At 38.1% G+C, this 72,089-nt stretch overlaps 3 protein-coding genes across 3 annotated transcripts; all 3 read left to right on the top strand.

The window, feature by feature from the left end:
- Nucleotides 1–6,757: 6,757 nt before the first annotated feature.
- Nucleotides 6,758–8,495, top strand: LOC100661511 (olfactory receptor 8K3-like). The gene has a single exon (XM_003423080.3). The coding sequence runs from the start codon at nucleotides 7,476–7,478 to the stop codon at nucleotides 8,493–8,495; it is 1,020 nt and encodes a 339-aa protein (XP_003423128.2). The 5' UTR covers nucleotides 6,758–7,475.
- A 28,170-nt stretch (nucleotides 8,496–36,665) lies between these two features.
- LOC100661795 (olfactory receptor 8K3-like) lies at nucleotides 36,666–37,793 on the top strand. The gene has a single exon (XM_003423081.3). The coding sequence runs from the start codon at nucleotides 36,846–36,848 to the stop codon at nucleotides 37,791–37,793; it is 948 nt and encodes a 315-aa protein (XP_003423129.2). The 5' UTR covers nucleotides 36,666–36,845.
- Nucleotides 37,794–53,095: 15,302 nt separating this feature from the next.
- Nucleotides 53,096–54,055, top strand: LOC100668318 (olfactory receptor 8K3-like). The gene is made up of 2 exons (XM_064289316.1): nucleotides 53,096–53,309; nucleotides 53,400–54,055. Exons 1-2 carry the CDS (start codon nucleotides 53,096–53,098, stop codon nucleotides 54,053–54,055), a joined length of 870 nt encoding a protein of 289 aa, XP_064145386.1.
- The last annotated feature ends 18,034 nt before the right edge of the window (nucleotides 54,056–72,089 follow it).

Raw genomic sequence — 72,089 nt, 5'->3', positions numbered from 1 at the left:
CATCTTCACTAACTGGGTTCAAGCTTTTCTTTACAGGACTGAAAAGGCAACAGAGTTTGTGAAACACTTTCTGAAACAAACCATCCCTTGATTCGGGTTTCCCATCTCCATTGGTGGTGACAATGGGCCCCATTTTGTGGTGTTGGTGTTACAATTGGTGACAACAGTCCTGAACATTAACTGGGACTTGCACACAGACTGGACACCCCAGCCTAGCTGTAAAGTAGAGTAGGCTAACCAGAGATGAGATGCCTAGCAAAGCTGTGCCAAAAGACCAAGTTGATATGAACAAAGAAAAATGCCTTTGGCCCTCTTAAGAGTTCAAACCATCCCTAGAAGCATATTAGAACTTAGTCCATTTGAGCTATTATACAGGCACCCTTTATTAGAGAACCTCAGTAAGACCAGCTCAGCTTACCTTATTTATGACCAACCTCATTCCCTCCATGAGGCTGGAGATGTTCAGGTTACTAAATATTTGGCATCCCTTTAGGCAGCTCTGTATTTTCTCCAGAGATATGCTCACCTGAAGAGACCACCTGAGTCCAGATGCCCCTCTATTCATTCCAGCTTGGTGACTGGTTGCTTCTTAAGGCGTGGAAAGCCAACCCCCATCGGCAGCATTGGATTGGTCCCTTTGAAATCCTCTTAGCTATCTCGAAGGCTGTCGAACTCAACAGGCTCAAACTTGAATCCACTACACTGAAGTAAAGAAAACCAGGTCCCTGCCAGACTCTGAGGGACGAACTCATCAGAACGGTGAGAACTGGACTTGTGAACCATTTGAGGGCCTTAAAGTACTTGTTTTCCTGAAACCCTCCTGCATGGGTGAGATTTCCCAAGTATGGAAGTTCAGAGAGGGTAAATAAATTAATCAAGTTCAACTCATGAACGATAAATAAATTGTTCAAATTTGCACTGATCTTAAGCATTAGAACCAAGTTGAAAACATGGTCTAGCCCCAGACTCCAGGCTTATAACAGTTACTCTAAATTACCTCTTAATGTCAATTTTCTGCTTTACTGATGTCGCCCCTGAGTTGACAGAAAGTAACAGATTAAAAGAAGAGAAGTAGCAGGGGTGTTCATAAAATATTGAATAATTATGGCAAGGTCTGAGAGAGAAAATTACTTCAATAAAAAAAAGCAATGAATTAATAAACTGATTCAGCAAGCTAATAGGTTCCTGTTGGATGCCTGACTTGCTCAAACGAAATAATGGAAAACTGTGACAAAGTGGATGCAGGACATAGTCTGGGCAGGTTTATAATAAATGGGCAGTGGGGGATATCAGCAATTATCATTAAGTAGTGAGGAACAGGAGCCCTGGTGACACAGTGTTTAAGAGCTCAGCTGTTAACCAAAAGGTCGGCAGCTCGAATCCACCAGCCACTCCTTCCATACCCTAGGAGGCAGTTCTATTCTGTCCTATAGGGTCACAATGAGTTAGAATTGACTCGATGGCTATGGTCTGGTTTTTGGTTTAGTAAGGAAGATGCTAAAAATAAATAAACAAGGAAGTTCCCATTTTAAGAAATGATTTGTGGGTTTCTGCCTAGAGTTCAGCCAGCTTTTTTAAAAAATTAAGATAGAATTAAAAAAAATTAAATATTATTGCTAATGACTTGTAGAAGTTGGCCAGGGGCTTGTCAAGATTGATGTTACTTTCTTAAAATGGGAGTTATCTGAGGAAATTTATTCCCCATTATCTTCTATTCTGGAAGTTGTTTCTATGTGAGCTTCAATTTATTTATTTTCTTGGAAATTAATTTAAGGACAAGGAATTGGCAAATATATTAACTGACTTTGGTGAGACAGTAAAGCAAGGAGAACCATCATTCCCCTCTACTGGACTTTTTTTTTTTTTTTTTAAATTAAACCCTCTTTCTTGAGCTAATGTCTGAGTGATCCACTTACTTACAGAAAGTTTCATTACATACTGCAGAAAAGCATGCCTAGATGACAAAATGGGAAGAGGCAGCATCACCACACGCAACTGCAAAGGTTGGGCACCATGGAATTGTAGGTTGTGCCATCTATAGAGACTAAGATGTGAAAGAACCAGCTGAAAATGTGAAATATATTGCATATTGCCATGATTACTGTATAACACCCAAGAGCTTCCTACCAAAGTAATCATGCAGATCAGAGGAACAATATACAACTCAAGGGTATCCATCAACCTAAAGAAAAAAAAAATCATCTAATCCACCTATATGGTGTTTCCTTTAAGGACCTCCTGAAAATAAGGGAGACAGAGAAAGAGAATGACAAGAAAATACTGAGGAGCTTGAATATACAACTTCAATATTACAATTAGAATAAAAACCAGTCTGTGATTCTTTGAAATACTGAATGATCTTCAATAATCTTAACACTTGTTATCAGGTGCCATTGAGTTGGTTCTGATCACAGACTCCCGTGAACAACAGAATGAAAGAGCACCTGGTCCTAAACCACCTCCCAATCAATGTTATGTTTGAGCCCATCCTTGCAGACACTGTGTCAGTTCATCTCAGTAAGAGTCTTCTTATTTTTCGCTGACCCTCTACTGTGCCAGTCATGATGTCCTTCTCCAAGGATTGGTCCCTCTCACCAAGTGTCAAATAGTACCTACATATAATTTCTCTATTAGAGAAAGTTACCACCAAGCAGAGGGGGCTGAGGTAATTGACACATTGGTACTACATACATTGCTGGGTTCCCTGGCGAAAGAGTAAACCAGTGGAGAGCTGAACAGAAATGCTTTGAGGTAAGGAAGTCTCAGAAGTCAAGGTACAGGAGGAGTGATATTCTAATTTCAAGCATATGGAAATGATACATTCATTGAACTGTGAGGGGCATACCTTTCACTACGACATGTGGTGTTTCTCCCAATTTCCACTGTGTCATATTCTAGCAGAAGTCCACCTTGTATCTATAGCCAGTCTTACCTATATACTACAGCAGCTAAGAACAATAACAAACCTTTATAGTCTTCTTGAAAACAAGAATAAAAATATTTAGTATAATATTATATTACTTAAATACCAGCAGGAAACCCTGGCGGCGTAGTGGTTAAGTGCTACAGCTGCTAACCAAGAGGTCGGCAGTTCAAATCCACCAGGCGCTCCTTAGAAACGCTATGGGGCAATTCTATGTGTCCTATAGGGTGGCTATGAGTCGGAATCGACTCGACGGCAGTGGGTTTTGGTAAATACCAAAAAAAAAAAATGCACAATATTTGAAATAAAAGCAAACTCTAAGATCAGATATCTCTTTCTATTTACGTAATTCTTAGCTCAAAATATAAGTTTATTACTTGGAGCAATAGAAATTAGTCACTCCCAGAGTAGGCAAAATAAAAATTCGGCATTTATTCTCTGACATAAAATTTGGCGTTTTAAAACTCACGTCTTCATGGAACTTTAACCATCACAAACAATTGAATCTATGGAAATTGTGAACTTATTTTAAAATAACTGATACAGAAATAAAATACAAGGAATTTTTTTTCAAGGCTTTATTTTTCACAAAGTCGTTAAATTTTCATGATTTTTTAACCGTAAAGACATTTAATACCTACTCGAGTAAGCATGGGTTCTGCATCTTCTAAAATGCTTTGTACATGGGTACACCTCTTATTTCACGTCTAGAAAATCAGATATAATGCTTTTTTCTTTGTTATTTTTATTTTTTTAAACCTTTTATTGAGATATAAATGGCGTACCATATAATTCATTCACATGGCTTGAATTTTTTCTTCAGTTCTTTCAGCTTGAGAAATATCAAGCATGTTTTCCCGTTTTGGTTTTCAAATCTGGATTTTTGCACATTTCATTATAATATACTTTGTCTCTTGAGTCACCCTTTGAAATCCTCTGTTCAGCTCTTTAACTTCATTATTCCATTCACTTTAGCTACTCTGTGTTCAGGAGTAAAGTTTCAAAGTCTCTTCTGACATCCATTTTGGTTTTCTCTTTCTTGCTTCCCTTTTTTAATGACCTTTTGTTTTCTTCATGGATCATGTCCTTGATGTCATTCTGACCTTGTGTAATCTTTTGTCATCAGTGTTCAGTGTGTCAAATCTATTAGTGAGATGATGTCTAATTCAGGTCACATATATGCAAGGTCGTATACTGGCTCTCTTGAACTTGCTCTAATTTTCTTAAGCTTCAACTTGTACTTGCATGAGCAATTGATGATCTGTTCCACTGTTGGCCCCTGGCTTTGTTCTGACTGATGATGTTGAGCCTCTCCATCTTCTCTTTCCACAGATGTAGTAGATTTGATTCCAGTGTGTTCCATTTGACAAGGTCCACTGATATACTCTCCATTGACGTTCTTGAAAAAATTTTTTTCAAATATTTGTGTTGAAGAATTTGTAGGTCTTGCAATGATCGAACATGCAAACTCTGACGTTTCTATCACCTTGGCCATATTTTCCAACAACCAATTCTTTTTATCCAACTTTCACATTCTAACCACCATTAATAATCAATGCATCTTGATTGCAATTTTGATGAATTTCAGACTTTATAAGTTGGTAAAATATGCAATTTCTTCACCTTAGGCATTAGTGCTTGGTGGGTAAATTTTAATAAGAGTAGTATTAACTGGTCTTCTTTGTAGGCATATAGATATAAGCCTATCACTGACAATTGTATTTCACGATAGATCTTGAATTGTTCTTCTTCAGGAAGTGTGTGACATCATTCCTCTTTAATTTTCAATCCAGCGTAGTATACCACATGATTGCCCGATTCAAAATGGAGAATACTAGTCCATTTCAGCTCGTGGATGCCTAGGATATCAATCTTATGGGTTCCATTTCATTTTTCACAACTTCAAATTTTCCAGGATTCTTACTTCATACACTTCCTGTTCTGATTATTCATGCATGTTTGCAGCTGTTTCTTCTCATTTTGAGTCATGCCAATAAAATATAATATCTTAATTTAGTAAAATAAAATAAGAGAGTAGTCTTAAATAGAAAATTTGCAATAATAGGAGGTGTTGGAAAGACTGGTATCTGTCCCCAAGGTTAAAAAAAAAAAGCAAAAATATAGAAAAAACACAAACAATATACTATATATGTGATATGTGCTAATTTTATTCCATTTGAGAACATTATGGAAATGGGAAAACATTGAATGGTCTGTCCTACAGGTAAAATATTTATATCCAGATCCCTGAATGGACACATTGAAAGTTAACTGAGAATAAAATAATAAATACACCTAAAAGAAACTTACTCCCCTGTGAATACAAATTGTTTAGAAAATGAACAGATACCCTAGACATTTTGTTAAGCTTTCAAGTGCTTCAGACATAATTAACAAATTTCTTGGCATCTCCTTAGGGAGAGGCTGAAAGGTTGAGAGAAAACTACAAGTTTTTCCCACCATGGTAAGAAGTGCATGGGGTGTCAAAACCGACTTGTTACAGGTAAAAGGTAGAATTTTTTATGCAGTGTCATATTTTACTAATATCTGGAATATTTTAGTGACATTTTCAAGGTCCATTTTGAATTGATGCTAAAGGCACAGAAAAATATTAATGATTTTGATTCAATTCTGTCTGCTTTCCCTCATTATCCTTGATATGTTTTATATGCGATAAATGTGGACTTCACATATTCACTTTTACAATTTAATGCTTGGGTATTTAATGTCTGCATTTGTTGACTAATGATTTACTCAGAGACTGCTCTGCTCATAGTGTTCACGAATAGATATATGCCAGATAGTTAGATTGATTGATAGGAAAATAGTTATATAGAGAGATAGACATATACATACCTAGGAAGCAGTGATCACAAAGTTTAAACCAACAAGTCCATTATTTTAACCTGTAGGGCTAATTCTTCTATTTTTAAAATGTTTCTGGTATATTCAGATACATGTTTTAAGATTATACTTTCATTTGTCTTTGATATCTCCTGGCACATAGGTGTTCCAATGTTAATGGAAGATGCTTCATGTTCTGACAGATTTAAAATAACTTCCAGCAATTTGCATATATGTCAACAACAGTATATTTTCTTTTTCTCCTATGCCATTGTGTCATATTGTGTTTTTTTATAATTTTTTTTAAATTAGAGGATTTTTTTTTTACAAGAGGGTGTTTATGCCATCATTGTTTCACTATTTTTTCAGATTTCCTCATACATCCTAGGTTTCTCCATGAAAAAAATACATACCTGATGTGTTACAAAAAACTTAGAATGTATGAGTTATAATAATTTTCAGTTGGAGAAGAAAGTATTTTAAGTGGAAGAGTGGCACTTCTGGACACTTTAGTCATAGAACCAGTGTTTTGGAATGACAGTCTCATGTCAGTTACCAGAATAATATCCTAATGAACCTATTCATCATGAAAATGGTGAAAAAGAAGTTATAGTCCACAAAAATTTACCTATAAATATCTTAAAGATAAAAACAATTACCTACAACAAAAAAATCTTTTCAAATAGTTACTGTCAACATCCAAATAAAGATAGATGATGATGACAGACAGATAGGTAGATGGTAGATAGATAGATATACAGACAGACAAATAGATGGATAGATGAATGGATGGATACATAGATAGACAGCTGGATAGATAGAAAGATAATACTAGGCAAACAGTATTTTAGAGTTACTTTCAGGTAGCATACTACACATTGAAGCATTGAATTTTCATTTATGCTGCCTAACAATCCTGCAAGAAAGTGTTGGAATATGATTTTTCAGGTGGGGATAAACAGACTCCTATATATATATATTTTATATATATATTATAACTTATGTTATTTGCTGTAAGTACCACTTTGTATGTATTACAAATGAAGGTATGCTGTTGCTATTGTTAGGTGCTGTCATGTCGGTCCTGACTCATTGTAACACTATAGGACAGAGTAGAGCTGCCTACTTAGAGTTTCTAAGGAGAAGCTGGTAGATTTGAACTGCTGATCTTCTGGTTAGCAACTGAACTCTTAACCACTACACCACAGGAGGTCCAAATGGAGGTATAGCAGAGGCTATATTTATATACATATATCTCTTGGTATGTTTTCGTGTGTAAAGACAAATAATTCCCATTGTTATCAATTATATACCTATTCAAAACATGTCTGGTATTTTGAGTGTTCCATCTTGGATTATCAATAATCATGAGTTTTCGTAAGATGATGTTTTGAAGTAGAGGTTCAAAATATTTTCATTTTTTTTAGGTATATGAAAAATAAAAAAAAATTAAGAAGGGTACAATAGATATCCACATTTCTAACACCTAAATGTTTAACAGTATATTCATTTTTATTTCATCTATCAATCTATTATGTGTGTGTAAAATTTATGAGAAGTGGGTGGTATTCAAATATCATAAAATGGAAAGTTTGAATTCATATTATTGATACTAGTTTGTATGCTAAAAATCTGCCAGATGATACTACATAAAAGCTACTGACGATGCTAATGTCTCTATCCAGACTAGGCTTCGTGGTAGACCAAGATGGACAAACACAATCTAACAGTGCTGAATGAGTTCATTCTGACGGGAATCAAAGACCGCCCAGAGCTGCAGGCACCATTGCTCGGGCTGTTCCTCATCATCTACATGATCTCAGTGGTGGGCAATGTGGGCATCATCATCCTCACCAAGATGGACTCCAGGCTACAAACTCCCATGTACTTTTTTCTCAGACACCTGGCTATCACTGATCTTGGTTATTCAACAACTGTGGGATCCAAAATGTTAGTCAATTTTGTTGCAGATGAAAATACAATCTCCTATTATTTTTGTGCTGCACAGCTAGCTTTCTTTATTATATTCATAACTAGTGAAGTTTTCATTCTTTCAGCAATGTCCTACGACCGCTACGTGGCCATCTGTAACCCTCTGCTCTACACAGTCATCATGTCACAAAGAATGTGTTGGGTGTTGGTAGGAATCCCCTATCTCTACAGTACTTTTGTTTCTCTTCTAGACACCATAAAGATGTTTAATTTATCCTTCTGTGGCTACAATGTCATCAGTCATTTCTACTGTGACACTAACCCCTTGTTATCCTTGCTCTGTTCAAACACCAGTGAAATGGAATTGATCATTCTCATCTTTGCAACTTTTGATTTTGTTTCATCCCTCCTAATAATTCTTGTTTCTTACCTGCTTGTTCTTTTAGCCATTCTCAGGATGAGCTCAGCTGAGGGTAGGCACAAGGCCTTCTCCACCTGTGGATCCCACCTGACTGTGGTGGTCGTGTTCTATGGGACTTTGATCTTTATGTATCTGCAGCAGAAGTCCAGTCACTCCTTTGATACTGATAAAATGCCTTCCATACTTTACACCCTGGTTATTCCCATGTTGAATCCTTTGATCTATAGTTTAAGGAATGAAGATGTGAAACATGCCTTACATAGGACTTTGGGACAATTATGCAATGTATTTTCTCAAAGTTCACTATACCATGTCATTCATATAATTTACATTATTCACTTTAAATTTTTGTCTGTGTGCCTCCAGAGGGGATAACAAGTACAACAGCACAGATAAATTCAACATATATTTCTATATTGCCTTTTACCAGTCAGTCTACTATGAGCTATAAATTAAAAACTGCAAAAAAAAAGTTGCCTTCCTTGACAGGAGAGGTGCATTATAAGCATACTAATTAAGAAATTGTATTGCATATTAGAATGTGTTAGGGGGTGACAAATCAAAATTAAAAAAAGAAGGAGAGTGAATATGCTGATTGAGATAGGGAACTAGTATATACATGAAGAGTTTGAAGTCTCTGGCTTTTTCCTTACATATTAGAAAAAACTTTGTAGAGTGTGCTAATGCGCGTGTGTGTGTTTGTGCGCACACCCACACACCTTCTGCTTTAGTACTCGTTCTCTGCCCCCAGGTGACTAATTGTAACTGCAAGCAGGCTCAGTGCTCTGGGATGATTTGAAGCACTCAGTCATCTGAATTTGCTCAGATGTCCACTTCCTAAGCCTTGAAACACCTCTCTTTCATCATCAGTGCATTTGCTTTCATATACAAGCCATTTAGAGTCTGTTTACTTTGTTACCAGTATTATTACATTATAATAGTAATATAAACAGTAACAAAATAAGTTTATTATATTAAGAAGGATCACTGTGTACCTGGTTTTCCTAAATCATCCCATTTTTTCTTTATTAGTGGATATATACCAAGGAAGATAAATTTATTTGGGGCAGCCATAGAAGTTTCCAGGTTTCTACTTTTTTTTTTTTTTGGTATTCTCGATTGAAATTGGTTCCTAATTGCGTGTTTCTGTCTCAGAGGTTGTTATCCTTATTGCTCCAGAAAATAATAATTACAATTCTTTAGAAGATATTTTCTAATTTTTTATGTATCCTTGCATAAGAAGTCTATTGTATAATGAGTTAGGTCATTGCCTTGTTTTTGTTTGGATGAATTTTCTCAAATTTGGCTAATATGAGTGTGTGCTATATTTTGATTGAGATCTATTGCTAGGAAGAAGCAAAAGGAGATATTAACATGGTTTGGACTATGTTGCGTTTCTAGTGAGTGAGGTGTAATTTGAAGCATTTCAGATATTTGCCAAGATTTCTGGACAGAGTTGCTCCATATTCCCTCCTAATTTTCCATGTATACCTTCTTATTTTTATTCTTCTGATATTAAAAAATTTGTAAAGAGAAAAAATAAATTTTACAATACTAAGGCTGTCCATTAAAAAAAAAATTCTAATGTCAGTTTTAAGGTGGGGCCCTACAGGGAGGGGTATGATATATTTCCATGTATATAGAGACTAGAAAACACGAGGGAAAAACATTACTGATAAAGAGGTTATAAAAATGGAAATATAAATTTAAGATACTCCCCATCCCCAATCAGGTCCAAGTGGCTTAATTGGAAAATTCTCTTAAATTTTAGGGAAAAAGAATTAGCCAATTCTCAACAAACTCTTCTAGGAAACTGAAGAGGAGAATGTATTTCCATTTTCTCTATGAGAGCAGATTTGCTATGATATCAAATTTAAAAAAAAGTATTAAAACAAGACAACAGAGCATATATGTGAAAAACATAAAGAGAAATTTAAGAATTAGAGTCTTGAAACATGTAAAGACAATAATACACCAAATTAGGTGTGCCCCAAAAATGCATGGTTGGCTTTTACAAATCAGTTAATGACATTCACCACTGAAATTAATTAGAAATGAAAACAAAGCCACATAAAGAGATGTAGAAAAACATTTAAAAAGTTCCAATACTATGATAAATTTTGGCCAAACTAATATAAAGTTGATCCATCAGAATGCAGAAATTATCCAACATTATCATTAATATCACACAAAAGTAAAATTTTGTTAAAGATCATTCAAAAGGTGTGAAAAAGTACATGAAGAAGGAACTGCCAGATAATCAAGCCTTTCAAAAGAGGACGCGTGTCTGTCAGTTTGTTGTACTGTGTGGGCTTGCACGTTGATGTGATACTGGAAGCTATGTCACCGGTAGGTATTCAGATACTAGCAGGGTCACCCATGGAGGAGAGGTTTCAGCTGAGCTTCCAGACTAAGACAGACTAGGAAGAAGGAGCCAGCAGTCTGTTTCTGAAAAGGATTAGCTAGTGAAAGCCTTATGAATAGCAGCAGAACATTGTCTGATATAGTGCTTAAAGATGAGCCCCCCAGGTTGGAAGGCACTCAAAAGATGTCAGGGGAAGAGCTGCCTCCTTAAAGTAGAGTCTACCTTAATGACGTGGGCGGAGTAAAGCTTTTGGGACCTTCATTTGCTGATATGGCACGGCTCAAAAAGGGAAGAAACAGCTGCAAACATCCATTAATAATCTGAACCTGGAATGTACAAAGTGTGAATCTAGGAAAATTGGAAATCGTCAAAAATGAAATGGAACACATAAACATCGATATCCTAGGCATTAGCGAGTTGAAATGGACTGGTACCAACCATTTTGAATCAGACAAACATATAGTCTACTATGCTGGGAATGATAACTCGAAGAGGAATGGTGTTGCATTCATCATCAAAAAGAAAGTTTCAAGATCTATCCTGAAGTACAACGCTGTCAGTGATAGGATGATATCCATACACCTACTAGGAAGACCAGTTAATACGACTATTATTCAAATTTACTCACCAACCACTAGGACCGAAATGAAGAAATAGAAGATTTTTATCAGCTGCTGCAGTCTGAAATTGATCAAACATGCAATCAAGATGCATTGATAATTACTGGTGATTGGAATGCGAAGGTTAGAAACAAAGAAGGATCAGTAGTTGGAAAATAAGGCCTTTTTGATAGAAACAATGCCGGAGATCGAATGATTGAATTTTGAAGACCGACGATTTCTTCATTACAAATACCTTCTTTCACCAACATAAATGGTGACTATGCACATGGACCTCACCAGACGGAACACACAGAAATCAAATTGACTACAGGTGGAAAGAGATGATGGAAACCTCAATATCATCAGTCAGAACAAGGCCAGGGGCCGACGGTGGAACACACCATCAATTGCTCATATGCAAGTTCAAGCTGAAACTGAAGAAAATCAGAGCAAGTCCATGATAGCCAAAATATGACCTTAAGTATATATATAAAAAAAAATGCAACATAAATATACAGAGCATCTGAAGTATAGATTTGAATCATTGAACACTAGTGACCAAAGACCAGATGAGTTGTGGAATGACATCAAGGGCATAATACATGAAGAAAGCAAGAGGTCATAGAGAAGAGAACAAAGAAAGAAAAGACCAAGATGGATGTCAGAGGAGACTCTGAAACTTGCTCTTGAGCACCGAGCAGCTAAAGCAAAGGAAGAATTGATCAAGTAAAAGAACTGAAGATTTCAAAGGTCGGTTTGAGAAGACAAAGTAAAGTATTATAATGACATGTGCAAAGAGCTGGAGATGGAAAACGAAAAGAGAAGAATACACTCGGCTTTTCTCAAGCTGAAAGAATTGAAGAAAAATTCAAGCCTCAAGTTGCAATACTGAAGCATTTTATAGGGGGAAAGTAATAAAGACACACGAAGCATCAAAAGAAGATGGAAGGAATACACAGAGTCATTATACCAAAAAGAATTAGTTGATATTCAACAATTTGAAGAGGTGACATATAATCAGGAACCAATCGTAGTGAAGGAAGAAATCCAAGCTGCTCTGAAGGCATTGGCAAAAAACAAGGCTCCAGGAATTGTTGGAATATCAATTGAGATGTTTCAACAAACAGATGCAGTGCTGGAGGTGTTCACTTGTCTATGCCAAGAAATATGGAAGCCAGCTTCCTAGCCAACTGACTGGAAGAGATCCATACTTATGCCTATTCCCAAGAAATGTGATCCAACCAAACATGGAAATTATCAAACAATATCATTAACATCACACACAAGCAAAAATTTGCTGAAGATCATTCAAAAATGGCTGCAGTAGTATATCAACAGGGAATTGCTAGATTCAGGCCAGTTTCAGAAGAGAAAGTGGAACCAGGGATATCATTGCTGACGTCAGATGGATCCTGGCCAAAAGCAGAGAATACCAGAAGTATGTTTACCTGTGTTTTATTGACTATGTAAAGGCATTCAATGGTGTGGATCATAACAAATTACAGATAACATTGGGAAGAATGGGAATTCCATAACACTTAATTGTGCTCATGAGGAACCTTTACATAGATCAAGAGGCAGTTGTTTGGACAGAACAAGGGGATACTGGTTGGTTTAGTGTCAGGAAAGGTGTACGTAAGGGTTGTGCCCTTTCACTATACTTATTCAAACTGTATGGTGAGCAAATAATACAAGAAGCTGGACTATATGAAGATGAACGGGGCATCGGGATTGGAGGAAGACTCATGAACAACCTGCATTATGCAGATGACACAACCTTGCTGAAAGTGAAAAGGACTTGAAGCACTTACTAATGAAGATCAAAGACCACAGCCTTCGGTATGGATTGCACCTCAACATAAAGGTAATAAAAATCCTCACAACAGGGCCAATGATCAACATCATGACAAACAGAGAAAAGACTGAAGTTGTCAAGGATTTCATTTTACTTGGATCCACAATCAACGGTCATGGAAGCAGCAGTCAAGAAATCAAAAGACACATTGCATTGGGCAAATCTGTTACAAAGGGCCTCTTTAAAGTGTTGAAAAGCAAAGATGTCACCTTGAAGGCTAAGGTGTGCCTGACCCAAGCCATGGTATTTTCAATCTCATCATGTGCATGTGAAAGTTGGACAATGAATAAGGAATACTGAAGAACTGATGCCTTTGAATTGTGGTGTTAGTGAAGAATATTGAATATACCATGGACTGCCAAAAGAACAAATAAATCTGTCTTGGAAGAAGTACAATCAGATTGATCCTTAGACGCAAGGATCTATAGTCTGCATCTTACATACTTTGGACATGCTTTCAGGAGGGATGAGTCCCTGGAGAAGGACATCATGCTTGGCAGAGTACAGGGTCAGTGGAAAAGAGGAAGACCCCCCAAAGAGGTGGATTGACACAGTGGCTGCAACAATGAGTCAAGCATAACAACGACTGTAAGGATGGCGTAGGACTGGGCAGTGTTTCATTCTGCTGTGCATAGGGTTGCTATGAGTTGGAACTGGCTCGATGGCGCCAAACAACGACAGCGAGCGGTATCGTTGCTGATGTCAGATGAATCATGAATGAAAGCAGAGAATATCAGAAAGATTTTTTAAAAAAAACAGTGCCATCGAGTTGATTCCGACTGATAGCGACCCTACAGGGCAGAGGAGAACTGCTCCATGGAGTTTCCAAGGAGCACCTGGTGGGTTCGAACTGCCGACCCTTTGGTTAGCAGCTGTAGCACTTAACCACTATGCCACCAGGGTTTACCTGTGTTTTACTAACTATGCAAAGGCATTTTACTGTGTGGATCATAACAAATTATGAATAAAATTGAGAAAACTTGGAATTCTGGAACACTCCTTTGTGCTCATGAAGAACATGTACTTAAACTAAAGGCAGTGGAATACAGCATGGTTAAAGTCAAAAATGGTGTGTGTCAGGGTTGTATTCTTGCACTACACTTACTCAATCTGTATGCTGATCAGATAATCAGAGAACTTGGACTATATGAAGAAGAATAGGACATCAGAATTGGAGGAAGACTCATTAACATACTGCAATATGCAGGTCATACAACCTTGCTTGCTGAATTTGAAGAGAAGTTGAAGCACTTACTGAAGAAGAACAAAGACCACAGCCTCAGTGTGGATTACACTTCAAAATAAAGAAAACAAAAATCCTCATAACTGGACCAATAAGCAACATCACGATGAATGGAGAAAAGATTGACGTTGTCAAGGATCTCATTTTACTTAGATCCATAATCAACACCCACGGAAGCAGCAGTCAAGAAATCAAAAGTTGTTTTGTACTGGGCAAATATGCTGCAAAAGACCTCTTTAAAGTATTAAAAAGTGCAGATGTCACTTTAAGGACTAAGGTGTGCCTGACCCAAGCCCTGGTGTTCCAATTGTCTCATATGCACATGAAAGGTGGAGAATGGATAAGTAAGACCTAAGAAGAATTTGAATTGTGGTGTTGAGGAAGAATATTTACTGTACCATGGACTGTCAAAAGAACCAACAAATCTGTCTTGGGAAAAGTACATCCAGAATGCTCCTTAGAAACAAGGATAGAGAGACTTCGTCTCACGTACTTTGAACACGTTAATAGGAAGGACCAGTCCCTGGAGAAGGATACGAGGCTTGGGAAAGTATAGGGTCAACACAAAAGAGGAAGGTCATCAAAAAGATGGACTGACACAGTGGCTGCAACAATGGACTCAAGCATAACAATGATTGTGAGGAATATGCAGGACCTGGTAGTATTTTGTTTTGTCGTACATAGGGGTCACTATGAGTCAGAACAAACTCAGCAGTACCTAACTCCAACTAACAAAAATATCAAAATGGTACTTGCTCAAACTGATGGAGGACACCCTTGAACAACCTACAGCTAAAATCGCACATGCAATGAATTACTGAAAAAATTCTCAGTAAGACGAGGAATAAAATATATAAATCTACCCTAATCAAATCTGCCATTTTAGTGGGTGTAGCCTACACAAAAAGACAATGGAAATAAATAAATAGAATACATCCAGATTGAAAAGGAATAAGTGAAACTCTTTTTATTGATAGATGACGTGAACGTTTATGTATAAAAATCTAACAGAGTCTGTGATAAAAAAAACAAAAAAGTGATAGGGTTATACAATTAAAAAGTTAACTTATCATTTCTTTCTGAATTTACTTTCTGCTTATTGGTTTATTAAAAAAATAAAATAAAAAGCCTACTTGGATTTTAAGTGGGGTTGCATTGACTCTATAAATACATTTGGGGGTTTCTTAGATATAACACTGGTAATGGATTCAATTGTGTCCCCTAAAATATGTTTCAATTTGGCTAGGCCACAATTCCCGATATCAGGTCTTTGTCCCACATTTTGTGACCTGATGTTATTATTCTATGTGTTGTAAATCCTGACCTCTAGTATGTTGATGAGGCAGGATTACAGTCAGTTATGTTAATGAAGAAGGACTCCACCTACAGGGTTAGGTTGTATTTTGAGTGAATTTCTTTTGAGATATAGAAGAGAAGTGGGCAGAGAGGAATGGGACCTCATGACACCAAGAAAGAAGCACTGTGAGTGGAGCATGTTCTTTGGACCCTGGGTCCAGGAGCTAAGAAGTTAATAGATCAGAGGAGGATTGATGGCAAGGACTTTTCCCCAGAGGCAACAGAAAAAGAAAGCCTACCCCTGAAGCTGGAGCCCTGAGTTCAGATTTCTAGCCTCCTAAACTTTGAGATGAGTCAGAATCTGCTCAACAGCAAAAGATAAATGGTGAGAGAGTAAACTTCTGTTTGTTAAAGACATCCACTTGTATTTCTGCTATAGTAGCACTAGATAATAAAGTCAAACGTTGAGAACAAAATCCACAAAAAAGTTTGGCCACATCAAATTTTAAAACTTCTGCTCTTCAAAAGAAACTTATATAAAAAAATAACAGGTGGGGATGGAAAACCCAAATTGACAATGGATAAGTGGTAACTTTGGTGAAGACTAAGACAGAATACAATATTGAGGAAGCCAGCACAACTTGTACAAAGCAAGATCATGGAAGCTACACAGACACAATCAAACTCCCAGAGGGACTGAGTTACTGGGCTGAGAGCTGTGGGGGCCATGGTCTTGGGGAACACGTAGCTCAATTGGCATAATATAGTTTATAAAGAAAATGTCCTACATTCTACTTTGGTGAGTAGTGTCTGGGGTCTTAAAAGCTTGTACATGGCCATCTAAGATTCTCCACTGGCGTCACCCTGTCAGGAACAAGGAAGGAAGAAGAAAACTAAAGACACAAGGGAAAGATTAGTCCAGAGGACTAATGGGCCACAACTACCACAGCCTCCACCAGACAGAGTCCAGGAAAACCAGATGGTGCCTGGTTACTACCACAGACTGCATTGACAGGAATCACAATAGAAGGTCTCAGACAGAGCTGGAGAAAAAGGTAGAACAAAATTTTAACTTACAAAAAAAGACCAGATTTACTGGCTTGACAGAGACTAGAGAACTCCTGAGAGTATGGTCCCCGGACACCCTTTCAGCTCAGTAATGAAATCACTTCTGAGGTTTATGCTTCAGCCAAGAATTGGACATATTCATAAAATGAGACTAAGGGGGCACACCAGCCCAGGGGCAGCTACTGGAAGGCTAGAGGGGACAGGAAAGCTGGTAATAGGGAATAAAACTTTGAAAAGGGAGAATATTGACATATTGTCTGGTTGATAACCAATGTCACAAAACAGTGTGTGTACTAACTGTTTAATGAGAAGCTAGTTTGTTCTGTAAACCTTCATCTAATGTACAATAATTTAAAAAATCAGTTATATTTTGGAGATAATATTTTTAAATGATATATTTTATAAATGACTTGTGCCCATAGTATATACAGAGGTCTCAAAAAGAAAGAAACTGAAAAAAATAGTCATAAAAATGAGCAATAACTTATCCAAAGAAAATATGCTGCTGGCAAATAAGCATGTAAAAATGCTCAGCATCATTATTAATTAATGAATTTCAAGTTAAAATATTAACGACTTACCTCTTGACATCTATTAGGATATCAGGCATTTGGTAAGCATGTGGAGAAACCGGAACATTCATAAACTGCTAGTGGAAAATTAACCAACCCAAAACCAAACCCAGTGCTGTCGAGTCGATTCCGAATCATAGTGACCCCACAGGACAGAGTAGAACTGCCCCATAGAGTTTCCAAGGAGAACCTGGAGGATTTGAACTGCCGACCCTTTGGTTAGCAGCTGTAGCACTTAACCACTTAAACCACCAGGGTTTACTAGTGGAAAATTAAAATGGTATAAATACTTTAAAAAATAATTTGTTGTAAGCTTCAAGGTCTTAAAAAGCTAACCATAGTTTTACCATAAAATTTAGCCGTTTTATTCACGTATATCTATCCAAGAGAAATGACACCATTCTTCCTTTAAAGTCGTGTACAAATGTCCATAGCAACTTTATATGTAATAGTCAATAAGTAGAATCAACCCAACTGTACATCTACTTGAGAATGAATAAATAAATTTTAGTATAACCAAGGAAATGAATACCGCTCAACAATAAAAAATGCTGAATTACTGGTACATGCAAATATCCCAAAACCAAAAACCCTGGTGGCGTAGAGGTTAAGTGCTAAGGCTGCTAACCAAAGGGTGGGCAGTTCAAATCCACCAGGTGCTCCTTGGAAACTATGGGGCAGTTCTACTCTGTCCTATAGGGTCGCTATGAGTTGGAATCAACTTGATGGCTGTGGATGTGTGTGGTGTGCAATTATATCAATGACAAGTACAAATCAATTAATTGGACTCTGTCAAAATTAAAACAATCTGCTCTGAGACAGAGAAATCAAAACTTATGTTCATACAACCACCCTTACACAAATTAGTAGATAAGTGGTAACTTTGGAGAAGGGTAAAACAGTACACAATACTGGGGAAGTCATCACAACTTGACTAGGACAAAGTCATAGAAGCTTCACAGACACATTCAAATGCCATCAGAGACTGAACTACTGGGCTGAGGGCTGAGGACAATGGTCTCGGGGGACATCTAGCTCAACTGGCATAACATAGTCTATATAGAGAATGCTCTACATTCAACTGTGGTGTGTAGAGACTAGGGTCTTAAAAGCCTGTGAGAGGCCATCTAAGATAAATCTACTGGTCCCATCCTGGCTGGAGCAAAGGAGAATGAAGAAGACCAAACACACAAGGGAAAGATCAGTCCAAAGGACTAATGGACCACAACTACCACAACTTCCATCAGGCTGAGCCCAGAACAACTAGAGAGAGCCCGGGTTCCCAGTATAGACTGCTCTGGCAGGGATCACAGTAGAGGGTCCCAGACAGAGCGGGAGAAAAATGTAGAACCAAACTCAAATTCACACACACACGCAGACTAGGCTTGCTGGTCTGACAGAGAAACTCCAAGAGCGTGGTCCTGGACATCCTTTTAACTCAGCACTGAAGTCAGTCCTGTGGTTCACCTTTCAGTCAAAGATTCATCAGCCCTATAAGAAAGAACAACACACTTAAGGGACACACTTCATAGTTTAATCATGTATTCGAAACTAATGAGCACACCACCCCAAATGCAAAGTAGAGAAAGCAGGAAGTGATAGGAAAACTAGACAAACGGAAACAGAGAACCTAGGTGAAGGAGGGGAGAGTGTTGACAGATCACAGATTTGGCAACCAATGTCACAAAACAATTTGTGTATTACCTGTTCAATACGAAACTAATTTGCTCTTTAAACTTTCACCAAATCACACACACACAAAAAAAGAAAACCCTTCTATCAGTGAATGGTTAAGCAAATTGAAGTAAATTCATACATGAAATAAAACTCAGTAATAAAAGGAACCAATTATTGATGCTTGCACAGTGTTGATGGACTTCAAGAGAATCATGTGAATGAAAAAAGTCCATCACAAAACGTTGGTGTTGTTACCTGCCATTGAGTTGACTCCAACTTACGGCAACCTTATGGAAAACAGAACAAAACTTTGCCTGGCTCTGTGCTATCCTCACAATGATTGGTATGTTTGAGTCAATTGCTGCAGCCACTGTGTCAGTCCATCTCATGAAGGGCCTCCCTCATCCTTTTTGGCCCTCTACTTCACCAAATATGATGTCCTACTCCAGAAAATGATCTTTCCTGATGACATACCCAAAGCAAGAAAGTTGGACAAAGTTCTGTTGGAGGGAACAGAATATCTACCATCAAAGAATTTTTGTTTTGTTAGGCACAGTTGAGTCAATTGTGACTCATAGTGACCTATAGGGCAGAATAGAAATGCCCAGTAGGGCTGCTTAGGTTGTAAACTTTATGGGTGCAGATGGCCAGGTCTTTTTTTCTCGGAACGGCTTGTGGGTTCAAACTGCCAACTTTTCGTTTAGCAGTGAGTGTTTAAACATTGCACTATCAAAAAAAAATAAAAAAGCCCCTTCAATTAAACGATGTTGTTGTTGCTGTTAGGTGCCATCAAGTCCATTCCTACTCATACAGACCTTATGTACAACAGAAAGAAACACTGCCCAGTCCTGTACCATCCTTACAATAGTTGTTATGTTTGAGCTCATTGTTGCAGCCACTGTGTCAATCCATCTCATTGAGGGTCTTCCTCTTTTTCACTGACCCTCTATTTTACCAAGCCTGACATCCTTTTCTAGGGACTGATCCTTCCTAATAACATGTCCAGAGTATGTGAGACATAGTCTCACCATCCTTGCTTCTAAGGAGCATTCTCCAAGACAGATTTATCCATTCTTTTGGCAGTCCATTGTATATTCAATATCTTTGCCAACACCATATTAAAGAACAGGTGAAAAAAGTATGTATATGTATATATATATACCATCATACATTATGAATAAGAAAAAAAGTTGTGAATGAATACATGACTAATATTTAAAATGCCAAAATGCATCAAAAGGATTTATAGTATAATAATTACATATTCATAATAAAACACACACAAAATATCACACCGCACAAGGTGTGATGGTTAAGGTTGTGTGTCAACTTGGCTGGGCCATGATTCTCAGTGATTTGGCAGGTCTGTGATATTGTTATCACTTCCATGATGAGATTTGATATAATCTGGTCACCTCCATGATGGAATCTGCTGTGAGCGGTCAATCAGTTGAAAGGAAGTTTCCTTGAACTTGTGGCGTGCATTGAATATAAGTACATTCTTGATTCTTGCAAGGCTTGTGGGCCTTTGCTTGCTCTGGATCCTGCAGCTGTCTCCCATTCATCTGACCTCTGGTTTTGGAAACTTTAGCTAGCAACTTGCCTGCAGCCTTGCCTGCTGATCTTGGGATTTGTTGATCTTCCCAGACTGTGTGCAAGGGCCCTGCTCTGTGACCTGTAGGTCTTGGCTTAGCCAGCTCCTGGACATCATTGCTCCATATTCCCTCCTAATATTCTATTTTTATATTCAAAAAGTTTGTAATAAGGAAAAAAATTAAATTTTAGACACGCTAAGATTGTCTTTAAAAAAAAAAATACAAATGGGTTTTAGGTTAGGACCCTACAAGGTGGGTTATAATGCATTTCCATGGAAAACATATGAAAAAATATCCTTTATAAAGAGGATATCAAAATGGAAACTGAAAACACACCCCATTTCCAATCAGTCCAAGTGGTTTGATTGGGAAATTCTATCCAGGATTTAGGGACAAAGAATTAGCCAATTCTACACAAACTCTTCTACAAGACTGAAGAGAGGGCATATTTGCATTTTCTATATGAGTATACCAAGCACAGGCAAAGGCATTAAAAGTAAAGAAAACCAAAGAGTGCATACATGAAAATCTAAAGAAAAATTTTAGAAATTGACTCTGGCAATATGTAAAGATAATAGTACACCAAATTAAGTGTGCCCCAGGTATGCATGATAGTTTTACATTTAAAAAAATCATATTTACCATAATTACAAATAAAAATAGGTGTAGAGAAACATTTTAAAAGTCCTAGTAATTATGATCAAACTTTGATCAAATTAGTATTAAAATGGAGCTTCCTCAAATGAAAAAGAGTGCCTTTGAATAAATAACCTACATTTACCATCACACACAGTGTGAAATATTAAATACATTCTCACTAAGACCAGGAACAAAACAAGCAAATCTACTCTTCCCAATATGTTCCATGTTTTAGTGGACATTCTAGGCAATATAATAAGGCAATAAAAAATTAAATCAATAAGTAGAAAGCATCCAGATTGGAAAAGAAGGTGGGAAATTTTATTTATTGATAGATGACACGATTTTTTATGTAAAAAAATCTAATACAGCCTACAATACAGTTATAAAACTAAAAAAGTTAACTTGACATTTGTGACTTTACACTCAGCTTATTGGTTAATTAAAAAAAAAAAATCCTTTTGGATTTTAAGTGGCCTTTCATTGACGGTATAAATACATCTCAAGATTTCATAGATATATAACACCGAAAGCAATATCCATAAAATGTCTGACCACATGAAATATTAAAACAAATTTAAAATTTAAAAGGCTGTAAAGACTTAAAAAATTATTTCTTTTAAGCTTCAGTGTCTTAAAAAGCTGAACATATTTTTACCATAAAACTTAACCAGGCAGGGGGCCAAGATGGCTGACTAGGTAGACGCTACCTCGGATCCCTCTTGCAACAAAGACTCGGAAAAACAAGGGAATCGATCACATACATGACAATCTATGAACCCTGAAAAACAAACAAAGATTTAAAGAGTTGACCTGAGTGACAGAGACAGAGAACGAACAACTACAGGGAAGCAGAGACTGTTTTCGGAGCCTGGAGCCAGCGTCCCAGTCAGGTAACCTTGGTGCCGATCTTTGGACTGGGCGCAGGGGAGCTGAACACGGCATCCTGTCACAGCGCAAACACGGGGTGCAGCCCTACCCCCCTGAAGTGACCTCGGGAGGGGGCCCAGCCAGTCAGCGCGGGCAGCGTGGGACGCGGCTGGTGGGAGGAGAAGTCGCCAGGAGGCAGTGACTGGTTTTGGAGCTGGGAGTGAAGCGTCCCAGCCAGGGAACCTTGGCGCGGGGCTTTGGACTGGGCACACGGGAGCTGAGCAGGACATCCTGTGAAGGTGCAAACACGGGGCGCAGCCCTACCCCCCTGAACTGATCCCGGGAGGGGCCCAGCCAGTCTGCGCGGGTAGCACAGCAACGCGGCTGGCAGGAGGAGAAGTCCCTGGGAGGCAGCAACTGGTTTTGGAGCCAGGAGTGCAGCATCCCAGCCGGGGAACCTTGACACTGGGCTTTGGACTGGCAGTGGAGGAAGTGACCACGGCTTCTGCGAGCCTGATCCGTGGGGGCAATCCCTACCCAGCCAGCACATATAGGCGACACGCCCCTCGGTAATCTCAGATAAAATAGTCATCCCAAGCAAGATAAGTAACTTTGTCTATATTCCAGGGTGCTACTCTCTCTTCTTCTTTTTCACTCTCTCCTGTTTTTCTGAAGCCTCCCCTCCCCTTCCAGGCAGCTTCATTAACATTGGAATTTCCTGAGCCAGAGGGAGAACTGCTCCGCGGCTTTTCTTTTCCCCTTTTTTTTTTTGGACTTTTCCTAACCCATTCTTCCGGCCTGAAAGAAGCAACCACAAAAAACCCAGGGAACAAAAATCCTTCCCTAATTGGACTGAAAACACAGAACCAGCTCCAGCCAAGCATATGTGATCCATATTTCCAGCTTTCATCCCTACAGGGAACAAGGTGGCTATTATAATGCAAAGGCATTTCTGATAGGGATCTGACTACATTTTTTTTTTTAGCGGATTTACTGGAAAAACAAGTTTCCCAGATCTGATATCTATGCATATTCAACAGAGCCCTCACTGACCCACAACAGGGAACTGAGGGCTGAAGCTCCCCCCAGACCACCTAGCCTCCTGCCTTAAGGGTCTAAGGAGGGTGACACCTACCAATCTGTAGAGGTACTTGCATTGGGGGCCTAAGGTACAGCTGCAGTGCCCTCCCACCAAGGTGCTTTAGGAATAGAGACACACCTACCACACTGACACTTGGGGGAAGCCTGTCAGCATCATGCCCCCCCGGAGTGTGAACCCCAGCTGCTACTAGAATCTGGTGCACACAACTATCACCACTACTTCTCGAGGTGGATAGGTGTTAGGGTGCATCACACACTTGATGACCCAAAATCAGATTCTACTCAAGAAGAGTGAATGGACTCAGGCATATATATCTGGTAACAGCCCAAACCAGCTGGTAATAGGTCATAAGTAAGTCAAGGGCTAAAACAATCAAGACAGCAAAATCTAGTAGCCCATCCACGTATATTGAAAGAAAACAAAACAAGATAAGACTCAGTGAGCAAATATAGAACAAATCACTACAATATCTTAGTGATGGCTCGGAGACAGCAGTCGATATCAAACCACATAAAGAAGCAGACCATGACAGCTTCTACAACCCCCAAACAAAAGAATCAAAATATTTCCCAAATGAAGACACAATCCTGGAATTATCAGATGCAGAATATAAAAAACTAATTTACAGAATGCTTCAAGGTTTTTTTTTTTCAAGACATCAGGGATGACCTCAGAAATGAAATAAGGCAAACTGCAGAAAAAGCCAAGGAACACACTGATAAAACAGTTGAAGAACTCAAAAAGATTATTCAAGAACATAGTGGAAAAATTAATAAGTTGCAAGAATCCATAGAGAGACAGCATGCAGAAATCCAAAAGATTAACAATAAAATTACAGAATTCGACAATGCAATAGGAAGTCAGAGGAGCAGACTCGAGCAATTAGAATGCAGAGTGGGAAATTTGGAGGACCAGGGAATTAACACCAACATAGCTGAAAAAAAATCAGATAAAAGATTTAAAAAAATGAAGAAACCCTAAGAATCATGTGGGACTCTATCAAGAAGGACAACTTGTGTGTGATTGGAGTCCCAGAACAGGGAGGGAGGACAGAAAACACAGAGAGAATAGTTGAAGATCTGCTGGCAGAAAACTTCCCTGACATCATGAAAGACGAGAGGATATCTATCCAAGATGCTCATCGAACCCCAGTTAAGATTGATCCAAAAAGAAAAACACCAAGACATATTATCATCAAACTTGCCAAAACCAAAGATAAAGAGAAAATTTTAAAAGCAGCCAGCGAGAAAAGAAAGCTTTCCTTCAAGGGAGAATCAATAAGAATAAGTTCAGACTACTCAGCAGAAACCATGCAGACAAGAAGGCAGTGGGATGACATACACAGAGCACTGAAGGAGAAAAACTGCCAGCCAAGGATCATATATCCAGCAAAACTCTCTCTGAAATATGAAGGTGAAATTAAGATATTTACAGATAAACACAAGCTTAAAGAATTTGCAAAAGCCAAACCAAAGCTACAAGAAATACTAAAAGAAATTGTTTGGTCAGAAAACCAATAATATCAGATACCAGCACAACACAAGGTCACAGAACAGAACATCCTGATATCAACTCAAATAGGGAAATCACAAAAACAAATTAAGATTAATTAAAAAAAAATGCTCAAAACAGGGAATCATTGAAGTCAATACGTAAAAGATCACAATAATCAAAAAGAGGGACTAAATACAGGTGGCATAGAACTGCCATATGGAGAGGGATACAAGGTGATATAGGACAGTACAAGTTAGGTTTTTACTTAGAAAAATAGGGGTAAATATTAAGGTAACCACAAAGAGGTATAACAACTCCATAACTCAAAATAAAAACCAAGGAAAACGTAACAACTCAGCAAAAATAAAGTCAAATACTACGAAAATGAGGATCAAACAATTCACAAAGAAAAACGTCTCAGCACAAAAAAGTAAGTGGAAAATTGAAATTGTCAACAACACACATAAAAAGGCATCAAAATGACAACACTAAACACTTATCTATAATTACTCTGAATGTAAATGGATTAAATGCACCAATAAAGAGAAAGAGAGTCTCAGACTGGATAAAGAAACACGATCCGTCTATATGCTGCCTACAAGAGACACACCTTAGACTTAGAGACACAAACAAACTAAAACTCAAAGGATGGAAAAAAATATATCAAGCAAACAATAAGCAAAAAAGAAGAGGAGTAGCAATATTAATTTCTGACAAAATAGACTTTAGACTTAAATCCACCACAAAGGATAAAGAAGGACACTACATAATGATAAAAGGGACAATTGACCAGGAAGATATAACCATATTAAATATTTATGCACCCAATGACAGCTCTATAAGGTACATAAATCAAATTTTCACAGAACTGAAAAGTGAGATAGACACCTCCACAATTATAGTAGGAGACTTCAACACACCACTTTCGGGGAAGGACAGGACATCTAGTAAGAAGCTCAATAGAGACACGGAACACCTAATTACAAATATCAACCAACTTGACCTCATTGACTTGTACAGAATTCTCCACACAACTGCTGCAAAGTATACTTTTTTTTCTAGCACACATGGAACATTCTCTAGAATAGACCACATATTAGGTCATAAAACAACCTTTGCAGAATCCAAAACATCGAAATATTACAAAGCATCTTCCCAGACCACAAGGCCATAAAAGTGGAAATCAATAACAGAAAAATTAGGGAAAAGAAATCAAATACTTGGAAACTGAACAATAGCCTTCTGAAAAAAGACTGGGTTATAGAAGACATCAAGAAGGGAATAAGGAAATTCATAGAATGCAACGAGAATGAAAATACTTCCTATCAAAACCTCTGAGATATAGCAAAAGCAGTGCTCAGAGGCCAATTTATATCAATAAATGCACACATACAAAAAGAAGAAAGAGCCAAAAGCAGAGAACCGTCCCTACAACTTGAACAAGTAGAAAGTGAGCAACAAAAGAATCCATCAGGCACCAGAAGAAAACAAATAATAAAAATTAGAGCTGAACTAAATGAATTAGAGAACAGAAAAACAATTGAAAGAATTAACAAAGCCAAAAGCTGGTTCTTTGAAAAAATTAACAAAATTGATAAACCATTGGCCAGACTGACTAAAGAAAAACAGGAAAGGAAACAAATAACCTGAATAAGAAACGAGAAGAACCACATCACAACAGACCCAACTGAAATTAAAACAATCATATCAGATTATTACGAAAAATTGTACTCTAACGAATTTGCAAACCTAGAAGAAATGGATGAATTCTTGGAAAAACACTACCTCCCTAAACTAACACAATCAGAAGTAGAACAACTAAATAGACCCAAAACAAAAAAAGAGATTGAAAAGGTAATAAAAAAAACTCCCAACAAAAAAAAGCCCGGGCCCGGATGGCTTTACTGCAGAGTTCTACCAAATTTCCAGAGAAGAGTTAACACCACTACTACTAAAGGTATTTCAAAGCATAGAAAATGACGGAATACTACCTAACTCATTCTATGAAGCCACCATCTTCCTGATACCAAAACGAGGTAAAGACATCACAAAAAAAGAAAATTACAGACCTATATCCCTCATGAACATAGATGCAAAAATCCTCAACACAATTCTAGCCAATAGAATTAAAAAAAAACAATCCACCACGACCAAGTGGGATTTATACCAGGTATGCAAGCCTGGTTTAATATTAGAAAAACCATTAATGTAATGCACCATATAAATAAAACAAAAGACAAAAACCACATGATCTTATCAATTGATGCAGAAAACGCATTTGACAAAGTCCAACACCCATTCATGATAAAAACTCTCACCAAAATAGGAATTGAAGGAAATTCCTCAACCTACTAAAGGGCATCTATACAAAGCCAACAGCCAATATCACTCTAAATGGAGAGAGCCTGAAAGCATTTCCCTTGAGAACGGGAACCAGACAAGGATGCCCTTTATCACTTCTCTTATTCAGCATTGTGCTAGAGGTCCTAGCCAGAGCAATTAGGCTAGACAAAGAAATAAAGGGCATCCGGATTGGCAAGGAGGAAGTAAAATTCCCTCTATTTGCAGATGACATGATCTTATACACGGAAAACCCTAAGGAATCCTCCAGAAAACTACTGAAACTAATAGAAGAGTCTGGCAGAGTCTCAGGTTATAAGATAAACATACAAAAATCACTTGGATTCCTCTACATCAACAAAAAGAACATCGAAGAGGAAATCACCAAATCAATACCATTCACAATAGCCCCCAAGAAGATAAAATACTTAGGAATAAATTTTACCAAAGATGTAAAAGACCTATGCAAAGAAAACTACAAAGCTCTACTACAAGAAATTCAAAAGGACATACTTAAGTGGAAAAACATACCTTGCTCATGGATAGGAAGACTTAACATAGTAAAAATGTCTATTCTACCAAAAGCCATCTATACATACAATGCACTTCCGATCCAAATTCCAATGTCATTTTTTAATGTGATAGAGAAACAAATCACCAACTTCATGTGGAAGGGAAAGAAACCTCGGATAAGTAAAGCATTACTGAAAAAGAAGAAGAAAGTGGGAGGCCTCACTCTATCTGATTTCAGAAGCTATTATACAGCTACAGCAGTCAAAACAGCCTGGTACTGGTACAACAACAGGCACATAGACCAATGGAACAGAATTGAGAACCCAGATATAAATCCATCCACATATGAGCAGCTGATATTTGACAAAGGACCAGTGTCAGTTAATTGGGGAAAAGATAGTCTTTTTAACAAATGGTGCTGGCATAACTGGATATCCATTTGCAAAAGAATGAAACAGGACCCATACCTCACACCATGCACAAAAACTAACTCCAAGTGGATCGAAGACCTAAACATAAAGACTAAAACGATAAAGATCGTGCAAGAAAAAATAGGGACAACCTTAGGAGCCCTAATACAGGCATAAACAGAATACAAAACATTACCAAAAATGACGAAGAGAAACCAGATAACTGGGAGCTCCAAAAAATCAAACACCTATGCTCATCTAAAGACTTCACCAAAAGAGTAAAAAGATCACCTACAGACTGGGAAAGAATTTTCAGCTATGACATCTCAGACCAGCGCCTGATCTCTAAAATCTACATGATTCTGTCAAAACTCAACCACAAAAAGACAAACAACCCAATCAAGAAGTGGGCAAAGGATATGAACATGCACTTCACTAAAGAAGATATTCGGGCAGCTGACAGATACATGAGAAAATGCTCTCGATCATTAGCCATTAGAGAAACGCAAATTAAAACTGCCATGAGATTCCATCTCACTCCAACAAGGCTGGCATTAATCCAAAAAACACAAAATAATAAATGTTGGAGAGGCTGCAGAGAGATTGGAACTCTTATGCACAGCTGGTGGGAATGTCAAATGGTACAACCACTTTGGAAATCTATCTGGCGTTATCTGAAACAGTTAGAAATAGAACTACCATACAATCCAGAAATCCCACTCCTTGGAATATACCCTAGAGAAATAAGAGCCTTCACACAAACAGATATATGCACACCCATGTTTATTGCAGCTCTGTTTACAATAGCAAAAAGCTGGAAGCAACCAAGGTGTCCATCAAAGGACGAAAGGGTAAATAAATTGTGGTATATTCACACAATGGAATACTATGCATCGATAAAGAGCAGTGATGAATCTGTGAAACATTTCATAACATGGAGGAACCTGGAAGGCATTATGCTGAGCGAAATTAGTCAGAGGCAAAAGGGCAAATATTGTATAAGACCACTATTATAAGATCTTGAAAAATAGTATAAACAGAGAAGAACACATACTTGTGTGGTTACGAGGGGGGGAGGGAGGGAAGGAGGGAGAGAGTTTTTTACTGATTAATTAGTAGATAAGAACTGCTTTAGGTGAAGGGAAGGACAATACTCAATACATGGAAGGTCAGCTCAACTGGACTTGACCAAAAGCAAAGAAGTTTCCGGGATAAACTGAATGCTTCAAAGGTCAGTGGAGCAAGGCGGGGGTTTGGGGACCATGGTTAAATGGGACTTCTAATTCAATTGGCAAAATCAGTCTATTATGAAAGCATTCTGCATCCCACTTTGAAATGTGGCATCTGGGGTCTTAAATGCTAACAAGTGGCCATCTAAGATGCATCAATTGGTCTCAACCCACCTGGAGCAAAGGAGAATGAAGAACACCAAGGTCACACGATAACTAAGAGCCCAAGAGACAGAAAGGGCCACGTGAACCACAGACCTACATCATGCTGAGACCAGAAGAACTAGATGGTGCCTGGCCACAACCGATGACTGCCCTGACAGGGAGCACAACAGAGAACCCCTGAGGGAGCAGGAGATCAGTGGGATGCAGACCCCAAATTCTCACGAAAAGACCATACTTAATGGTCTGACTGTGACTAGAGGAATCCCGGCGGTCATGGTCCCCAAACCTTCTGTAGGCCCAGGACAGGAACCATTCCCGAAGACAACTCATCAGACATGAAAGGAACTGGACAGTGGGTAGGAGAGAGATGCTGATGAAGAGTGAGCTATTTGTATCAGGTGGACACTTGAGACTGTGTTGGCATCTCCTGACTGGAGGGGGGATGAGAGGATAGAGTTAGAAGCTGGCAAAATTGTCACGAAAGGAGAGACTGGAAGGGCTGACTCATTAGGAGGAGAGCAATTGGGAGTAGGGTGTGAGGTGTATATAAACTTATATGTGACAGTTTGACTTGATTTGTAAACGTTCACTTGAAGCTCAATAAAAGTTAATAAAAAAAAAATAAAAGCTTAACCAGTTTTCTCATATCTACCCAAGACAAATACAGAATTTTTTCTTATAAATACATGTATATGAATGTCCATAAAACTTTATCTGGAATACTCAAAAACTAGAATCAGACCAAATGTTCCCCTGCTTGAGAATGGATAAATACATTGTGATATATTCAAGCAAGGTAATAATAGCACTCAATAATAAAAACTAATGAATTAGTGGTACATGTAGTTTTTTTTTTTTTTTAAAGTTTGTTATGCAAATATATAGATGAAAAGTAGAAATTGACACATTGGACTTTGTCAAAATGAAAACTACCCTCACTTAAACATTTTTCACACAGAAATGAAAAATTATGTTCATTACAAAAACCCTTACACAAATGTTCACAGAAACATTATTTATAATAGCTAAAATGTATAACAACCCCTTCTGAGTGAATAGGTAATCAAACTATACTAAATTCATACATGAAATAATACTCAGCAGTAAAAAAGAACAAATTACTGATGTATACTACAGCGCGGATGGACCTCAATAGCATCACGTGAAGTGAAAAAAGTCCATCACAAAAGCCTGCTGTTGTTACCTGCCACTGAGTGACTCCAACTCATGACGACTTTATGTAAAACAGAACAAAACGTTGCCTGGCCCTGTGCTGTCCTCACAATCATTGGTATGTATGAACCCATTGTTGCAGCCGCTGTGTCAATCCATATCTCATAGAGGCCTTCCTTCGTTGTTGTTGGCTTTCTACTTCACCAAATATGATATTCTCCTCCAGAAACTTATCTTTCCTGATGACATGCCAGAAGCAAGAAAGTCAGACAATGTTCTTTTGGAGGCAACAAAATATCTACCTTTAAAGAATTTTTGTTTTGTTAGGTGTTGTTGAGTTGATTGTGACTCATAGCAACCTATAGTACAGGGTAGAAATGCCCCATAGAGTTGCCTAGGCTGTAATCTTTATGGGTGCAAATGGCCAGGTTTTTCCTCTCCGGAGTGGCTAGTGGGTTCATACAGCCAACCTTTCAGTTAGCAGTAGGTGTTTGAACATTCCACCACCAGGGCTCCTTCCATTAAACAATAGACAAGTGAAAAAAAAATTATATATATATATATGTAAATTATATATATAAAATATAAATAAATATATATATAAATAGAACAAACCCATTGCTGTCAATTTGATTCTGGCCCATAGCTACCCTATAGGACTGAGTAGAACTGCCCCACAGGGTTTCCAAGGAGTGCCTGGTGGATTTGAACTGCTGACCTTTTGGTTAACAGCTGAACTCTTAACTACTATGCCATACACATACCATTACATAGGGCAAAAAAAAAAAAAAAAAACTCACAAATGGATACATTACAAATATTTACAATGACAAAATGCAGCAAAAGATTTATAGCACAGTAAATATATATTCATAGTGAAATGTTACACACAAAATATCACACGTTAAAGGGTGTGTTGACATGGTAGAGCATTATGTCAAGCACAGCAGAAAATGTATGAAGGTGAGAAAGAAGTTTTGGAATGAGGACTGGACAGAGGGAAAAAAACAAAAAAGATTGAAATCTAATGATGGAAAATAAAATAAACAAGCAAAAAACCTAAACAGAGGGATGATGGCAATTGACTATGAAATGAGAAGCAAGTATAACATTTCTGTTTCTGAGGTCAAAAAGAAAAAAAATAATAAAAAAACTTTGACAATAACAATAAGAGCAACAATGACAACTGCAAACGAAGAAATACCATCTGAAGAGACCACCACCGTAGAAGAGGGAATATTGATAGCTCTATTTTATAGATACAATATTTTAATGCAGATCCCTGGGTGGTAAATATGGAAAGTTAGCAAAGAGTAGAATGTAAGAATACATGAAAGAGATAAATACAAACATACATACACACTATCTGAAGAAAGACTTGCTCTCAGAAGAATACAAATTATCCCGGAAAATTAACAGAGAACCACCACATATTTTTGTTAAGCTATCAAATGCTTCAGGAAAATCAACTAATTGCTTGGCATCTCCTCAGGGAGAATCTCCAAGAGTGAAAAAAAAACCTTTAAATTGTTCTCATCATTCCGTGTTAAAAAGCATGTGAGAGAGTCAAGACAGAGGCTTCATTACAGGTAAAAAGTAAGACAATTTCCATATTTTACCAATATCCAGAAAGTTTCAGTGACACTTGCCAGTCCCACCTTTATTCAATGGTGAATTCATTGCAGAATATTAGGATTTCTGATTCAGTTCTATGTGCATTCTACTTTTCAATCGTGCCTTAGACCAGCATCTCCCCCCCTTTTTTCTTCGTATGATTTTTTTCAAATATTCTCAATTTGTTTCCGAGGCTAAATGCTCATAAGCATCTTTGAAACATGATCATTATATGGCTAAATAATATTTTTACTTTATAAAAATAATTACATGAATAAAAAAGCAAACAAAAAACCAAAGCAGTTGTCCCAGAGTCAGTTCTGACTCACAGCCACCACATGTGTGTAGAGAGCTGTGCTCCATAGGGGTTTCAATGGCTGTGACCTTTCACAAGTAGATCTTTCTTCCTTCCAAGGCACTTCTAAGTGGACTAGACCTGCCAATCTTTCAGTTCGTAGCTGAGCTCCTCGTCGTTGGCACCTCACAGGTGGCCTAATTATGTAAATAATAGAGCTCAAATATGAAAGTAAAGGAAGACTATGCAGTATTAAAAAATCCTGTGGCAGAATTATGAAGTTGTATGTATTCAGTCTCCGGTGTTGATGTCTTTCCAAATCGTTAGTTATATACTGGCTCTAGGCTCTTTTTATACCCTTCTAAAATACAGTTTAATATTTAATGCCTATTTAAATAACTATATAAGTGTGCATTTTTACTAACCTCTTGATGGGGAATAAATAAATTTCCATCTTATGCCTCATGTTGAGGTGTGGAAAACAATTTTTTGGAGTTTAGGAAAATTTTAAGTGCCCAGTTTTATGACAATAGTATAATATATACAATGTTCTTCAATTTCCGGTGGGATCTGGAAGATGTAATTTTCTCAAAGAGCATAGCTTTTTGAGGTAAGAAGTAGACACTCAACAAAGACAGTAAACTATGAAATTTAATTTGGTGCTCTCCATAGAGCTCCAAACCTGTTGACAGTCCTTTTAGCTTCTCTGACTTAATAGAAAAATCATCATTTACCAATGTAAGTGCTTTTTTCCTTCAGCCTTTCATCATTGCAACTAAGCAAGACTTGTATTGAGTTTACTGCATTCACTGTAGTTGTTTTCTTAATTGCAATATCTACTGATACCCAATTCAGTGTTTTTTTTTAATAACATTTATTGTGCTTTAGGTAATAGTTTATATAGCAAATTAATTTTCCAATCAATGATTCTTATCACTAGTTGTTTCATGACCATGGTTTCAATGCCTGCTATGTGTTACCACCCTCTCCATTTCCTCTCTTTGTTCCCTGTTTTCCTTAGGCTTGCTTGGTTGTCCGTCCCTGTCTTCTCATCTCTGGTTTTAGGCGAGTGTCACCGTTTTGGTCTCATATAGTTGGTTGTTCTAAGAAGCACTTTCTTCAAGGATGTTATTATTTACTTTATAGCCTCATCTATTTTTGACTGAATGGTGGCATCCAGAAGAGACTATAGTTTCATGTTACAAGATTGTCTTATGAAAATTGTCTTGGAGATTCCCGCAATCTCTTTCAGACCATTAAATCTGGTCTAGTTTTTTTTTGTTGTTGTTGTTCTACAATTTTTACCCATTCCACCAGAGTCCTTCTATTATGACACTGGTCAGTGCTGTCTGTAGTGGAAGCCAGGCACCACCTACTCCTTCTGGTCTCATTTTAAAGCAGTTAGTGGTTCATGTGGGGCCATTCTTCCTTTGGAGTAACTGCTTCCTCTAGTCTTTGGCTTTCTTTGTTCTCCTTTGCTCCAGGCAGGAAAAGATCAACAGTTGCTTTTCTGACATAAGCACTGTGTGTGCATAAGAAGGAATTAGGGTATTAGAAGGCTCAAACTTATACACAATGTTTTATATGAGGTAGTGTCTTTCCCCTGTAATCATGCAGTAATTAAGCATGATAATATTATATTTGCCTCTATGCTGGATTTTTCCTGACTCAGAGGCTGCTGGTACTGCTATTTTCATGGTAAGTAGCATCATTTCGAATGATTCGTTCTTTTACCTTAAACTGCCATCCTCATCCTTCTCTGGTATTTATTTGTTTAACCTGTGGCTTTTTAGGGATTGGGTTTAGTTATTATGTATATCTTAATTTCAATATACTTATATTTATATACACTGTGTGCTATATGTAAACCCTGGTTGCATAGTGGTTACATGCTACGGCTGCTAACCAAAGGGTCGGCAGTTCGAATCTGCCAGGCACTCCTTGGAAACTCTGTGGGGCAGTTCTACTCTGTCCTATAGTGCTGCTATGAGTTGTAATAGACTCGATGGTACTGGGTTTGGTTTTTACTGGGTTTATGTGCTATATAATAATACAGAGAATTACCTGCATCCTTAATGTATCAAAGGAGTTAAAATAAAAACCAGGAATCCGTGTATATCTTTTCAGTGCATTTGGTCTTATGCTCTTGAGTAATATTTTTCCTTTAAACTAAAGAATCTCTCTCCAAAAGGAATTTTTTAATGAAACTTCATTATTTAAAATCAGTGACAATGACCTTACATTTTCTCAATTTGCTGAAATTTCCTCTCATTTTCTTAGGATCTTCCATGAGCAAATACATCTGATTTGATAAAAACAACTTAGCATGTGTTAGTTATAAAGAAAATTCCCCTAAGGGGAAGACATGTTGTTGTTCTTATGTGCCATTGAGTAGATTCCAATTCATAGTGACCCTACGTACAACAGAACAAAACACTGCCAGGTCCTACACCACTCTCACAATCATTGTTATGCTTGACCCCATTGTTGCAGCCAATATGTCAATCCATCTCATCGAAGGTTTTCCTCTTTTTCCCCGACCCTCTGCTTTAGCAAGCGTAATGTCCTTCTCTAGGGACTGATCCCTCCTGACAACATTTCCAATGAATGTGAGAGTGAGTCTTGTCACCCTTGCTTCTAAGGAGCACTCTGGCTGTATTTCTTCCAAGAAAGATTTGTTTGTTCTTTTGCCAGTACATGATGTATTCAATATTCTTCTTCAACACCATAATTCAAAGGTGTCAATTCTTTTTCAGCCCTCCTTATTCATCATTCAGCCTTCACATGCTTATGAGGCTATTGAAAATACCATGGCTAGGGTCAGGAGCACCTTCGTCTTCAAGGTGACATCTTCACTTTTCAGCACTTTAAATATTTTGCTGCAGTTTTGCCCAATGCAATGCATCTGTTGATTTCTTGACTGCTGCTTCCATGGGTGTTGATTGTGGATCCAAGTAAGATGAAATCCTTGCAACCTCAAACTTTTCTCCACTGATCATAATACTGCTTATTGGTTCAGTTGTGAGAGTTTTTGCTTCCTTTATGTTGAGGTATAATCCATACTGAAGGCCATAGTCTTTGATTTTCATCGGTAAGTGGTTCAAGTCCTCTTCAGTTTCAGCAAGAAAGATTGTGTCATCTGCATATCACCAGTTGTAAATTAGTCTCCTTCAAATCCTGATGCCCTGTTCTTCTTCCTATAGTCCAGCTTCTCTGACTATTTGCTCAGCAGACAGTTTGAATTAGTATGGTGAAAGGACACAATCCTGACACACACTTTTCCTGAGGGGAGGATGTATTTTAAGTAAATTTACATTAGGGTAAACTCATATTAAAATATTTTAACTTAAGTAGACGATATGTTATCCAAAAGACTGTAGCACTGATGGTCCACTTTTCCTCATGGAGTCGAAGATAGATAGTGTAGGGAATGGCCAGAGCCAGTTATATGGATAACACACTAGTCAATCTACTCCTCATAGCCCTGACATACAAGTTAAGTCAAACAAAAAGAATTTACATATGCCTATGTAAAGAAAACTCCTTTCAGGCACCTCACCGTCATCATTAAAAAAGAAAAACACTATCTAATTGATATTTGAGAGCTATTTCCCAACACTGTAAGCACACTGAAACAATAAATCTTCATTTATCTATCCAACAACACTGAAAGGACATGGTCATGTTGAAGATCTCGATAAAGAGATTTAATATCTTATTAGATAACACACAAGTCGAGGTATAACAGAGACTACAACTGTATGTGTCTATTACCAGGGATATTTCCCGGTATAAAGACAAATAATCCCCACCAGGATCTATTAGATTTTCCTTGTGTTCAATACCTGTCAAGTAAGTTTTTTCAGTCTGTACCACCTGTGGCACAAGAGCTTTCATAGGACTACGTTTCGAGGTAAGGCATATTAAATATTTCCACACGTTTTGGCAATTTGTACTTTAAAATTTTTATAATGTAATTAAAATGTGTATCGTAATTTTGTAAATGACATTATGTAATTGTCATTGTATAAATGCCAAACAGAAAACTTAGTAACCATCCATATACCTAAAACTTTTAATTTATTTTTTTAATTCATGTATGTATATGTGTATGTATACATGTATATTTTTATGTATGTGTGTATGTTTATATGTTTGCCTATATGTATATCTACATCTATATGAGAGTTTCTCAATTTCAGCCCTATTGACATTTTGTTGCCCTGTATATATGAGAATGTTTGGTAACATCCCAAGACTCTGTTAGATATCAATAGTATCCTTCTCCTAGGTGTGACTTCTAAAATATCCTAGACATTGACAAATGTTCCTTGGGGAACATATTCATCCCAACTAATAACCAGTTATCTCTCTCTTTCTCTCCTTTTTTCCTCTCTCCCTATCCCTCTATCTCTATGTGTTGTTATTGTTGTTGTTAGGTGCCATGGAGTGAGTTGTGGGAGATAGGTTTACATTCAACTACCTGTTTTGGAAAGTTTGGCTTTATCTTATTGATTTTGCATACAAAAACTCTACCAGATGACACTGAATAAAAAATATTAACTATGCTGATGTCTCTAACCAGAATAGGTTTCCTGATAGACCAAGATGGACGAACACAATCTAACAGTGCTGAATGAATTCATTCTGACGGGAATCACAGACCGTCCAGAGCTGCAGGTGCCATTGTTTGGGCTGTTCCTCATCATCTACATGATCTCAGTGGTGGGCAACTTGGGCATCATCATCCTCACCAAGGTAGACTCCAAGCTGCAAACACCCATGTACTTTTTTCTCAGACACCTGGCTATCACTGATCTTGGTTATTCAACAGCTGTGGGACCCAAAATGTTGGTAAATTTTGTTGTGGATGAAAACACAATCTCTTATTATTTTTGTGCTACACAGCTAGCTTTTTTTACTATGTTCATAACTACCGAACTGTTTATTCTGTCAGCAATGTCCTGTGACCGCTATGTGGCCATTTGTAACCCTCTGCTCTACACAGTCATCATGTCACAGAGGGTGTGTCAGGTGCTGGTTGCAATCATCTATCTCTACAGCACATTTGTTTCTCTTCTCATCACCATAAAGATTTTTAATTTACCCTTCTGTGGCTATAATGTCATCAGTCATTTCTACTGTGATGCTCTCTCCTTGTTCTCTTTGCTCTGCTCAAACACACGTGAAATCGAGTTGATCCTGCTGCTCTTAGCAACTTTTGATTTGATTTCATCCCTCCTAATAGTTGTTATTTCTTACCTGCTTGTTCTTGCAGCCATTCTCAGGATGAACTCAGCTGAGGGCAGGTACAAGGCCTTCTCCACCTGTGGATCCCACCTGACAGTGGTGGTAGTGTTCTATGGGACTTTAATATTTATGTACATGCAGCCCAAGACCAGTCACTCCTTTGACACTGATAAATTGACTTCTGTATTTTACACCCTGGTTATCCCCATGTTGAATCCCTTGATTTATAGCTTAAGGAACAAAGATGTAAAATATGCCCTGCTTAAGACCTGGAGAAAAAAAAGCAATGTATTTTCTAAAGTTTGAAGTACCATATGATTCTTATAAATTTACATTATGGACTTTAAACCTTTTCTGTGTGCCTCCAATGAGAATAGCAACCACAAATATATTCAACATATATTTATAAATTGCCTTCTATGTGCCAGTTACTCTTCTAAGTGCTCTAAACGTATTGAGGAACAAAGGCGTAAAAACCTTTGCCTCCCTTGAAAGGGAGAGATGGATCACAAACAAAATAATTAAGTCAGTTTTATAGTACAGGAGAATGTGTTGGGGCCCTGTGGTAGAGTGGTTAAAGTGCTTGAACGCTAACTGAAAAGTCCATGATTTGAAGCCACCATCCACTCAATGGGAGGAAGATGTGGTAATCGGCTCCCGTAAAGATTTACAGCCTTGGAAGCCCTATGGGGCAGTTCTACCCTTTCCTATAGGGTCACTATGAGTTGCAATAGTCTCGATGGCAGTGGGTTTGGGTTTTTGGAGAATGTGTTGGCAACTACGAAATCAGGCAAGGAGAGTGGATATGCGAAGTGGGGGTGGGAAAAAAGTACTAGGTACAAAATTGGAATCACAGTGATTCTGGTGTTTTTTTTTTTTTTTTCAACTATTAGAATAAGCTTTGCAGGGCCATTATGTGTTTTTGTCTGTTTGTGTAAGCCCTTGCCTTCTGTTTTAACCTTTGTAGTCTTCTGAGCGGTGTATTAGATTCAGACCAGGCTGAAAGGAGTCTCAGTGTAGGTGATGATTTGAATTACTCTGTTATCTGAATTTGCTCAAATGCCCTCTTTCCAGACCTTGGAGCTCCATTCTTTCCTCGTTAATGCCTTTACTTTCACATGAAAATCTGTTAACTGAACATACCTTGCAGTTTAGCCATCCACAAGTTCAGCTCTGCATCTGACTTGGTTTTAATCTGCCGATTTTGTCTATATACCAATTAAGATAAGCTTCTTAAAGACAACCATAGAGCCTCTCAGTTCTGAAATCCTTTTCCCACAGGTTATTCTTCTTTAACAATTGTCTTTGTTATTGTATATGTTGTTGCCTTTTTGTATCTATATGAAGAACTTAAAAAAAATTTTTTCTTTAATTATTTTTTTATTTCCTTGAGTAACAGGATATTCTATTATGAGCTAAGTTGACTTTCACCAGTTTGGTATTCCTAAACTTTGCTCTATATTTATAATGCACTATATTTTTATTGATTTTTATTCACCCTATTATGAGAAGAAAAATGAGTTAATCCCATAGTTTTGCCCATGCTGTATTTCTAAATCAAGTAAGGTCTGTTATGTGGCAAGGATATAGTTATCTTGCCTTGTGGACATAGTAGCTCCATGTTACTCCTCAAATTTTTCCGTACATTTTTCTTTCTTTCTTTTTTTTAATTTCTAGGATTTTATTGAAGCTACTAGGGCCTAGGAGCCCTGGAACTTGTGCTTAAGAGCTCAGCTGCTAACCAAAAGGTTGACAGTTCAAATACAACAGCTGCTCCTGGGAAAACCTATAGAGCAGTTCTGCTCTGTACTATAGGGTCGTGATGTTTTGGAACCAACTCAGTGGCACCCAACAATGACAACTAGAGTCTAAATTATTTTCTTGGTTCACAATCATAAAATAATATCCCCTGTGTAGCCAATGAAATTTGAATAAGTTAGTTAATTGGAATATGAGAAAAAAGATGCATGCTTTATTGTCATGTGAGCATAAATATTTTGAAAAGTTTGAAGTAATTAGAAGATTAAGATGGTCATGAACACTACCAGGTAATAATATTTCACATTGATTGAATGCTATATTATCATCATTCTTCAGGTTTTAATTAATCATCATAACAACTCTATGAGGTAGGTTCTGTTAATATTTAGGTTTTTAGGAGATGAAATGGAGGCTCAGAGAGGGCTAATAAATTATCCAAGTTCAACTCATGAAAGATAAATTAATTGTCCAAGTTCACAGATGTTTTATGCATTACAGTCAAGTTTCAAGCATGGTCTAGCTCCAGTTTCCATGCTCACAACAACTACTCTAAATTCTCTCTTAATATCAATATTTTGCTTCAATGATGTCATCCTCAAGATGACAGAGAATAAAACTTCACTCTGGCAGGTATCAGACTAAAAGAAGAGAAATAGCAGTGGGGTTTCTAAAATAGTGAATACCTAGGACAATGTCTGAGAGAGAAAGTAAATTCCATAAAGACGATGAATTAATCAATTGACTCAACAAGCTAATCAGTTGATTTTGGACACATGACTTGCTCAAACCAAATAATGGAAAACCATCACAAAGTGGATGCAGGACATAGTCTGAGCAGGTTTATAATAAATGTGCAGTGAGGGATACCAGGAATTATTATTAAATAGTAAGAAATATGATCAAAATAAGTGAGCAAAGAAGCTCCTATTTTAATAAATGATTTCTGGATTTTTGCCTTGAGAAGTTCAGTCTCCTTTTAAAAAATAGAAGTAGAATTTAAAAAAGAAGAAGAAGAAAGGTAAAACACTGTTGCTAATGACTCGTAGAAGTCGCCAGGGGCTTGTCAAGGTCAATGTTACTTCCGTATAGAAGGAGATCTGTGAGGAGAAGATTTATTCCCACCTTCTTCTGCTTTCTGGGCTTTGTTGCTGTGTGAGCTCAATTTTTTGGGTATTTAATGACAAAAGATTGGGAAATACATTGATTTGGATTTTGCTGAGCTACTGGACCAGTGAAAGCCATCAGGCTGAACTACTGGACTTTGTTTTTTTGTTTTGCTTTGATTATATAGAAATTAAACCCTCTTCCATGAGCTAATGTTTAAGTGATCCATTTATTTATTTAGTGTTTCATTACATGCACTGGAAAAGCATTCTTAGGTGATACAATTGGAAGAGACAAAAGCACCACATTCAATTGGCAAGTTTGGGGACTATGGGGTTCTATGTTGTGCCATTTACAGATAAAAATGTGAAAGAACCAGCTGAAAATATGCAATATGTTAGACATTGCAATGTTAATGTAAACATACAGAGCTCCCCACTACAAGAATCATACAGATCAAAAGGAGCAACATACCACTCAAGGATATCCATCAACCAAAAATATGTATTTGTCTAATAGGCCTATGTAGTTTTTCACTGAAGAGGCATCTGAAAATAAGAGAGACAGAGAAACAGAGAGAGAATGAAAAGAAAATGCTAACTGAGGAGGTTGAGTATACAAGTTAAATACTATTATAGTTAGAATAAGAAACAATCAGTGATTCATTAAATATTTCATAGACCTCAATAATCTTAATACTTAATGTTATTGATAGGTGCAGGCCAGTCGGTTCTGACTCAGTGACCCCATGTACAACAAAAAAGAATCACTGCCCCATCCTGGGTTATGCTCATAATCTTTGCTATTCTTGAGCTCATTGTTTCAGGCACTGTGCCAATCCATCTCATTGAGGGTGTTCCTCTTTTTCACTCACTCTGTCATTACCAATCACAATGTCCTTCTCCAGGAACTGGTCCCTTCCACCAAGTGTCAAATAGTAATGGCATATAATTTCTAAATTAGAGAAAGTTACTAATAAGCAGTCCATGAGGGCCAAAATATGGCCTTGGGTATATCCCACCTGAATTTGGAGACCATCTCAAGATTAGACTGTACTCACTGAGCACTAATGATAGAAGACCAGAAGAGTTATGGGAAGACATCAAGGACATCATACATGAAGAAAGCAAAAGGTCATTAAAAAGACAGGAAAGAAAGAAAAGACCAAAATGTCAAGAGAGACTTTGAAACTTGGTCTTGATCATAGTGTAGCTAAAGAGAATGAAAGAAATGAAGTAAAGGAGCTGAACAGAAGATTTCAAAAGGCAGCTCTAGAAGAAAGAGTAAAATATTCTAATGAGATGTGCAAAGCCCTAGAGTTAGAAAACCAAAGGGAAAAACACTCGGAATTTCAAAAGCTGAAAGAACTGAAGAAAAATTTCAAACCTTGAACTGCAAATTTGGAGCAAAGTATTGAATGATGCAGGAAGCATCAAAAGAAGGTGGAATACACAAACCCACTGAATCAAAAAGCATTTGGGAATGTTCAACCATACCAGGAGGTAGCATATAATTGAGAACCAATGTTGTTAAAGGAAGAAGTCCAAGCAGACACTGGTGAAAAAAAAAGCTCCAGGAATAGCAGAAATACCTACTGAGATGTTGCAACAAAAGGATGCAGTGCTGGAAGTAGTCACTTCTCTATGCCAAGATATTTGGAAGACAGCTACCTGGCCAACTGACTGGAAGAGATCCATATCTGTGCCCATTCCAAAGAAAGGTGAGCCAACAGAATGCAGAAATTATCTAACAATACCATTAATAACACAAGCAAGTAAAATTTTTCTGTTGATCATTTGAAAGTGGTTGTAGCAGTACATTGATAGGGAACTTCCAGAAATTTAAACTAGAATCAGAAGAGGACATAGAATGAGGGATATCATTGCTGAGGTTATGTGGATCTTGTCTGAAAGCAGAGAGTGCCAGAAAGATGTTTACCTGTGTTTTATTGACTATGCAAAGGCAATCGACCGTGTGAATCATAACAAACTATAGATAACATTTCAGGAAGAATGAGAATTTCAAAATAGTTAATTGTGCTTATGGGGACCTGTATGTAGACCAAGTGGCAGTTGTTTGAACAGAGCAAGGGGATACTGCATAGCTTAAATCAAGAAAGCTGTGTGTCAGAGTTGCATTCTTTCACCATACTTAGTCTGTATACTGAACAAATAATCTGAGAAGCTGGACTATATGAAGAAGAATGTGGCATCAGATTGGGTGGAAGACTCTTTAGCAGCCTACAATATGTAGATGACACATTCTTGCTTAATGAAAGTGAAGAGAACTTGAAGCCCTTACTGATGAATATCAAAGAATACAGCCTTCAGTATGTATTACCCATCAACATACAGAAAACGAAAATTCTCACAACTGGATCAATAAGCAACATCATGATAAATGAAGAAAAGACTGAAGTTGTCAAGGATTTCATTTTACTTGGATACATAATCAATGCCTGTAGAAGCAGCAGTCAAGAAATCAAAAGTTGCATTATGTTGGGCAAATTTGCTGCCAAAGACCTCTTTAAACTGTCAAAAAGCACAGATGTCCCTTTGAGGACTAAGTTACCCCTGACCTAAGCCACATTACTAATTACCTCATAAACTTGCAAAAATTGGACAATGAGTAAGGAAGGACAAGGAAGAATTGATGCTTTTGAATTATGGTGTTGGAAAAGAATATCGAATATACCACTCATTGCCAGAAGAATGAACAAGTCTGTCTTGGAAAAAATATAGCCAGAGTGCTCCTTGGAAGACTTCATCTCAGGAACTTTGGAAGTATTATCAGGAGTGATCAGGCCCTGGGGAAGTATATCATGCTTGGTCAAGTAGAGGGTCAAACGAAAAAAAGGAAGACCCTTGACAAGATTCATTGACACAGTGGCTGCAATAATAGGCTCAAACATAACAATGATTGTGAGGATGGTGCAGGACAAGGCAATGTTTCATTCTGCTGTACAGAGAGTCACATTGAGTGGGACCAACACCTTATAACAACAACTACCTGGCAGAGGGGGCTGAGGGAACTTACAAAATAGTACTACACACATTGCTGGGCTCCCTGGAGAAAGAGTAGATGAGTGGAGATCTGAACACAAATGTTATGAGGTAGGAAAATCTCAGAAGTCAAGTTACAGGAGGAGTGCTAGTCTAGTTTCCAGCACACTTGAATGGTACATCCTAGAAGTGTGAGGTGCATGCCCTTCCTTGTCACTTTTATTTTTTAAACCTTTTATTGAGATATAAATCACATACCATATAATTCCCTTACATGGAATTTTACAAACATCACAGCAATCACGTTTAGAATATTGTCATCATCCTGAAAAGAAATCTTGTGACCGTCACCAGTCTCTCCATATTCCCCCTCAGCCCCCTCATTCCTAGGCAACTACCTACTTATTTTCAGTGTTTATAGACTTGCCTATTGGGGACATTTCGTAAAAATGGAAACTTAAAATACTTGGTCTTTGCGACTGTTTTTTTCACTTACCGTAAAGTTTTCAAGTTTCAAGCCCATTGCAGTACAACATATTTTATTGACAAATATTACATTGTAATGAAATACCACATTTTATTTATCCATTCTTCCATTGATGGAAATTTGGATTGTTTCCACTTTCTGGCTACTATGAACAATGCTGCTATGAACAGTTATGTATCAGTTTTTGTGGGGATGTAAGTTTGAATTCCCTTGGGTTCATACCTACACTCGCATGTAAAGGAAATAAAATCCTCACAAATGGATGAAAAACAACATCATTATAAATGGAGGAAGAAAAAAAAGTTAATGATTTCCTTCTATTTGGATCAATAATCAATGCCCAGTGGATCAGAAGTCATACAATTAAATGATATATTGCATTGTGCAAATCTCCTGCAAAGACCTACTGAAATTTTAAGAACAAAGTTTTCACATTGGTAACTAAGGAGTTCGTGACCCAGGCCTTGGTCTTTTCAATCACCTCATATGCATGAGAAACTTAGACAATAAAAAAGGAAGAGAGAAAAATTGATACATTTGAATTGTGGTATTGGCAAAGACTATTGTTATCTCCCATGGACTGCCAGAAGAACAAACCAATCAGTCTTAGAAAAACCAGAATACTTTTTAGAAGTGAGAAGGCAAAATTGGGCTCACTTACTTTGGACACATAATCAGGAAAGACCAATCACTAGAAAAGGATATCATGCTTGGTAGAGGGTCAACAAAAATAAGTGAAACCCTCGATGAGATAGATTGATACAATAGCTGAAGGATGGACTCAAACATACCAATGATCACGAAGATGGCACAGGACCACACAACATCTTGGTCTGTTATACATAAGGCCACTATGAGTTGAAGCAGAGTCAGTGGCAACTAACAGCAACGATTACTTTTCCCTCATGTTAATCCAACCCTTCACCTCCTGAGAAGAGGACCTCCCACTCTCAAGTGCTTTCTTTGACTTCCTGAGCTCCAGCTTTTCACTATGACTTCTCATCCTGCTTTTCTAACCAGGACCACCACAATTACCCTTTCCATTGGTTACAAACAAGTACTGCTAAGCATTTTGACCCAAGAAATACACCAAGTTATTATCATAAAAAAATAAATATAACTCATTCTTTAACTGCACCAAGATAATGTTAACCCACATCTAGACATCCCAAAAACTTCAGATTCGTTTGCTTGGCTAATACCTTACAAACGGGGAAATTAATTAGGGATGAGTCGACAAAAACATTTTACAATTCTACTTATTTTTCTACTTTTTATTGTCATGATAAGTATTTTCTACAATGTTTAGGGCAGTTGATGCCCTATTCCCTGAAAGCCTTCTCAACCATTCAGGCTACCCAAATAATCGAGCTCAAAATTGATGTCAAGATATCAAGAGGTCAATTGCAATACCATTTTTTAAAAATGCTGTGTTGACAGTTTTGAGTCCTGGCTGAATGTCAGTGTGTTCTGCTTCTTGAGCAGCTGATTATGTCCACTCCCCTTATTAAGTCCTCACTCCTCTGAGGCACTATGTACCCATCCTAATCGCCTCAGCACCATGTACCCAATAAATAGGCACAGTCCCTATACTCCCTGAGCCCACAGAATTATTCTAAATGCCAAATACCGAGGAAAGATGAGAAACCTAGTTAACCCAACTCTGCTTCCCATACATAAGCCATCTCCTTCAATTCCAGTTTGCTACTACCTCGTCCCCAGGTGAAATTCCATGTGTGGTCTGAGTCGAGGCTTGCTGTGCCTATTTGTCTCTGGGGACTATTACTATAATAAACTTAGTTACTTTTCATGGTCTCCCTGACTCCTCCCTGCGTCTCAGATGACTTACCATCTCATAAAATCTTTAGAACAATAAATGTTTTCTAGTTACTCTTCTGGACAATTGATAGCACAGTAGTTAAGAGCAGGACTGCTAACAAAAAGGTTGGCAGTTTGAATCCTCCACCTGCTCCTTGGAAACTCTATGGGCCAGTTCTACTATGTCCTATAGGGTCACTATGAATCAGAATGGACTCTTCTGGTTTCAGGAAATGTATGATACAAGGAAAGAGAACATTTTTGTTTGGAATGTGTGGTTAGAATGTGTGGTTTGCTGAGCATTGCTTTAATCTCTCTGCCCTCATCTAGCTACATGGTGTAATGAAGGATTCATAACTTCACTTGTCAAGCTGAATGAAAATAAAACTTATGAATATGTTGATCTCAAGGAAGACTTTTCTTCATTTATCATAAGGTTGTTTATTGATCCAGCTTAAAGGAAACTTCTTTTAGGTAACATACTGTCATCATAATTGAAAAGTTTGGATTCATATTATTCGTACTGGCTTTGATTACTTAAAATTTACTAGATGATACAACATAAAAGCTATTGACAACGCTGATGTCTCTATCCAGACTAGGTTTCCTGATAGACCAAGATGGACAAACACAGTCTAACAGTGCTAAATGAATTCATTCTGACGGGAATCACAGACCACCCTGAGCTGCAGACCCCATTCTTCTGGCTGTTCCTCATCATCTACATGATCTCAGTGGTGGGCAACTTGGGCATCATCATCCTCACCAAGATGGACTCCAAGCTACAAACTCCCATGTACTTTTTTCTCAGACACCTGGCTATCACTGATCTTGGTTATTCAACAGCTGTGGGACCCAAAATCGTTGGCAAATTTTGTTGTGGATGAAAACACAATCTCCTATTATTTTTTGTGCTATACAGCTAGCTTTCTTTATGTTGTTCATAAATGGTTAAATTTTTATTCCGTCTGCAATGTCGTATGACTGCTATGTGGCCATCTGTAGCCCTCTGCTCTACAAGCCATCATGTCACAAAGAACATGCTGGGTGCTGATGGAAATCCTCTAACTCTACAGCACATTTGTTTCTCTTCTAGTCACCATTAAGGTTTTTAATTTATCCTTCTGTGGCTGCAATGTCATCAGGCGTTTCTACTGTGATGGTCTCTACTTGTTAACTTTGCTCTGCTCAAACATGCATGAAATTGAATTGATCGTTCTCATCTTAACATCTTTTGATTTGATTTTATCCCTCCTAATAGTTCTTATTTCTTACTTACTTATTCTTGTAGCCATTCTCAGGATGAAAAGATCTGAGGCCAGGCACAAGACTTTCTTCACCTGTGGATCCCACCTGACAGTGGTGGTAGTGTTCTATGGGACTTTAACTTTCAATTATGTGCAGCCCAAGTCCAGTCATTCCTTTGCAACTTATAAATTGGCTTCCGTATTTTACACCCTGGTCATCCCCATGTTGAATCCCTTGTTTTATGGTTTGAGGGATTATGACGTGAATATATGCCTTACATAGGACTTTGGGACAATTATGCAATATATTTTCTCAAAGTTCACTATACCATATCATTCATATAAATTACATTACCGGCTTTAAACTTTGTTCTGTGTGCTTCTGGAGGGGATAGCAAGCACAAAAAGCACAGAATAACATATGTTTCTGTATTGCTTTCTACCACTCACTCTACTAAGAGCTGTAAGTAGATTAATAAAAGAAACTGTACAAAGTGTTGCCTTTCTTGAGAAGGAGTGATGCATTATAAATGTAACAATTAATAAATTTTGTAGTATATTAGAACATGTAGGAGGTGATAGATTTTAAAAAAGATGGAGAGTGAATAAGCTGATTGGGATAGGGGAAGACTAGTAGATACAGAAAGAGTTTGAAGTATCAGGTATTTTCTTCATGAAGTAGAAAAAAAACTGTAGAAAGTGTATGTGTCTGTGCGTGTGTGTATGTGTGCATGCCCATGGCCCACTTGCACAAAAGCATGCAAACCTTCTGTTTTAGTGGTCATATTCTGCCCTCGTGTGTCTAATTCTAATTGCAAGAAGGCTCAATTCTGTAGGATGATTCGAAGTACTCAGTCATCTGAATTTGCTCAAATGTCCACTTTCTAAGCCATGAAATCCTGGCTTTCATCATCAGTGCCTTTTCTTCATATCTGAGTTCTCAGAGTCTGTTTACTTTGTTAGTATTATTATTATATTGTAATAGTAATAGAACAGTAACAAAATAAAGTTATTATAGTCAACAGGATCTGCTCAGTATCTAGTTTTATATAAATCAGCCCATTTTGTCTGTATCAGTGGATATACCAGTTAAGATAAATTTATTGACCCCAGCCATAGAAGTTTCAAGATTTTTACATTTTTTCCCCTACCAGATTGATATTGCTTCCTAATTGTGTGATTTTCTCTCATAGATTGTTATTGTCTCCAAAAAATCTACCATGTTCTATATAGACATGAAAAAAATAAGGGCATTATCTTTTCTACAGCTGCATATATCATATGGTTCCTATAAACTACATCATTAATTTCAAACCTTATCTGTGTGCCTCCATGTCATTCATATAAATTACATTATGGGCTTTAAACTTTATTCTGGGTGCTTCCAGAGGGCATAGCCAGCACAAGAGCACAAATAAGTTCAACCTGTATTTCTATACTTCCTTCTACCAGTCACTTTACTAAGAGCAGTAAATAGATTAATATGTAAAATAGTAAAAAAAAAAAAAAAAAAAAAGTTGCCTTTCTTGAGCAGGAGAGATTACATATAACCATAAAAATTAAGAAATTTTATGGTATATTAGAATGTTCCAGGGGGTGAAAGGTTTTAAGAAAATGAGAGAAGAAAAGTGAATATGCTGAGTGGGATAGGGAAACTAGTAGATACAGGTAGAGTTCCAAATCTCTGGTGATTTCCCAGTCTGGTAGGAAAAAAAAAAAATTGTAGAAAGTGTGTGTGTGTGTGTGTGTGCGCGCGCACGTGTGTACACGTGGGCATGTGTCAGTGCACCATCTGCTTTGAGCTCATTCTCTGCCCCGGGGTGGCTAATTCTGATTGGAAGAAGGCTCCATCGTGTGGCATGATTTGAAGTACTCAGTCACCTGAATTTGTTCAAATATTCACTTTCAAAACATTGAAATCCCTCTCTTTTTTCATCAATGCCTTTACTTTCATATATGAGCCCTTAGAGTCTGTTTTACTTTGTTATTGTTTTATGTTATAATAGGAATAGAAACAGTAACAAAATAAACTTATTTTATTCAACATGATCAGCTCTGTATCCAGTTTTGTCCAAATCAGCCATTTTTGTCTGTATCAGTGTATATACCAGTTAAGATAAATTTACTGAGGTCACCCACAGAAGCTTCCAGGTTTTTACGTTTTTTTCCCTACCGCATTGATACTGGCTCCTAATTTCACATTTTTGTCTCATAGATTGTTATCCTTATCTCTCTAGAAAACAATAATTCTTTTTGTATTGAAGACATTTTCTAATTGTTTATGTGCCCTTCCTTACGTAAGAGTTCTAATGAAACTATGGAAAATCCGTACGTGAAATAATATCAGCAATAAAAAGGAACACATTATTGGTTCACACAAAAGCACGAATGGGCCTTGGTAGAATGCCCTGAGGTGAAAAAAGTCCATCATAAAAGGTTGTTGTTAGTTGCCACTGAGTTGACTCCAACACATGGCGACCTCATGGAAAACAAAAGAAAACATTGCCTGACCCTATGCTATCCTCACAATCATTGGTATGTTTGAGCCCATTTCTGTGGCTACTACGTCAACCCATCTCATGGAGGACTTCCCTCATTTTCGCTGGCCGTTTACGTCAACAAATATGATGTTCTCCTCCAGCGACTGATCTTTCTGGATAACATGTTCATGTTCAAAGCAAGAAAGTAGGACAATGTTCTGTTGGAGACAAGAAAATATCTACCATTAAGGGATTTTTATTTTGTTAGGTGCCTTCAACTCGATTGCAACACATTGCAACCTATAGGACAGAAAAGAACTGCCCTGTAGGGTTGCCTAGTCTGTAATCTTTATGGGTGCAGATAGCCAGGTCTTTTCTGCTCGTAATGGCTTGATGGTTCACACTGCCAACCTTTCAGTTAACAGTGGGTGTTTCTACATTGCACTGAAAGAATGCCTCCCATTAAAGAAAAGACAAGTGAATGAAAATATATGTATATATACATACCATTATATATGACATATAATCAAACAAAAAAATCACATGTTAACAAAAAGTAAAATGTAATAATGTATGAAATAGATAAATACAGACATGCACAAACACTATACGAAGAAAAACTTGCCCACTGGTGAATACAAATTGTCCTGGACATTTAACTGACAACCCCCAGGCATTTTGTTAAGTTTTCAAATGCTTCAGGGACAATCAACAAATTGCTTGGCATCTCCTCAGGGAGTAACTCCAAGGGTGAAAAAAAAATCTACAAATGTGTCTCATTATGCCACGTTAAGCAACAATGGGGGAGTCAAGACAGAGGCTTCATTACAAGTAAAACGGTAAGACTGTTTTGATATTTTACCAACATCCAGAATGTTTCAGTGACATTTGCAAGGTCTAATCTTTATTCAATGGCAACCAAACCCATTGCCATCTAGTTGATTCCGATTCATAGCGACCTTATAGGACAGAGTAGAACTGCCCCATAGGGTTTGCAAGGAGCAGCTGGTGAATTCAAAATGTTGTTCTTCTGATTAACAGCCATAGCTTTTAACCACTAAGCCACCAGGGTTTCCATTCAATGGCCAAGTCTTTGCAAAATACTAGGATGCCTGATTCAGTTCTGTGTGCATTCTACTTTTCAATAGTGCCTGAAACTACAGTCTCTCTCTCCTCTTCTTCTTCATATTATTTTTTTCAAATATTCTCAACTTGTTTCAGAGGCTATGTGGTTATAAGCATCTTTGAAACATTATCATGATATGGCTAAGTAATATTTTTACTTTATGTAAATAATTATAAGAATAAACAACAAACAAGAAAACCAGCAGTGCTGGAAGCAGTTCTGACTCATACCCACTCCATGTGTGTTAGAGAACTGTGCTCCAAAGAGCTTTCAATGGCTATGACCTCTCAGAAGTAGACGTTTCTTTCTTCCAAGGCGTCTTTGCATGGACTCTGTTTTGTTCTGTTGTTCATGGGGTTTCTGTGATCAGTACTAACTCCATGGCACCTCACAACAACAACTATTAAGATTACTGGGGACCATTAAGTACTTTAATGAATCACAGATTATTTCTTGTTATAACTGTAATAATATTTAACTTGGATATCAACCTCCTCGATTAGTATTATCACTCTCTCTCTCTCTCAATCTCTTTCTCTTTCTTTGTCTCTCTCATTTTCAGGGGCCCCTTCAATGAAAAACAATATAAGTGGATTTGACAAATTTATTTTCTTTGGGATAGATAGATATCACTGAGTTGTGTGTTTTTCTGTTTGATCTGTATGATTACTCTAGTGGGAAGCTCTTCAATATTTATGTTAATCATAGCCATACGCAATATGTTGCATATCTTCAACTGGTTCTTTCACATCTTGTTAGGTGCGTTGAGTTGGTCCCGACTCATAGTGACCCTATGCACAACAGAACGAAACACTGCTCGGTCCTGAGCCTTCCTTACAATTGTTGTTATACTTGAGCTTATTGTTGCAGCCACTGTGTCAATCCACCTTGTTGAAGGTTTTCCTCTTTTCCACTGACCCTGTACTCTGCCAAGCATGATGCCCTTCTTCAGGGACTGATCCCTCCTGAAAACATGTCCAAAGTATGTAAGACACAGTCTCGCCATCATTGCCTCTAAGGTGCATTCTGGCCGCACTTCAAGTCTTAGTGTATATGAATGGCACAACCTACAATTCCATGGTGTCCAAACTTCACGATTGCATGTGGTACTTCTGCCTCTTCCCATTGTATCCTCTAGGAATGTTTTTCCCAGGCATGTAATGAAACACTCAATAAATAAATGGATCACTCAAACATTAGCTTAAAAAAGATGTTTTAATTTATTAAAAAAAAAAAAATGTCTAGTAGTGAGGCCCAGCATCTCTCATTGATTCAGAAACTCAGCAAAATCATAGTTAATATATTTGCCAATCCCTTGTCCTGAAACTAAATTCCCCAAAGTTGAAGTTCCCACAGCAACAAAGTCCAGGAGCAAAGGATAATGGGGAATAAATTTTCCCCTCACATCCCTCCCTTTCTAAGGAAGCAATATCAATCCTATCTTTATTTTTAAAAAGGTGGCTGAACTTCTCAAGGCAGGAATCTGCAAACCCTGTGGACCTGTCCCTTTGTCCAGCCACTGGCATAAGGGGTCCACTGATTTGCAGTGCCCTTCATCCTGCCGAGGCCTGTGGGGGCCAATTCAACACTGCATGCCCTTATTAGCATAAAAAAGCAGGGCATATACCTGAAGCCCATTTTCAACTGCAGCAGCCAAAGGGGAGCTGCAGATCTGTGATATTTGACACCACTGTGCCTCTTAAGCAGGGCCCTCACCCAACCACACCAGGTGCCTGAGGGCTGGCAGCATCATCCACTCCGTCTAGGCACCCAGGACCAAAAAAAAACCAAACCAAAACCCATTGTTATCGAGTGGATTCCGACTCAGAGTGACCCTATAGGACAGGGTATACCTGCCCCACAGAGTTTCCAAGGAGCACCTGGTGGATTTGAACTGCCAGCCTTTGGGTTAGCAGCTGAAGCACTTAACCACTATGCCACCAGGGTTTCTACCGCCCAGGACAGGCACCTGAAATTAAGTGGTGCCTCCTAATCCCTCCAGCCAACAACACCGGATTCCCAAGGGCGGTCTGCAATACCAACCACCCCCGCCCCCACCCACATACACTTACTTCTCCAGCTACATCTTTACCTGCATCTTATATCTATATTTACGTCTTTATCTATGTGTATATCTATATCAGGGGTTCTCATCTTTTGCCCTAGTGACATTTTGTGCTGGAAATTTTGTCATTGTGAGGAGTTACCCTGTATATAATAGGAGGTTTAGTAACATCCCTGGCTTCCATTAGATACCAGTAGTGCCCTTCCCCTAGTTGTGACATCCAAAATATCCCAGGCATTAAGAAATGTTCTTTGGGAAGCAAATCTTCCTCAGTTGATAACAAGTTAGTTCTCTCTTTCTCTCCCTATTTCTTCCTTTCTCTCTCTCTCTCTTTATGGACCTATGCTTTATTTGTGGGAGGTGGGTTTACTTTCAAATATCTATATTGGAAAGTTTGGACTTATCTTATTCATTTAGCATATTGCCTTTGTACACTAAAAATCTACCAGATGATACTACATGAAAGTCATTGACTATGTGGACGTCTCTATCGAGAACAGGTTTCCTGATAGAATAAGATGGACAAACACAATCTAACAGTGCTGAATGAATTCATTCTGACGGGAATCACAGACCACTCTGAGCTGCAGGCTCCATTGTTTGGGCTGTTCCTCATCATCTACATGATCTCAGTGGTGGGCAACTTGGGCATCATCATCCTCACCAAGACGGACTCCAAGCTACAAACTCCCATGTACTTTTTTCTCAGACACCTGGCTATCACTGATCTTGGTTAATCAACAACCGTGGGACTGAAAATGTTAGAGAATTTTGTTGTAGGTGAAAATACAATCTCCTATTATTTTTGTGTTATACAACTAGCATTCCTTCTCATGTTCATCATTAGTGAACTTTTCATTTTGTCAGCAATGTCTTATGATCGCTATGTGGCCATCTGTCACCCTCTGCTCTACACAGTCATCATGTCACAAAGGGTGCTGGTGGCAATCCCCTATCTCTACAGCATGATTGTTTCTCTTCTCATCACCATAAAGATTTTTAATTTATCCTTCTGTGGCTACAATGTCATCAGGCATTTCTACTGTGACTATCTCCCCTTGTTATCTTTGCTCTGCTCAGACACACGTGAAATTGAATTGATCATTTTCATTTTAGCAGCTTTTGATTTGATTTCATCCCTTCTAATAGTTCTTGTTTCTTACCTGCTCGTTTTTGTAGCCATTTTCAGGATGAACTCAGCTGAGGGCAAGAACAAAGCCTTCTCCACCTGTGGATCCCACCTGACACTGGTGGTAGTGTTCTATGGGACTTTAATCTTTATGTACATGAGCCACAAGTCCAGTCATTCCTTTGAAACTGATACAGTGGCTTCCATATTTTACACCCTGGTTATTCCAGTGTTGAATCCTTTGATTTATAGCTTTCGGAACAAAGATGTAAACTATGCCCTACATAGGTCATGGAAAAAAATAAGCAACATCTTTTCTACCATTCAATGCATCGTAAGGTTCCTATGAATTATTTCATGGGCTTCAGACTTTACCTGTGTGTCTCCATAGAGAATGAAAATACATTCCACATGTATTTATAAATTTCCTATGTGTTAGTAATGCTTCTAAATGCATTGAGGAACAAAAGAGTAAGCAAAAGAATAAAAACCTTTGCCTTCCTGGAAGGGAAGAGATGGATCACAAACATAAAAATTAAGTAAATTTCATTGTGCAGAAGAATGTGTTGGGCTGGTGGCACAGCGCTTAAAGTGTTTGGCTGCTAACTGAAAGGTCAGCAGTTCAAACCCACCAGGCACTGCCTGGGAGAAAGACGTGGCAGTAGGCTTCCACCAAGATTTACAGCCTTGTAAACCCTATGGGGCAGTTCTACTGTGTCCTATAGAGTCCTTAGGAGTCAGAATCTACTTCACCGCAGTGCATTTGGTTTTTTTGAGAATGTGCTCTAAAACAAAACCCTTTGCCACTGAGTCTATTCTGAGTCATAGTGACCTTAGATGACACGGTAGAACTGCTCCATAGGGTTTTTAAGGAGTGGCTGGTAGATTTGAACTGTTGGCTGACCTTTTGGTTAGCAGCCAAGTTCTTAACCAATGCACCACCGGGGCTCCAGGAGAATGTTTTGGGAACCTTGAAATCAGGCAAGGAGAGTGGATGTGCTGAGTGGGAATAGGAAGAAGTAGTAGGCACACAAGTGGAGTTACAATGATTCTGGTGTTTCTTTTATTTCAACTATTAGAAAAAATTTTACTGCATCAGGTCTTATGTTTTTGTAACTGTGTTTGTGTCAGCTGTTGCCTTTTGTCAAAGTTCCTGAGGGGGATATTGGGTTCAGGCCAGATTGCAAGAATTTTCAGGGTAGTATGATGATTTGAAGTTCTCAGTTATCTAAATTTGCTCAAATGTCTGCGTTCTAGACCTTGAAGTTCCATTCTTTTCTTATTAATGCCTTTACTTTCACATGTAAATTTGTTAAATCAACAGACCTTACAATCTAGCAATCTACAGGTTCAGATCTGCATCTGACTTTTTTTTTAATCAACCCATTTTGCCTAGGTCCAGGAGTGGGGAAAGGATTCCAAACCTGGGAGCAACTCTGGATGATCTCAAGAAATTTATCTTAATTTTTTTTTTAATGTATATTCTGACCTATACATCAATTAAGATAAATTTCTTGAGGTCATCCAGAGTTGCTCCCAGTTTTGGAATCCCTTCCCCACTCATTGTTTTTATTTAATAATTATCTTTTTTTGTTTCATGAGTTGTTTTCTTATCTATATGAAAAACTTTTTTAAGTGTTCATTGAATTATTTTTTGTGTATTTTCTTGGGTAACAAGATATTCTATGATGAGTTAAGTTTGCTACCTCTGTTTCATTGGATTGGCTTCCCTAAATTTGGTCAATATTTATTGTGCACTACATTTTCATTGCCTTTTGTTCACCCTACTTATGAGAAGCAAAATGAGATAATCCCATGGTTTGCACCGTGCTGTATTTCTAATGCAAGTGAGGTCTGTTATGTAGCAAGGATACAATTACCTTTATGCACATAGTTGCTCCATGTTACTCCTCAAAATTTTTCATGAATATTCTACTCTGTTGAGTAGTGTCTGGGTTCTTAAAAGCCTGTGAGCAGCAATCTAGGATACTTCACTGGTCTCACCCCTTTGGGAGCAAGGAAGAATGAAGAAAACTGAATTCATAAGGGAAAGATTAGTACAAAGGACTAACGGACCACATCTACCACGGCCTCCACCAGACTGTGTCCAGCACAACTAGATGGTGCCTAGATACCACCACTGACTGTTCTGACAGAGATCACAGTAGAAGGTCCCAGACAGAGCTGGAGAAAAATGTAGACCAAAATTCCAATTGAAAAAGAAAGACTAGACTTGCTGGCCTGACAGAGACTGAAGAAACCCTTAGATTATGGCCTCCAAACATGCTTTTAGCTCAGTAATGAGGCCACTCCTGAGGCTCAACCTTCAGCCAAAGATTGAACAGTCCCATGGAACAAAACAAGATTAAAGGGGTGCACCAGCCTTGGGGCAGGAACTGGAAGGAAGGAGGGAACAGGACAGCTGCTAATAGGGAATCCAGGGTTAAGAAGTGTAAGGGTTGACATGTCCTGGGTTTGTTAACCTATGGCATACAACAATGTGTATACCAACTGTTTGATGAGAAACTAGTTTGTTCTGTAAACCTTCATCTAAAGTCAATAAAAATAAATAAATAAAAATTTCCGTGAATTTTTGTTTTTTTTTTTCTTTTCAAAATTTCTAGGCTTCTGTTGAAGCTATTGAGTCAATCATTTTCTTGGTTCAAGTTAGTGAAATAAAATCCCCTGTGTAGCCAATTACATTTCAATGAAAATAGTTCATTGGAATATAAGAAAAAGGTGCATGTAATATTGTCATGTGAGCATCAATATTTTTAAAAGTTTAATGCAGTTAGAAGGTGAAGATTGTCATGATAAACAGAGCTCCCCAGGCTAGGAAAAATTCCACTGCCTCACATAGCTTGCTTGGCGTGCCCCGCAGTTTTACATTAAAATCCTGGTTCCTTTGCTTGGTATGCCCTATAGCTTTGTGTTAAAATCCTGGTTCCCCTCTCCTTAACTGCTTCCCAAAACTAGATGAAATTGACGGAAACAAGTTCAGGTGCCATGTTGACATTCAGGACAGCCTTTTAGTTTTCATATATAGTAATATTGTGCCTCTGGGTAGAGTTTAACCACGATATTGTGAACACATGATGCATCAAGTTATACGAAAACCCCATTGCAGCTGCATAGTATGATTAATACTGTTGCTGACATAACTTGTATGAATTTCCTACTGGTAAACCCCTTATAAGCAACCTTTCCCATTGTCCTCTCTGAGCAGTCTTGGCAGCAGCTTCAACTGTTTCCTTTCCTTGCACAAGAAAATAAACATGCTTTTCTACCTTCCCACCTCAGTCTATTGATTATTGTCTGAGTCAAGGTGCAGAAAGCAGAGCCTGGAGTTTCTGCCCTGCAATATTTCTGATGAGCCAGGCAGGAGTCATCTGCTCGGTTCCAGAAGTGGATTGCACAACAGACTGGCCCTGACATCTGGTGCCACCAGGAGATTTCCTCCAGAGTCCTTCTAGCAGCTCTGGAAGCCAATCTGCCTGGGACCCTATGGTGACCTCATGGGAGACATGAAATACACCTGGGTTATTTGGTAAGTACATATATAAGGCCTTAGAAGAGCCCCAAGAAGCAGGAGGGATTAACTGTTGAGGGCATTACAGGCTCTAGGTATTTGGGGTTATTTGGTAAACAACAGGGTAGTTCCTAGGTAAGGTCTTAAGAGTCCCTAGAAGCATGAGGAATTGACTCTTGAGGTAGTAAAAGGCTCTAGGTATCTGTTAATAGGTTGGTGCAATGAATTAGGTCGTATGAGTGTGTAAAGTGTGTGTATGAGGCATTTAGACAGTTCACAGGCACAGACTCTGAAAGTCTTGAAAAGGCTTGCATGGCAAATACGGTTTTTATCAGGCAGAGTGCCAAGGAAATACAGAGAAAACTCCAAAAACTTTAGGGAGGTGTGGAGTTGGGGATCTCATGGTTTGTTGAACTTGCTAATCAGGTATATTCCAAACAAGACCGAGAAGAGGAAAATAGAAAAAAACACCGATCAGAAGAGACAGGGTGCATTCCTGGACTCCAACTTGTGGGGAAATGACCTGTCTTCTGGCAACCCAAGAAAAGGGGGCCCCTGAAGAGAGAGGGTCGTGGGAGGCCCTGACCCCAATTAAGCTGAGACCAGCATGCCTAGTGCAAACAGAGAGGATATTAGAAGAGAGAGTGACCTAAATTCTTACCCAGCAGTAAGAAAGAGCATGGGGTTGCCCAGCAGCCCATGATGCCAATGGGGAAAGACTCAGATTGAGGAATAAAGGCAAGTCTACAACCTGAGCCTCTGGTTATAATGAAGAGATTACAGCTGTATCATTTCTAGTGGATTCCAGAACAATCCACTCTTTCCTGACCCAGAAAAACCATAGCCCCAATGAAACAAACTGTGTTGGTCTGGGAATCTCAGGTGAAAGAGAGAAGATGTCCTTCCTCCAAACTCTAATTTGCTCTATACAAGGAAAGTCATTAACACAGTCTTTTCTCTACATACCTGACTGTTCCATTCCCTTGCTAGAAAGAGCCTTCTTGTGAAAACTGCAAGCACAATTTTTTTTTTTTTTTTTTATAAAGAGACCATGCAGATGCAGGTAACAACAGAGAATGGATGGCGACTGCAGATGGCCCTTACCGCAGAGTCACCTACCAATTTTAGCATCATGGAAGTACACTACCAAGTATCAGTAACGCCAGACATCAAAAAGGCAGTGGTCCTGTGGGTATCAGTATGGGCCAACAAGGTGCCGGGATATACCTAAAATGTTCCCCTGGTGGCAGTCAAGCTCCAACCTGGCATAGCTCTTCCCCCTTTCCCCGATTTAAGCAATACCCCATCTGGGGAGAGGCCTGATAGGCACAGGCAAAAAACATGGACTGCTCAGACCATGTCAGTCACAGTTCAACACCCCCATACTGCTGGTATAGGAGAAAGATGGATCTGTGAGCCATCAATCAGATAAGAGTCAGGTGACCCTGTAGTTTCCAACCCATATACTCCCCTATTGACCTGTTGCCCAGTTTTTTCAGATTCACTGTGCTGGAAATAAAAGATGCATTCTTCTGCATTTGAGTGGGGAAAAAAAAATCAAGAAATATTTGTCTTTGAATAAAAAGTCCCAGACAGTGGACTAAAGCAACAACTCTGCTGGCAGATCCTTCCCCAGGGGTTTAAAAAGAGCCCAGCTCCTTTCAGAACTGAGACAATTGACCCTGGTTTTAACAGTATACTCCTCCACTATGTTTACGCATCACTAGGCAGAGTGAGTATGCTTGCCTCCAGAATAGAGCTTTGAATTTTCTAAGAAATGCAGGCCATCAGGTCTCAAAAGTAAAAAGCTCAGGTCTACCAAAAGGAGATGATTTTTCTGAAATTTCAAATCAGAAAGGGAGAGTGAGAAATCCTCCTTCCCCCAAAAGAGGCTATCTGCATATTGGCGGCCCCTACCAACCGGAAATAGCACCAAGGTTTTTTGGCTATTTTTTGCCTCATCTGGATCCCATATTTCACACTTATTGTCAAGCCTTTATACCAAGCCTTAAAGGTAAATGACACAGACCCCTTAGAATGTATGATGACGGAGCAATAGGCTTTCGAAACCTTTATAGGGTCGCTAAGAGTTGGAGTCTACTCAGTGGCAACAGGTTGTTTGTTTGTTTTAATATGACTGGGTTAAGAGACATTTAATTGGATCAAAGGCCCACGCCACAATTTTGGAAGTGATAAAGAGATGCCCCACTTGTGCAAAAAATAATACCAAAAACACTGCTGAAGTGCCCGCAGGGCTCCAGTGAACTGGGGCAATGCCTGGAGGCGATTGGCAGGTGGATTTCAGAGAGACGCCTTGAGCTCCTGGGAATTACAAATATCTGCTAATCTTTATTGACACCTTCACTAACTGGGTTGAAGCTTTTTCTTGCAGGACTAAAAGGCAACTGAGTTTGGGAAGCACCTCATGAATGAAATCAGCCCTCGATTTGGGTTTCCCATCTCCATTGGCAGTGACAGTGGGCCCTGTTTTGTGGTCTTGGTGGTACAATTGGTGGCAACAGTCCTGAACATTAATTGGAACTTATACACAACCTGGAGACCCAAGTCCAGCCATAAAGTAGAGCAAGCTAACCAGACTCTGAAGAGACACCTAGCAAAGCTGTGCCAAAAGACCAAGTTGATATGGACAAAGGCAATGCATTTGGTCCTCTTGAGAGTTTAAACCATCTCTAGAAGGAGATTAAAACTTAGTCCATTTGACCATTATACAGGCACTCTTTATTAGAGAACCTCTATACTAACAACTTGGATTGCCTTAATCATGACCAACCTCATTCACTCCACAAATTTGGAGATGTTCAAATAACTAAGTATTTGGCTTCCCTTTGGGCAACTCTGTCTTCTCTCCACAGATACCCTCACCTGAAGAACCCACCTGAGCCAAAGGTGCCCCTCCATGCATTCCAGTTTGGTGACTAGATGCTTCTCAAGACATGGAAAGTCAATGCCCTTCAGCAGCAGTGGCCCAGGCCCTCTGAAATCCTCTTAGCTACCTAGAAGGCTGTCATACTCGATGGGCTCAAACTTGGATCCACCATACTGAAATAAAGAAAACCACCCTGCCGGACTCCAAGGGACAAACTCATCAGAACTGTGAGAACTGGACTTGTGAGCCATTTGAGGACCTTAAGTACTTTGTTTCCTGAAACCTTCCTGCACGGGTGAGATTCCCCAAGTATGGAAGTTCAGAGAGGGCAGATAAATTAATCGAGCTCAACTCATGAACAATAAATAAATTGTTTAAGTTTACAGTGGTCTTAAGCATTAGAACTAAGTTTCAAACATTGTCTAGCTCCAGACTCCAGGCTTGTAACATCTACTGTAAATTACCTGTTAATGTCAATTTTCTGCTTTAGTGATGTCATCCCTGAGAAGACAGAAAGTAGTAGATTAAACGAAGAGAAGTAACAGTGGGGTTCATATAACCCCCACTGAACCCATTGCCATCGAGTAGATTCCGACTCACAGCGACCCTATAGGACAGAGTAGAACTGCCCTGTATAAAAAAAAAAAAATTTTTTTTTTTTTAGTAGTGAATAAATAGGACAATGTCTGGGAGAGAAAATAAATCCAGTAGACAATAAATTAATACATTTACTCAGCAAGCTAATTGGTTCATTTTGGGTAGTGGTGGCAATCCCCTATCTCTACAGCACATTTTTTTCTCTTCTAGTTACCACAAAGGTTTTTAATTTATCCTGCTGTGGCACAATGTCATCATTCATTTTTACTGTGACAGCCTCACCTTGTTATACTTGCTCTCTTCAAACACCCATGAAATGGAATTGATTATTCTCATCTTAGCAGCTTTTGATTTGATTTCATCCCTCCTAGTAGTTCTCGACAGCACTGGGGGTTTTTAATAGTTCTTATTTCTTATCTACTCATTCTTGTTGCCATTCGCAGGATAAACTCAGCTGAGGGAAGGCTCAAGGACTTCTCCATCTGTGGATCCCACCTGATGGCAGTGGTAGTATCCTATGGGACTTTGATCTTCATGTACCTGCAGCAGAAGTCCAGGCCATCCTTTGATACTGATAAAATGGCTTCCATATTTTACACCCTGGTTATTCCCGTGATGAATCCTTTGATCTATGGTTTGAGGAATAATGACATGAAATATGCCTTACATAGGACTTTGGGACAATTATGCAATGTATTTTGTCAAAGTTCACTATGCCATGTCATTCATATAATTTACATTATTTGCTTTAAACTTTTTTTCTGTGTGTCTCCAGAGGGGACAGCAAGTACAATAGCACAGATAAGTTCCACATATATTTCTACATTGCCTTCTGCCAATCAGTCTACTATGAGCTGTAAATAAATAAAACTGCAAAAAGGTTGCCTTCCTTGACAGAAGAGATACATTATAAGCATAATAATTAAGAAATTGTATAGTATATTAGAATGTATTGGGGTGACAAATTAAAATAAAAAAAGAAGAGTCAATATGGTGATTGAGATAGGGGAACTGTAGAGATACAGGAAGAGTTTGATGTCTCTGGTGTTTTCCTCACCTAGTAGAAAAAAATTTGTAGAGTGTGTTCATGCATGTGTGCATATGTATGTGTTTGTGTGTGAGTGTTTGCGTATGTTTGTGGGCTAGCACACACCTTCTTTAGTGCTCATTCTATGCCTCGATGTGGCTAATTGTAATTGCAGGAAGGTTCAGTGCTCTGGGATGATTTGAAGTACTCAGTCATTTGAATTTGCTCAAAAGTCCACTTTCTAAACCTTGAAACCCCTTTCCTTCATCATCAGTGCATTTAGTGTCATATGTGAGCCCTTAGAGTCTTTTTACTTTGTTATTATTATTATATTATAATAGTAATGTAAACAGTAACAAAATTAATTTATTATATTCAGAAGGATTAGCCCAGTATTTGGTTTGTCCAAATCATCCCATTTTTTCTTTATCGGTGGATATTCCAGTTAAGATAAATTTATTGAGATCAGCCATAGAAGTTTCCAGGCTTTTCCATTTTTTTCTCTTCCAAATTAATATTGGTTCCTAATTGCATGTTTTTGTCTAAGATATTGTTATCCTCATCTCTCCAGAAAATAATTATTACAATTTTTTAGAACACATTTTCTAATTGTTTCTGTATCCTTGCATAAGAAGTCTATTGTATAATGAGTAGGTCATTGCTTTGTTTTTGTCTGGGTGAATTTTCTCAAATTTGGTTAATATGAGTGTGCACTATATTTTAATCAGGACCTATTGTTTGAATTCATCATTTTGATTATTCTACTATTAAGAACCAAAAGGAAGTAATCCCATGGTTTGGACTATACTGTGTTTCTAGTGAGTGAGATACAATTTGAAGCATTTTAGATATTTGCCAAGATTTCTGAACATAATTTCTTCATATTCCCTCCTAACTTTTTATGCATACTTTCTTATTTTTATTCGTTTAATATTCAAAAATTTGTAGTGAGAAAGAATAAATTTTAGATTCACTGAAGATGTCTTTAAAAAAAAAAAAATCCAACCTGAGTTTTAGTTTAGGAGCGTTCAAGGAGGAGTATGATATATTTCCACGTATATAAAAAAAAAAAAAAAAAAAATTTTTTTTTAGAGGGTAGAAAACATGTGAGCAAAAATAAAAATAAACACCGATAAAGAGGTTATTAAAAAGGAAATATAAATTTAAGGTACTCCCTATCCCCAATCAGGTCCGAGTGGCTTGACTGGAAAATTCTATTCAAAGTTTAGGGAAAAAGAATTAGCCAATTCTCCATAAACTCTTCCGGAAAACTGAAAAAGAGGATGTATTTCCATTTTCTGTATGAGAGTAGACTCACTCTGATATCAAATGTACACAAAAGCATTAAAACAAAACAACAGAATATAAACGTGAAAAACATATACAAAAATTTAAGAATTTGAGTCTTAAACAAGTAAAGGCAATAATACAAGAAATTAGGCGTGCCCCAAGAATTCATGGTTGGTTTTTAAAAATCAATTAATGACATTCACCATTATAACTAATTAGACATGAAAAACAAAGCCACATAAATAGATGTAGAAAAACATTTTAAAAGTCTCAATATTGTGATAAATTTTGACTAAACTAATATAAAGGTGATCCAACAGAATGCGGAAATTATTGAATAATATCAATAATATCACACAAAAGTAAAATTTTGCTGAAGATCATTCAAAAGGGGTGCAGCAGTACATCAAGAGGGAAATGCCAGAAAATCAAGCTCATCAAAAGAGAACATGTAACAAGATGAATCATGACTGAAAGCAGAGAATACCAGAAAGACGTTTGCCTGTGTGTTATTGACTATGCAAAAGCATTCGACTGTGTAGATAAATAGAATTTCCAGAAAAATAGAATTTCCAGAACGCTTAATTGTGCTCATGAAGAACATGTACTTAGACCAAGGGGCAGTGGTATACTGAGTGGTTTAAAGTCAAGTATGGTGTTTGTCAGGGTAGTATCTTTCCACTGTAATTATTCAATCTGTATGCTGGGCAAATAATCAGAGAAGTTGGACTATATGAAGAAGAACAGGGCATCAGAATTGGAGGAAGTCTCATTAACAACCTCCAATATGCAGATCACACAACCTTGCTTGCTGAATTTGAAGAGAAGTTGAAGCACTTATTGATGAAGAACAAAGGTGACAGCCTTCAGTGTGGATTACACCTCAACATAAGGAAACAAAAATCCTCATAACTGGACCAATAACCAACATCATGATGAATGGAGAAAAGATTGACGTTGTCAAGAATTTCATTTTACTTGGATCTACAATCAACGACCATGGAAGCAGCAGTCAAGAAAGGAAAATATGATTTGCATTGGGCAAATCTGCTGCAAAAGACTTCTTTAAAGTGTTAAAAAGTGCAGATGTCTCTTTAAGAGCTAAGGTGTGCCTGACCCAAGCTATGGTGTTTTCAGTTCACCTCATATGCGTATGAAAGCTGGACAAAGAATAAGGAAGACCTAAGAAGAATTGATACCTTTGAATTGTGGTGTTGAAGAAGAATATTGACTAATTCCACGGACTGTCAAAATAACCAACAAATCTGTCTTAGAAGAAGTACAGCCAGAATGCTCCTTAGAAAACAGGATTGAGAGACATTGTCTCACATACTTTGGACATGTTAATAGGAGGGACCAGTCCCTGGGGAAGAACAACACGATTGGTAAAGTAGAAGATCAGTGAAAAACAGGAAGACCATCAAAAAGATGGACTGACACAGTAGCTGTAACAATAGGCTCAAGCATAATAACAATTGTGAAGGATGTGCTGGACTGTTTTGTTCTATTGTACATAAGGTCACTATGAGTCAGAACCAACTCGATGGCACCTAACTCCAACTAACAACAATATTAAAATGGAACTTCTTCAAACTGATGGTGGACACCCTTGAACAACCTGCAGCTACCATCACACAAATTCTCAGTAAAACTAGGAATAAAACATGTAAGTCTACCCTAATCAAATCTGCCATTTTAGCAGATGTAGCCAACACAATGAGGCAATAAAAACAAATAAATAAAACACATCCAGATTGAAAAGGAAGAAATGAAACTCTTTTTATTGATAGATGACATGATCGTTTATGTATAAAATCTAAGATAGTCTACAACAAGATTATACAATTAAGAAGTTAACTTAGCATTTCTTTGTGAATTTTCTTTCCCCTTATTGGTTTATCAAAGAAAAATAAAATAAAAAGCATGTTTGGATTTTAAGTGGGGTTGCTCTATAAATACGTTTGGGGATTTCTTAGATATAACACTGGTAATGGATTCAAATGTGTCCCCCAAAATATGTTTCAATTTGGTTAGGCCATGATTTCCAATATTGTCTGGTAGTCCACCATTCTGTGATCTGATGTGATTATGCTATGTGTTGTAAACCCTGATCTCTAGGATGTTAATGAGGCAGGATTAGAGGCAGTTATGTTAATGAAGAAAGACTGAACCTACAGGATTAGGCTGTATATTGAGTGAATTTCTTTTGAGATTTAAAAGAGGGAAATGAGCAGAGAGGAATGGGACATGATACTACCAAGAAAGAAGCACCAGGAGTGGAACACATCATTTGGACTCAGGGTACAGGAGATGAGAAGTTCCTAGATCAGAGGAAGATTAATGAGAAGGACCTTCCCCCAGAGCCAACAGAGAAAGAAAGCTTTCCTCTGGAGCTGGAGCCTTGAATTTGGATTTCTAGCATCCTAAACTGTGAGATGAGTCAGAATCAGCTCAAAAGCAACAGGTAAAATGTGAGAGAACAAACTCCTGTTTGTTAAAGACATCCGCTTGTGATACTTCTGTTATAGCAGCACTAGATAAGACGAACACTAAAAGCAAAATCCATAAAAACTTTGAACACATCAAATTTTAAAACACCTGCTCTTCAAAAGACACATATATATATATAAAAAGGGGGTGGGATGGAAAACCATAAATTGACAACAGATAAGTGGTAACTTTGGTGAAGGGTAAGACAGTACACAACATTGGGGAAGCCAGTAAAACTTGTACAAAGCAAGATCACCTAAACTTCATAGACACAACCAAACTCCCTGAGGTACTGAACTACCGGGCTGAGGGCTATGGGGACCGTGGTCTTGGGGGAACATCTAGCTCAGTTGGCATAATACAGTTTATAAAGAAAATGTTCTACATTCTACTTTGGTGAGTAGCGTCTGGAGTCTTAAAACTTATAAGCAGCAATCTTAGATATTCCACTGGTCTCGCCCTGTTAGGAACAAGGGAAGATGAAGAAGACTTAAAGACACAAGGAAAAAATTAGTCCAAAGGACTAATGGACCACAACTACCACAGACTCCACCAGACTGAGTCCAGTACAACTAGGTGGTACCCAGCTACCACCACAGACAGCACTGACAGGAATCACAATGAAGTGTCCCAGACAGAGCTGAAGAAAAATGTAGAATAAAATTTCAACTCACACAAAAAAAGATCAGGCTTACTGGCCTGATAACGATTGGAGAAGCCTCAAGAGTATGGCCCCAGGACACCCTTTCAGCTCAGTAAGGAAATCATTCCTGAGGTTCACTCTTCAGCCAGGAATTGGATATATCCATGAAACAAAATGAGACTAAGGGGGGCATACCAGCCCAGGGGCAGGGAATGAAAGTCTAAAGCGGACAGGAAACCTGGTAATAGGTAACCAAACCTTGAGAAGGAAGGGTGTTGACATGTCGTGGGGTTTGTAACCAATGTCACAAAACAATATGTATACTGTTTAAAGAAAAGCTAGTTTCTTTCATAAACCTTCAAATAAAGTACAATAATAAAAAAAAGTTATATTTTGAAGATAAAATTTTCAAATAATATATTTCATAAATGACTAGTGCCCGTAACATATACAGAGGACTCAAAATTAAAGCAAAAAAAATTCATATATGAAAAAATGGTCATAAAAATGAGCAATAACTTATTCAAAGAAAATATGCAGCTGGCACATAAGCAGAAAAAATACTCAACATCACTATTAATTAATGAATTTCAAGTTAAAATATTAATGACATACCTCTTCACATCTATTAGAACATCAGAGAGTTGGAAAGTATGTGGAGGAACTGGAACATTCGTAGACTGCTAGTGGAAAATTAAAATGGTGTAAATATTTTTTAAAAAATAATCTGTTTTAAGCATTAGGGTCTTAAAAAGCTAACCATAGATTTACCATAAAATTTAGCCATTTTTTTCATAGATATCTATAGGAATGACAGCATTTTTTCCCTATAAAGACATATGTCCAAATCTCCGTAGCAACTTTATTTGTAATAGTCAAAAACTAGAATCAACCTAACAGTTCATCTACTTTAGAATGAATAAATAACCAAGAAAATGAATACCAGTCAACAATAAAAAGTCCTGAATTATTAGTACATGAAAATATATCAATGAAAAGTGCAAATTGATTAATTGGACTGTCTTAGATGTTTTTTTAGTCATCTAGTGCTGCCATAACAGAAATACCACAAGTGGATGGCTTTAACAAAGAGAAATTTATTTTCTCACAGTCTAGTAGATAACAAGTCCAAATTAATGGAAGGCTTTCTCTCTCTTTTGGCTGTAGAGGATGGTCTTTGTCTTTAATCTTCCCATGGTAGAGGAGGCACAGGGACCCCATAGCCAAAGGACACGCACTGCTCCTCATGATGCTTTCTTGGTGGTATGAGGTCCCCAACTCTCCTTGCTCACCTTCCCTTTTACCTCTTGAGAGAAAAAAGATGGTTCAGGCCACAGCCCAGAGAAACTCCCTTTTCCTTGGCTCAGGGAGGTAACCTGAGTGAGGCTGGTGTTACAATCCCACCTTAACACTTTTAACATAAAATTACAATCACAAAATGGAGGAAACCACTCAACACTAGGAAGCACGGCCTAACCAACTTCATACACATGTTTTTTGAGGGGATGTAATTCAATTCATGACACGAACTATGTCAAAATTAAAACAACCTACAATTAGACATTTATTCCAGAGAACTGAAAACTTCTGTTCATACAATCACCCTTACACAAATTAGTAGATAAGTGGTAACTTTGGAGAAGTGTAAGACAGTATACAATACTAATGAAGTCATCACAACTTGACTAGGGCAAAGTCGTAGAAGCTTCACAGACACCTTCAAATGACCTGAGATACTGAACTACTAAGCTGAGGGCTGAGGACCATGGTCTTGGGGGTCATCTAGCTCAATTGGCATAACATAGTCTATAAAGTTGTTCTTTTTTGATGATGACTGAAACACCATTCCTACAAGAAAGACCAGTTAATACGACTATTATTCAAATTTATGCACTAACCGCTAAGGCCAAAGATGAAAAAATTGAAGATTTTTATCTTCTTTGGCAGCCTGAAATTGATCAAACGTGCAATCAGGATGCATTGATAATTACTGGTGATTGGAATGAGAAAGTTGGAAAAAAAGAAGGATCAGTAGTTGGAAAATATGGCCTTGGTGATAGAAACAATGCTGGAGATTGAATGATAGAATTTTGCAAGACCAACGACTTCTTTTTCACCAACATAAATGGCTACTATACACATGGACCTCTCCAGGTGGAACACACAGGAATCGATTCGACTACATCTGTGGAAAGATGATGGAAAAGCTCAATATCATCAGTCAGAACAAGACCAGGGGCCAACTGTGGAACAGACAACCAAATGCTCATATCGAAGTTCAAGTTGAAACTGAAGAAAATCAGAGCAAGTCCATGAGAGCCAAATTAACAACCTTGAGTATATCCAACCTGAATTTAGAGACCATCTCAAGAATAGGTTTGACACATTGAACGCTAATGACCGAAGACCAGAAGAATTGTGGAATGACATAAGGACATCATACATGAAGAAAACAAGAGGTCATTGAAAAAACAGGAAAGAAAGAAAAGACCAAGATGGATGTCAGAGGAGACTCTGAAACTTGCTCTTGAAAGTCGAGTAGCTAAAGCAAAAGGAAGAAAAGATGAAGTAAAGGAACTGAATAGAAGATTTCAAAGGGTGACTTGAGAAGGCAAAATAAAGTATTATAATGGCATGTGCAGAGAGCAAGACATAGAAAACCAAAGGCAAGAACATGTTTGTTGTTTCTCAAGCTGAAAGAACTAAAGAAAAATTCAAGCCTCAAGTTGCAATAGTGAAGGATTCTATGGGGAAAATAAAATGATGCAGGAAGCATCAAAAGGAGGTGGAAGGAATACACAGAGTCATTACAGCAAAAAGAATTAGTCAACATTCGACCATTTCAAGGGGTAGTATATGATTAGGAACCAATGGTACTGAAAGAAGACGTCCAAGCTGCTCCGAAGGCATGGGCAAAAACAAGGCTTCAGGTATCGATGGAATATCAACTGAGATGTTTCGATAAACACATGAAGCCCTGGAGGTGCTCACTCATCCATGTCAAGAAATATGGAAGACAGCTTCCTGGACAACTGACTGGAAGAGATCCATATTTATGCCTATTCCCAAGAAAGGGGACCCAACTGAATGCAGAAATTATCGAACAGTACCGTTAATATCACACACAAGCAAAATTTTGCTGACGATCATTCAAAAGTGGCTGCAGCAGTGTATCGACAGGAAATTGCCAGAAATTCAGGCCAGATTCAGAAGAGGACACGGAACTAGGGATATCATTGCTGATGTCAAATGGATCCCGGCTGAAAGCAGAGAAAATCTGTGTTTTATTGACTATGCAAAGGCGTTTGACTGTGTGGATCATAACCAATTATTGATAACTTTGAGAAATGGGAATTTTAGAGCAATTAATTTTACTCATGAAGATCCTGTACATAGATTAAGAGGCAATTGTTCAGAAAGAACAAGGGGATACTGAGTGGTTTAAAGTCAGGAAAAGTGCATCAGGGTTATATCCTTTCACCATACCTAGTCAATCTCTGTGCTGAGCAAATAATCTGAGAAGTTGTACTATATGAAGAAGCACAGGGCATTAGGATTGCAGGAAGACCCATGAACAACTTGCATTATACAGATGACACAACCTTGCTTGCTGAAAGTGAAGAGGACTTGAAGCACTTACTGATGAAGGTCAAAGACTACAGCATTCAGTACGGATTAAACTTCAACATAAAGGAAAAAAAAAATCCTCACAACTGGACCAATAAGCCACATCACAATGAATGGAGAAGAGATTGAATTTGTCAAGGATTTCATTTTACCTGAATCCACCATCAACACCTATGGAAGCAGCAGTCTAGAAATCAAATGACGCATTGTACTGGGCAAATCTGCTGCAAAAAAAACCTCTTTAAAGTGTTGAAAGCAAAGATGTCATCTTGAAGACTAAGGTGCGCCTGACCCAATCTATGGCATTTTCAGTCACGTCATATGCATGTGAAAGTTAGACAATGAATAAGGAAGAGAAAAGAAGAATTAATGCCTTTGAATTGTGGTGCTAGCAAAGAATATTGAATGTACCATGGACTGCCAAAAAAATGAACACATCTGTCTTGGGAGAAGTACAGCCAGAATACTCCTTAGAAGTAAGGAAGGCCAGGTTGTATCTTACATACTTTGAACAAATTGTCAGGAGGGATCAGTCCCTGGAGAAGGACATCATGCTTGGTAAAGTACAGGGTAAACAGAAAAGAGGAAGACCCTCAAGGAGATGCATTGACACAGTGGCTGCAACAATGGGCTCAAGCATAATAACGGATGTAAGGATGGCACAAGACTGGGAAGTGTTTTGTTCTGTGTTACATAGTGTAGCTATGAGTCAGAACTGCCTTGATGGCACCTAACAACAACAACAAGTCTATAAAGAAAATATTCTACATTCAACTGTGGTGAGTAGAAAGTAGGGTCTTAAAAGCCTGGGAGTGGCCATCTAATATACCTCTACTGGTCCCACCCTGGCTGGAGCAAAGGGGAATGAAGAAGACCAAAGACACAAGGCAAAGATTAGTCCAAAGGACTAAGGAACCACAACTACCACAACCCCCACCAGACTGAGCCCAGAACAACTAGAGAGAGCCTGGGTTCTCACTACAGAGTGTTCTGGCAGGGATCACAATAGAGGGTCCCAGACAGAATGGGAGAAAAATGTAGAACCAAATTCAAATTCACACACACACACACAAAAAGACCAGGCTTACTGGTCTGATAGAGACTGGAGAAACCCCAAACGTATTGCCCCTGGACACCCTTTAACTCAGCACTGAAATTGCTCCGTAGGTTCACCTTCAGCCAAGGATTCACCAGGTCTATGGGGCAGAACGACACACTTGAAGGACATACTTCATAGTTCAATCACATATTCGAGACTAATAAGCACACCAGCCCGAATGCAAAGTCAAGAAGGCAGGAAGTGACAGGAAAACTGGACAAATGGAAACAGATAGCCTAGAGTGAAGAAGGTGAGAGTGTTGACACATCACAGCTTTGGCAACCAATGTCACAAAACAATTAGTGTATTACCCGTTCAATGTGAAACTAAATTGCTTTGTAAACTTTCACAGAATCACAGTTAAAGGAAAAAAAAAGTTCTTCTATCGATGAATCATTAAGCAAATTGAAGTAAATTCACACAAGAAATAAAACTCAGCAATAGAAGGAACAAATTATTGATGCACACAACAGTGTGGATGGACTTCGATAGAATCATGTGAAGGGAACATAGTCCATCACAAAACGTTGGTGCTGTTAACTGCCACTGAGTTGACTCCAATTTATGGCGGCCTCATAAAAACAGAACAAAATGTTGTGTTGCCCTCTGCCATCCTCAAAATCCTTGGTAGGTTTGAGTCAATTGCTGCAACCACTGAGTCAATCCATCTTACGAGGGGCTTCCCTCATCCTCTTTGGCCCTCTACTTCACCAAATATAATGTCCTACTCCAGAAAATGGTCTTTCCTGATGACATGTCCAAAGTAAGAAAGTTGGACAATGTTCTGTTGAAGGGAACAAAATATCTATCATTAAAGAACTTTTGTTTTGTAGATGCTGTTGAGTCAGCTGTGATTCATAGTGACCTATAGGGCAGAGTAGAAATGCCCATGAAGGCTGCCTATGTTGTAATCTTTATGGGTGCAGACAACCAGGTCTTTTCTCCCAGAACTGCTTGTGGGTTCAAACTGCCAAATTTTGCATAGCAGTGGGCATTTAAACATTGCACCACCATGGCTCCTTCCATTAAACAATGTTGTTGTTGTTGTTATTAGGTGCCATCAGGTCAGTTTCTACTCATTGCAACCCTATGTACAACACAACAAAACACTGACTGGTCCTGTGCCTTCCTCACAATAGTTGTTAGGTTTGAGCTCACTGTTACAGCCACTGTATCAATCCATCTCGTGGAGGG

Source organism: Loxodonta africana, chromosome 7 (assembly GCF_030014295.1).
Source record: "Loxodonta africana isolate mLoxAfr1 chromosome 7, mLoxAfr1.hap2, whole genome shotgun sequence".
Lineage (NCBI taxonomy): Eukaryota > Metazoa > Chordata > Mammalia > Proboscidea > Elephantidae > Loxodonta > Loxodonta africana.
This window is presented reverse-complemented; position numbering and strand designations above follow the sequence as displayed.

Excerpts from the sequence above, each read along its gene's own strand:
- LOC100668318 (XM_064289316.1), top strand. The coding sequence starts at position 53,096 with ATGGACAAACACAATCTAACAGTGCTGAATGAATTCATTCTGACGGGA. Across the intron at positions 53,310-53,399 it reads CCTGGCTATCACTGATCTTG|CATTCCTTCTCATGTTCATC; the intron begins GTTAATCAACAA and ends TTATACAACTAG.
- LOC100661795 (XM_003423081.3), top strand. The coding sequence starts at position 36,846 with ATGGACGAACACAATCTAACAGTGCTGAATGAATTCATTCTGACGGGA.
- LOC100661511 (XM_003423080.3), top strand. The coding sequence starts at position 7,476 with ATGGACAAACACAATCTAACAGTGCTGAATGAGTTCATTCTGACGGGA.